The sequence below is a fragment of the Podarcis tiliguerta genome (genome assembly GCF_965153285.1).
Source record: "Podarcis tiliguerta genome assembly, chromosome: 9".
NCBI lineage: Eukaryota > Metazoa > Chordata > Lepidosauria > Squamata > Lacertidae > Podarcis > Podarcis tiliguerta.
The window spans coordinates 24581426-24653297 of NC_139542.1; the positions used below are offsets into that span (position 1 = coordinate 24581426).

At 46.3% G+C, this 71872-nt stretch overlaps 1 protein-coding gene across 4 annotated transcripts; it reads right to left on the reverse strand.

The window, feature by feature from the left end:
- Positions 1-25369: 25369 nt before the first annotated feature.
- Positions 25370-59474, reverse strand: PITX2 (paired like homeodomain 2). 4 transcript variants are annotated; one of them, XM_083398050.1, is made up of 6 exons: positions 59027-59471; positions 53623-53678; positions 52599-52736; positions 33645-33932; positions 31000-31205; positions 25370-26879 (listed from the first exon to the last, which is right to left on the reverse strand). In XM_083398050.1, the coding sequence occupies exons 2-6, from the start codon at positions 53666-53668 to the stop codon at positions 26316-26318; spliced, it is 1242 nt and encodes a 413-aa protein (XP_083254176.1). In that variant the 5' UTR covers positions 53669-53678; positions 59027-59471; the 3' UTR covers positions 25370-26315. The 4 variants fall into 4 exon arrangements, with proteins under 4 accessions (XP_083254176.1, XP_083254173.1, XP_083254174.1 ...); XM_083398047.1 differs by lacking the exon at positions 33645-33932 and having other exon boundaries at positions 59027-59474; XM_083398048.1 differs by lacking the exon at positions 33645-33932 and having other exon boundaries at positions 52599-52697; positions 59027-59166.
- Between the last annotated feature and the right edge of the window lie 12398 nt (positions 59475-71872).

Below are 71872 nucleotides of genomic sequence, written 5' to 3' on the forward strand. Positions count from 1 at the left end.
ATCCTAGGGATACTTACTCACAAGTAAGTCCTGCTGAATTAAATGAGGGCTGCTTACTTTCAACTAAGTATGGGATTCTCACCTAAAGCCCATTGACTCAAAAGAGCTTGAGGCACGACTGCACGATTCTCAGCTGCAGGATATAAGTTTAAGTAGGAGCAGATAATGTTCTATTAGACACCAATGGAAATCTTAACCCCACAAGAGAGCGCTGGATATAATTTGTGCAGGGGGGAATTGCAGGTTCATAAAAACAAAGCAGAAGTGAGTGGTACCGTCACACCTAACAGGCATCGGTTCTGTTGTGACCTCACTAGAAGGAGCAATTTGTTTTGAAATATTAGTCAATATTAGCTCAGTGCTTAGCCAAAGCTCTTGTGAGTCAAAACTCAGAAGACATTTCTGAAGCAAACAATGAAGTATCGGGAGGAGGCAGGAGAGAGGGAGGGAGATGAGTGCAACAGTAAAGGAAAATATAATGACATTCATTCAAAAGCTTCGGAAAACTCCCAGGCTCTAGAAAATCAGTTGTAAATAGGATTCTTTCTAAGTTTGGCTATGTATATGCTACACCTTTAAAGTGCATTTGGAACACATTCTTTCCCTCAAACAATCCTGGGCACTGTAGCTCACCCCTCAATGGTTCCCAATAACCTACAGTACCCAGAATTCTTTGAGGAAAAGAAGGTGCTTCAAATGTGCTTTCAAGGTAGAATCATGAAATCTTAGAGCTGGAAGGGACCCAAGAGTCATCTAGTCCAACGCCCCACAATGCGGGAATCTCGACTAAAGCATCAATGACAGATGGCTGTTAAAGCCTCTCTTCCTACCAGAGGGGAGGAGTTGTGAGCGGGAGCCAGTTCCCACATTGGCAGGGGGGCATATTCGGCCCCCTGTGTCAGTTTCCTGGCTGCCGTGCCATGCCCATCAGCCAGCCAATAGGGCTAGCTTGGGGGCGGGGTTTAGCCACATTCAAGCGGCTGCAGCAGCACTGTGCCCTCATGCTGCTGCCTGGAGTCATTAGATCACCCGCCCCCCTCCCTTTAGGTCCTATTTATGCTTTTGAGCTTGCTATGGACTTTGGTTGGTTGCCCTGGTTGCCCAGGGGGCCTGGTAGGAACTTTTATCCATTTGGCAAATTGGCAACAGCCACTTGGTTTTTCGCCTACCTTGTAGCAAATCTTCACAACTTTTCGGGTATTGGCAGTTAGGCATTGGAATATGTGTCTTGTGTTGGAGGGCAGTTGTGGCCATCACCTACCCCTCCCCTTGTTGGGTATTCCATTAAAGGAATCCGTCGTTCGTGGATCCTGTCCGATGCCCCACGGGTGGCTAGGGCCATGGCGCAACCCCTGGTGACATCAGGGGAAGCTTTCAGTTGTATTTGCATCAGCAAGCTCCTCCCACTGGTTGTTAACCTTCGGGTGAGTCCCCGCTGAGTGGGGTGGAGTCATATAGATTGTTTGATCCAATGCCTAAGCCAATACCACTCACATGCTGTAACCAATAAAGTTGTGGCCTTCTTTAGTCCATTAACCTAAAATATACGTGTCCTTGTGTCTTATTTATCCCTAAGCGGGTGAGGGGTCCTCGACTCACAACCTCTGCTTAAAAACCTCCTAGGGAGGAGAGGTATCGTATGTATGCAGCCTTTGACTGCCATCCTTAGACTGCTGCTGTTAACATTTTGCTTATGAGTGCTTGTTTCCAACAACTTATGCTGCTGTAAGAAAATAATTTGCCTGAAAGGACATTTTAAGCTTTGGTTGTCCTGCCCTTTCAAAGACTCATTTGGAAATCAAAATAAATTCCCAAATAGTGATTTCCACCACCACCCCTTTTAAGTAACAATGGGGTTGAGAGTGTGTCAACATTTACTTTATAACCTCTGCTCAAATGTTAGGCATTTATGACTACTGTAAACATTCAAGGAGGACTGCCTCTTAAGAAGCAAGGCCACCACTGAGGTAATATGTTGGTTTTATTGTTCAATACCCTAACTGGCTGCTTGTTTTGAGGCAACATTTTCAAGGCTAATAGTCTGGTCTACAATCCAGTTCAGGTGAAGTATGGGGGCTTAGAGGCAATTGAGAGCCATCAAAGTCGGTCCAGGCTAAATTGTTTTAATCCAGATTAAATCGGATTACAGATTGGGCTATTGTTTACAGTGAGTTTTCTAAAGTTTCCAAAATGATTGAGCTGCTGGTGATGGTGGTGGTTATATGTGTGTTTGTATAAAAAATGTTATTTTTGTAAGCCATTTAGAGACTATTTTAGTATTAAATAAGCCATATATAGATATTTTATTTTATTTTATTTATTTATTATTACATTTATGTCCCATCTTTCCTCCAAGGAGCTCAAGGTGGTTCACATGGCTTCTCTTCCTCCTCATTTTGTCCTCCCAACAACCCTGTGAGGTAGGTTAGGCTGAGAGTGACTGGCCCAAGGTCACCCATGGGCTTCATGACTAAGTGGGGATTTGAACCCTGATATCACAGATCCTAAGGGACGTGGGTGGCGCTGTGGGTTAAACCACAGAGCCTAGGACTTGCTGATCAGAAGGTCAGCGGTTCGAATCCCCACGACGGGGTGAGCTCCCGTTGCTCGGTCACTGCTCCTGCCAACCTAGCAGTTCGAAAGCATGTCAAAGTGCAAGTAGATAAATAGGTACCGCTCTGGTGGGAAGGTAAACGGCATTTCTGTGCGCTGCTCTGGTTCGCCAGAAGCGGCTTAGTCATGCTGGCCACATGACCCGGAAGCTGTACGCCGGCTCCCTCAGCCAATAAAGCGAGTGCCGCAACCCCAGAGTCGGTCACGACTGGACCTAATGGTCAGTGGTCCCTTTACCTTTACCTATCACAGATCCTAGAGCAATACTACATCACACTGGCTAAGCAATAATCATAATATATGCCACTTTTCATTCAGCGTTGTCTCCCACTTCCCCCCAAATGCACATGAAATTCAAAGCATGAACCATGAAAACATGTATATGGACAATGCACCCACATCCATGCATTCAAACTATTGAGTGTGTAGTACAAGTAATCTTCTATGAATGCCAACATATGCATCTTCATAGGTATGCAAACAAGAAGCACAGGAAATTATCCCTTCTATATTTTTAATTGGATAACCTCACCCAGATCTTGAGTCAGTAATAGCTAAAACGCTTCCTGAATGGAATTTGTGAATTGACAATAGCAAACTCATGAATACCAATGCACAGAAACATATGAAATTGCATTGGACAGTTAGGTTTGCCTTAAGGCTGACCTAGAGGACAGACTAAGGCATACCTCACACAAACAATGGATATGAGAGGTTGCCAGACAATTCAGGTCTAGACAGCATAACTAGCTTGACTCAGTTCATAAATTCATATGAAACTGTATTGATGATGATTCATAAAACCCCACAGGCCAGGATGAGAAAATAAATTGACAGCTTCTGTGCATTTATGCTCCAAGCACACAAAAAACAGGTTAACAGGCGGTGCTGCAGCCACCTTCCTTTGGCCCCCTCACAGAAGAGAAGGACTGAATGAAAGTTTATACTTGTTGGGGTGGTGAAACACTGCTCATGAAGTTCAGTGGAAATCAAAGGTGCTGAAGGCTCTTTAAATTGTTCACATGAAAACATCTGAGCTAACAAGAGTTAAATCTCAACCTGCCTTTCCCTGCAAAACAGAGTCTTGGGTCTTGGATTACACGTAAAATATTTTAAACACTTGATCTTACCCGTGAGGCCCAGGGAAGCTCAAAATCCTAAGCCTTTGGGGGATTTCACAATGGACCACCCACTATGAAAGTTGAGGTTGGCACCTCTGCCAATGCAGCTTGCTCTTAAGAAGCCCTTCCAAATACTGCTGTGGGCTTTCCCCGTGGAAACAAAAACAAGACTGCAAACGGCTGGCTAGTTGTTGTGATCTGGAAAAGCTCTGCAGTGTAGATTGCACACGGCGCTATCATACCCTCCAACATTTCTCCGATGAAAATAGGGACATCCAATTCCACCATCATCATATTTACACCCCGCCCATCTGACTGGGTTGCCCCAGCCACTCTGAGCGGCTTCCAACATTTATAAACATAACAAAATATTAAACATTGAAAAACTTCCCTATACAGGGCTGCCTTCAGATGTGTCCTTGGCTCAGGGGTTGCATAACTCCATACCCTCCAACATTTCACTGATGAAAATAGGGATGTCCTAAGGAAAAGCAGGACATTCCAGGTTCAATTCAGAAACCAGGATGGTTTCTGTAATTCCAGGACCGTCCCTGGAAAATATTCTTTACAATGTTGGCATTAAGCCTCTTGTGCCACCCTGTGTGGCCTCCTAGAATTAGCTCACAGTCAGTTGCAGGAACATAGGAAGCTCGCTGCTTCATACTGAGTCAGACCAATGGTTCATCTCACTCAGCACTGTTTTACGGTGACTGCATACCTTCCAACCTGTTGAGTTCCAATACTGAAATGCGTGTCTTCCTGTCCATGCTCCTGTGCAAGTCACACGACCCGTGTGAGGTCACAGAGCCCAAAAGACACACTTTCCCCCAGGGCTGGGGGCTCTCACAGCACCCAGAAATGTGCATTTTAGGATGCTGCGCAAGATCGAAAAAGCCAGCTGGAATGTGCTAGATGCTGTACAATTTTTAACTGTATTTTAATTGCTGCTTTATTTTCTTATATTGCATTTTATTGATAACAGTCTGCATTCCATAAAATCCTAATTATAATACAATATAAGAAATCAAAGAAGCAGTGAAATTACAATTAAAATTGAATTTGTGTATTTAATGTGTACATTCTGCAGACCACCTCCACAAAACTCATGGACATCTGGCAGTCTACGGACTACAATTGTGGAAATCTAGGTTTAGGATTGGGCCATCTGAAGAACTACTTCCATCTGCCCAGGTGTTGAGACCTTAAGAAGAGGCCCATCTCTCTCTCTCTCTCTCTCTCTCTCTCTCTCTCTCTCTCTCTCTCCCTCTCCCTCTCCCTCTCCCTCTCCCTCTCCCTCTCTCTCCTGTCAGCATCAGATGCATCTTTGGAGACTACTCAAGAAAAACCCCTTTTATTTAAACAGGCATTTTGGCCTAATGGGTTGTTGTTGTTGTTCTGCTACTCTGCATTTTGAATCTAATTTGATTTTAATTGTGTTTTTATCTAGCTGCTATTTTTATCCGCTCTTTTCTGGTTCGATTGTCATCTTGCAGCCTTGTTTGTGCTCTTTTCTTTCCGGATTTTTTTTAACTTGTGGGTTTTAATTCACAAACAAGGAAGCCAGATGACAATAACACCGGATTAGAGCAGAGAAAAATACTTTAATTAAATTTTCCTTTTTATTTGTTATGTTCATTATTTTTATGTGTTATGTGTTAGATTTATAGCCTGCTTGGGGGGTTTTTAATGGACAGCAGTAGCAAATAAATAAATAACCCATTTTTCTCCATTGAGGAACATTTAGGGAGGACTATCAGCAGCTGCTGAAGTTTCTAAGGTTGGTTGAAAGCATATGAATGTGAACCAAAGTTATTTCAAGGGATGCCCAAACCTTCAAGTTAAAACTGGGCTATCTGTTTCACTGCTTCAGTGGATTTGCAGTCTGCTTGAAAAAAACTTATTTTCCATGAAGATCATGCAGAGGGGAGGGAAAACAGTTTTATCTTACCAACATTTTGCTAAAGTCCATCATCTGGGCCACTGTTCTATCTTTTGTACTTATTAGCAGGGGCTCCAAATGGGCAGAGATGCAAAATCTGGGCATGAAAGTGAGATCTGATCTCTAGCAAGTCCCTTCTGTAATATTTATCTGCAAAAAAAAGACTAGAAGGCCATATGCTAAGCGAGCCATAAATGCCATGCTCTGTTTCAATTTTGGAGCCTTTTGCTGGTCAGAAAGAAAGAAACCCTCCATTAAAAAGATGAATAATGACAATGCAACCCAAAGGAGGCTTAAAGACATGTGTTCTAGATGTGATCATACTGCATACCACCTAACTTTTTTGTTTGTTTAAAACTTTAAATGATAGCGCATTCAATGGGAATTTCCCTTCTTTCTCTCTGCTTCTCACGTGTCCTCAAAATCTACTCCTCGGGCTACTCCAGAGTAGGTTGCAGGATAGGGAGCCGAAGGGGAAAGGAAAGGAAGGGGAGGCCTCATTGAGCCAGCAGAAGTCTAGTCATGTAATGTGAGATTTCACCCATACGCTGGAGAAGTTAAGCTTTTATTGGAAAACACCAAAACTTGCTACATTTCAACCAAATGTTTTGACAGCAAAATCAGTAGAAAACCTTAAAGTACACGATTGATCGGTGAGCTATAAGAAGCATACAAAAGGCTTTATATGCTAAAACTTACAATTTACGCTCTCCCAGATAAAGGGAGCAATCTGATGCACCAGAGGCTGGTGTAAATGAAGCTAAAGCTACGTCCAGATCCAAATCCTGCTCAGTAGCAGAGCTGCTGCTATTCTACCCAAACCTGGCAGAGGGAAAACAAACCTTTAAAATAGTCTTATAACAGACTGCCAGGTTACAATATCAAGCTGAATGGGTTTAGGATCTAGCCTAAGTACCCCCACTCTGGTCGCACTCATGCCACACACCCCAGAATGCCCATTTTGCAGGACTTCCACTGGCTTCCACTCAGCCAGTGGAAGCCCAACTGAGCAAGTTATGCTGGCGTATCTTGGGCTGAGCCAGAATTAGGACAGAGGCAAATTTAAGGGAGTGGGAGTGGTTCACCTGCACTGGGTGCTGAGCCAAGAGGGCACCACAAGGGCACTGCAACAATGATGAGCAAGGAAAGGTGAGAGGCAGGGGTGCGCTGAATTTTGGAATCACACAGGTTGCCGCAGAAATTTTAAAGCCCAAAGGCCACCACTGGTTAGGGGCTTAACACTAGCTGAGCCAGAGATCTGTTGCATCCAAAGCTACTCATCCCAGAAGATCTCTTCATAAGATTGGCCCCTAAATTTCCCATTTTGGAACATAAAAGCATGCAGATAATAGGATCAAATAGAGCACAATGCCACTCGTTCAATCTCTGGATGGAGATTGACCAACCAAGATCACAAGATCAATCCCAGAACAAAAGCTGGACTGAAGGGACACTGGGAAATTCATGGCTTCCCAGCATACTTAAATGGGGTGGATAGAGACAGGTGCTCCTTTTATCAACCTTTCCCACACAAGGAAGCTGAGGAAAATATAGCTGCTTTTTAGCAAGCTATGGTAGAGGGGCTGTGATTTCCCTATACGTATTAGAATTCAGAAGTGCAATTTATTGACATCATTCAATACCCCCCACCCAATCACTCTTTCCCATAGTGAGAGACTATGTCCAAAAATAACATTTCAAAATAATGGATTTAGGATCCACATATTTTTCCAATGAATCAAATCCTTATTCTGAGCAAAGAGCCTCCAAAAGAAGTTTCTGCTTTCCAGGGGAAACCAAACCATCATGTTGTGCATGATATTTATGTCAGATAGATCTGAATTATGACTTGGATGAGGTACTAATCAGTAAGGACAGACATCTGACAACATAAATTATGGAGAAAGGCACGTTCCAGTCACGAAGGAACAACTGAAAACACAAGCCTGCATTTGGTGAATATAACTCATCGTTGTGCCCAAATGCATCGTACTTCACTGTAAGATCACGTCAATGGACTCCTTTGGTGTGAGAGCGATCAGTTGTTTTGGAAGATTCTTTTGGGAATGCTGCCAAAAGCAAGCAGTTTCACTCTTTCCTATTCAAAATTGCTGTGCTTTCCCCCATTTCTGGACTGTGGTTTCGTCAGCAGTGAACCCTTGCATGTCCCCCTCCAAACAAAGTAACAAGGAAGTGACACCTATCTCAGATGGTTGGTCCCAACAACAAACCCCTCGGAACCATTTAGAAGAAGTCCTGCCATACATCTCTGGGTATAGACCTGAGAAAGTATTATGCATGGCGCTCCATTGATTCAGATTACAATGCTTTAGAACTGCAGACCATGGCACTACTGCCAGTGCCAATATGAGTCCAAGCTATCAGTTCTACCAGTAGGATTTATTGCCACATAATAGGCACAATCCAAATAATGTTAACTGAGCATTTCAATCTCGTTTATTTCCATGAGAACTTCTGGGTCTCATTCATTAGTCCATGTGCATATGGGACTTTTATTGCTAGGGGAGTGGGCCTCTACTAATAACCACTCCTACAGATGCTGTTGGGTCCATTTCCACTGCTTCTGACAATGAGGAAATCCAGCTTGCATGGCTGGAGCTCAAGTGCTGGACCATGGCCACAGCAGAAGGTATTCACTTTGTTCATACATGTTGATGATTCTATGTGTGCAAACATATCCCAGTCCCGTTCCCATTACAAAATGTGCATAACCCTCACAGTGCATCCAGCCTCTTGTATGGGTGAAAATAAATATCCGGCCTTTGTGCTTTGGTAACATCCAGGCTTGATGACTGCAATGTGTTATGTGTAGGCTTGCCTGTTTGGAAACCTCAACGGGTTCACAAACTGGCAGTCTGCTTGTCGCCTCGCCAATACTTGTGCTTGCTCTTTTCACTTCTTTACAGCAAAATTATATCATACTAACACTAAAAGTTGTGGACATTCAATGAAGCCGAATGCTGCAAAATTCAAGATACACAAAAGAAAGCAGCAATGAAGCATATGAGAGGAAGAAAGGTGGTTGAGTGGAAAGGCTGATTAAAAGCTGAGTTGGAGAAGAACGTTTGGGTCTATAACCCTAGCCTCATATTTGGAATGAGCATTGGTGAGCTGCCAACATGTGTATTCCTGAGCCCGGAGTATTGCAAAGTGCCAGCATAAGCTGACTATAGCTGCTGTAAATCAGTGGGATGCAAAACTTATTCACTTCTGATGCATATCTGCTCTGAAGAAAGCCCCACCCAGCACGAAGGGGCTTACACCCAGGCAAGGGTAAAGGATTGCAGGGCAGTTCCATTCAAGCTGTCATTATACAGTACTTATAAAAACAACCCATTCTTTTCTTTTCATATGCTGGCTACATACCTTCTAAAGCGTGTTTGCTTTTGCAGAAAGGTTGCAGTAGCATTGTTTGTTTAAATCTCAGACCATTTTAGGCACTGTATACTCTAGCAACAAAGAATAAAACTACTGAAGAGGACTTCTGTGGGCTGTGTGGATAAAGTGTTATGCATAGAATGCATTTCGATAGTCCATGCTGGCTACTGACCTGCGTCGTGGAGTTTTCATCTGTAGGGTTAATCAGCCCTTACTAGGGTGTCAAGTAAAATATACTTAATATGGATTAAGAGAGCCTGTTTTGGGTTGAGCCAGTCTTAACCTTGTTTGAATAAGAGTCAAATGCAGTATGTTCACATTACTTTTGATCAGTGCTAAAACGGTCTGAATAGCCTTAAAATGGGCTAGCTAACCTAGATTAGCTAAACATAGCTTAATTACTCGTGGTGGTGGGCAAACCTTCCCTATAGACAAACCCTCTAATTATTAACTTAAAATGTGCATTAAATAGGCATTACTTAACCTACCAGAGCTAATTAACCTCCTGAGCTCAGAAAGTTAAGCTCCTAACCTTTGCTCAAAATAATCCTAGAGCGGGAAAGCAATGGAGGCTGTAACTCAAACTGGACCATATAAATACAGAGGAGGAAGCTAGTATTTGTTTGGGTTCTTTAAAAGCAAAATCTGCTTGCTTGCTTGGGGTCAAAATAAGAGCCTCTTTCACAACAGCTGCTGGAGAAATGCTCTTTTCTATAAGGAAGAGGACAAAGAGTGCTCTTATTCCTACTCTTCCTAGCAAAACAACTCCTCCTGGTTTTCCTACCTGTGGGTGGTCATCACCACATGACTGCTGCTTATTCCAAAGCAGGGGTGGATGCCAGAGAGAGCCAGGACCGTACATCCAGACCTAATAAACACACCAATTGTCTGTAGTTATAACACAGGTAGTAACCACTAATTAGATTCTATACTCTCCTGTCAGGAATGTTTATACAACCAAGCTCTGCACTCATTCATAGCCATTATAGTCTGTTAAAAAAATACTACTGTTTCTTATATACGTCATTGGTTTCAGTGAGCGAATCAACCCCTTGTTCATGGGAGATTATATAATACCTTTCTTTTCATTTTGACATTGTTTTGTTTTTATTTTATTTATTGGGGGGGTTCTTTCATTACTAAACATTCTGGATGAATGATGAGATATAGAGGGGAGGAACTCTAAATTAAGAAACTGTTGGTAAATATACATACCAATTAATGAAATTATTATATTGTTGGTAATATGCAAGCCAATGCTGCTAATGTGAATTCCACCTCTTTGATTTCATTCCTGTAAGAGGAGGCAAGGCTGTCACAATCTGTTTTTCTTTCCATGAAGAGTTTATGCCTCTAAAAGCTCTGTGGCAGGTAGAAATGACACACAAATGGATGAAATTGTTCTGGCTTCTAGAATACATCTACTAAAATTGGGACAATTCAAGAAAAGCAAGAATGGCATGCAATCAGGTAGCTGTCTCCCATCATCTAACTATTGAACACCTATTTAAAGGCAGGAGAGCCCTGACAGAGGGATGCGCACATGCAGATTTCTGTGTTATCCTCACTATTCTTTGTTAAGACCATTGTTAACTTGCTAGTAGCAAGAGTGCTGAGCGTCAGGTAGTGTAGCTCTGTGGCAGAGCATATGTCTTGCATTTCAAAGATCCCAGATTTAATCCCTCCAGATCTACACTCCGGGTAGGGTAAAGAAGGTCCCCTGCTCTAACCGCCCCCCCCCCCAGCTGCTGCCAGTCAGCGAAGATGCTGCCGAGTCAGGCAGGCCAATAATCTAATTCCGTTTTTTTGCGTTGAATGTAACCAGATTTATTCACTGAAGGGGGGAATAAGTAATAAGAGGAGGTAGGTTTGTATTTCTTGCTATTCCTTTATCACCGTATTGGTGATTGGGTCATCTGCAGAAAATGCTTCTTCTGGGGAAAGAATGATGATGTGGGTATGCATACAAATACGAAGGAAGGAAGGAGCGAGCGAACCCGTCCATGGTTAAGGAATGAAGACAAGTTCCACGGAGGAACCAGCCACGCGGATAGCTCTTACCTTGAACCAGGCTAGATTCTTAGCGGAAAGGTTTAGTCGAGAGATCCCGGGGAAGGATCAGGCCTTGCAGATCCAGGGGACGGGTGGAGGAGGGAGACTTTCGTAATCCTAGCAATTTTAAGGAAGATCGGTCCGAGCTGTTGCAAAAAGAGGGAGAAGTTCCCCCCATCTTTCGCCGGTTTCGCCGCTGCAACTTTTTTCGCCGTGCGTGCGTGCGCGCGCCGGCGCAGAGTTCCCCTTTTCATGAAGGGGTGGGCAAGTTCATGATAGAACGCTGGGGATAATTAATAAGGATGATGAAAAGAACGCGCCGCCCGGCAGTCAGCGCGAGCAAAGGAAACTTTCCCTGTCTCTTAAGGAAATGGAACTGCCCTTCCAAGTTCAGTTGGCTGGCGCTCCAGCCAGACAGGATCGCTGGAGAAATCAGTTTAGTCCTTTGCCTGCTTAGGCTACAGCCCCATATCCACTTACTCGGGAATAAGCTCTGTCGGAAATCCGCAGGACTTACTTTCGAGTAGGCGTGTTTCGGATCGGATGGCGCCGTTAAAAGCCTGTAATTCATGAACGTCTTTTTCAAACGTGTCAGCGCCGATTACATCCCTAACTAACCTTGGGCTTGTTAGAGGCTTGCTTTTCTCAGATGCGATGGGAGAAAACAGCTGAGAGGAATTTTGCCGCTGAGTGCCTTGCAGTAAATCTCGTTTTGTCCAACTAAAGTGTGCATAGGATTGCGGTCCTCGGCGTGAGTGGGTCATTTTTAGGGAAAGGATGCGAACATAGCAGATTTCTGAGCCCTGGCAGTAAAACCGAATTCCTCCGCGCAACGCAATCCTATGTAACTCAAAAATAATCCTCATGGTTTTGAATGGAACTTACTAACAGGTACTTACATCTGCACAGGAACGCACCCTTAGTGTCCGTATGCAATCCTATGCACACTGATTTGGGAGTAATCCCAAATGCAGAGCAGGCATTCATAGGATGCGAGTGGGTTGCAGCAAGACTCCACTCCCTAACTGCCTGATTAGAAGCACAAGTTTTTAGAGATGGAAGAGCCTCTGGGAGATCAGAAAGTCCAAGCTTTGGCTCCATGCAGGAATCATCTGGAATATACAGTCCTTCAACCCTATATTCCGAGGTGAGCAGTCTTAACAAAAGTCAGTTTAGCTACTCTAGGAGAACCAAGAACTTGAATCCAAGCTTGTTACATTCATTCACAGAAGATGAAGGAATGATTCGCTCCCCCCGCCCAGGTCCCTGCAGACGAATCAGCAGTAATTCTTCTGAGTTAGGCGAAAGGCAATTCTGTGCGGGTTTATTCCGAATTAAAGTTCCCTCGAATTCAGCGCAATAAACCGTGCAGAGTTATGCACACTTGCGGGAGCGCAAGCCACAATCAACGGAGTGGGATTTGCTTCTGAGCAAACAGTTGCAAGCGTTCACAGTTCATCCGGATTGCGAGTACGGGATTTTATGGAAGTACCCCGAAACAAAAGGGATGGGGGTTAGCAGAGAGAACTTTCCAAAAGGAATGGGGGGCAGACATTGAAATATTTCACGCCTTATGGTGCAGTTGTCTAGAACTGAAGCCACTACTACTACTCCAGAGGAGCGGACTGGAGGAAAAGAAGGACACTCTCCTTCTAAGGTGGTGGTGAGTAGTCAGATGTGGACTGCCCTGTCTGCCTACTCTAGAGTAGCCCCAGGATCCTCTCTAGCCCATAATCCATTTCAATGCAATTCTCTGTCAGCATCGCTATGGTCCTCTGGGGTTTTATATTTCATTTCCAGCTTATTGACTGTTGAGAAGCCTCCGCAAGACTTTTGTGCGTCTAAACGGAGCTGTGGTAGTGTTACTAGTGGTAATACTGATGGTGTCATTCAGCTATTGTGGCCTTAGTGGGACAAAACAACCTCAGACAGTCGTTTAATAGCGAGCAGCAACAGCAGCTTTCTTGTTTTTCGGGTGCAAATATTTAGTGGAAACGTAAGAAGTCAAGTCGAAAGGATTAAGTGCATACCAAGATTTATAGAGCTACTTTTATGGGACCTTTTACGAGAAACTTAGAGATGATTCATTTTTATATGTAACATTTTACACCGCAATGCAGCTCCCAGGCTGTTAATGTTCAACAGAGTTTGGGGGCAGGAGAGGAGCTCCGACACACACACACACACACACACACACACACACACTTTTTCTTTTCTTTTTTTTACAGGTCGGCTTTTATTTCGCCTTGGAAACCATTTCAACTATCGGACTCCAGGAAAGGGTTAAGGGGTTAGCAAGACAGTGTTTTTCTTTTCCTCCCCCTGTGTTTACATGGCTGGCGGGTCCCCTCAAAGAGGAATTATGAAAAAGAAAATAGTTTCCACCTGTAAGCCTGAAGGTTGATCCTAAGGCTGCGGTCCCTGCGCACAAGGGAGTGAAGGGGAGTTCCACTGGGCTCTGAAGATTTCCTTCCTAATAAATATAGAAGCCTAGGATCTCACTGCGCGGCAATGTGAAATTAAGGGAACACGCATTTTTTTGCAGCTTCAGCCGTTGCGTGTTTGCTCATTGCATTCAATAGGACTCAGTGGCGTAGCGTGGGGGGTGCAGGGGGGGCCGGCCGCACCGGGCGCAACATCTGGGGGTTAGGGTTAGGGGGCGCAAATCCACGGGTTAGGGGGTGCAAATTACTTGCTTTGCCCCGGGTGCTGACAACCCACGCAACGCCACTGGACTTACTTCTGAGTAGACATGCATAGGTTTTCAAGGCCTGTTGTAAGCCGTAGTGAGCGCAAGTGGGCTTACTTCCGAGTAGACACTCAAAGGAGCGTCTATAATTATGAGTGGTCTTCTGCGGGGGTTCAAGTGCAATTGGAGGCGGGGGTACTTCGAAGTTAGGGCGCTTAGTAACATTAACTGACTTGGAAAGTAAGTTCCAGTGAAATTAAAGTGGCTTTGTCCCAAGGAAACACGGCCAGGGTCAATCTCTCCACCCAGTTCCGTAGGTGCTAGGGCGTCAGTCCCACTGAATTCTCTGGGGCTTAACTTCTGAAGGCTGGATTGGTCTGACGGCTGCCAACCACCTTAAGCGACTCCTCTTTGAAACCAGTGTCGGGGGTAAACAGATTATGATCAAGCTTAATTGGGAAACGCCATCCTTGGCGTGCATTCTTGAGACTGTCCCATTAAATACTCTGGATTTGCCATAGAATCAGCATCCATTAAAATCCCAGTTGGGGGCGCCGGACGCCCGATTATTAAACCACCCGGTTGTATCATATGATTCCAGGTGCACGTTTACTTGGAAGTAAGTCCCGCTGCGTTCAGTGAAGCTTACTTCCAGGTAAGCCCAGACATTTATCTAATCAGAAACCAGCCTCGTTATTTTCATTAGGAGTTACTTGCCCAACTCAACCCGATCCTATGTTTACTCGGAAGTAAGTTCCAATAAATACTCCGGGACTGCTTTCCAAGACAGCTTGGGTAGGTTTGCAGCCTGCGCAGTCCTATGCATGAGTACTCAGGAAGAAACCCCGTTGTGTTCGACGAGACTTACTTATAGGCAAATGTCCGTACAATCGCTGCCTTAGGTTAACCAAGCAAAATCGGTGCCTTAGATCCATTTGGTTGTTAGGGCTTCGATAGGACTGCGTACCTTTCCTGTCTCAGGCGATGGGAATGGGGTGGAAAGATTTACATCCCCCGAGAAAAATGACAGAAATCTGGCCAAACGTTTCACTCCAGGTGCACTCAGGAAACAATGTTCAGAAGAAAGTAACCTTAGACTCGGGCTACTACTATTGGAGCAGATAAGGCATGGATTTTCTGGAATTAAATCGTAGCCTAGGCAAAGTCAGACAGCTCTGAAGTAACATTATATTCCGCTGCTATGGCTATGGAGCAACTACAGACATAGCGCATAATCCGCGGGGAAGGTCTCCTGCGCAAGGCCCGTTGAAGTCCACGTGAACTGCCCAAGAAGTTCACACATAGGAAGAGCCTGCTGGATGGGGCCAATGGCCCGTCTGGTCCAGCATCCTGTTCGCGGAGTGGCCAGCTAGACAGCACGTGGCGTCCACCGTTTACCTGGCTGCAGAGACAGAAATAATGTGGAAAGTTTTAATTTATTCCAGACAGAGCGTTGGAAACCTGAAGTCCCATTTGCCTCCCGATACAAACATTTAAATCTCCTCGGCTCTAATGGATTCCCTTCCCCATGAAAAGGCGCAGCTGGTCGGTACACATATACCAAACCCTGTAGAAAAAGGGGTGGAGTGGGGCGCGTTTAAGTCAATGCATTGCAAGCGAGTTCAATTCTTCCAGAATCATATCCCGAACTTGTGAGATCCAGGGGACGTTGATCTCTATGGAAACATCAACTTGCAAGTTCAACAAAACACCGTAGGATTGCAACTTAACTGCGCAGTAAATTCCAGTAACTTCCTGGAGACTTACGTCGCAATCCTATGCATAGCTACTCAGTATTAAGTCCTGCTGAGTACGACGAGACTGTCTGTGGATAGGACAGTAGTTTTACGCTTTGGTAAGTGCATTTAGGATTGCTGTCTGTGACTCATGCATTGGGAATTCGGCTGATAAGCTGTCTTGCTCCTCTGGAAACTTTTTTAAAAAAACACCCCCCAAAAAGCCACATCACCCTGTCAGTTTGGAAGAGGAGGAGGGCGGGAACTCAGAGGCGCCTCTTGGGCGGTCAAGAGATGGAGGCAAAAAGTCATCTCTGCTATGGGACTCGGTGTTTTGATTCTGGCGGAAGAAAGACGAGCTGACTGCCGTCAAGACTAGGGCAATTCTGCACAAGACAGGCTTTAAATGTTAGGCAACCCCTTCCTTTCAGCTTAGGCAACAAGCTCTCGCTCGGGGTCTCTTTCTCTCTTCAAAGGCTTTCCCCTAAATTCTACTGGGCAAGAGAACCAAGTGTAGACCTCACATTTGGGGAGGCTTGAGCTGCAATCGTATGCACGCGCAGTAGGGCCTGCTTCAGAGTAGATATGTAATGCAATGCATAGGGATTTCTTGGTAAAAGCCCTCCAGTCTCACGACTATCAGAGTCCGGACAGGGACCCAAATCTAGTACAGCCCCGGCAGACAACCTCAGGATTCTGGCTAAATATAAGCCTCCAAGCCTCTCTAGACACTTCTCAGGCCACACACGCTGTTTGGGTCACACTTGTTTTTCCCTGCTGCATCTCACCAGCAGCAGAGACAGCCCTGCTCCAAGGCTCCTTGAGTGTTTTGGCCTGGCTGGAATGTGTCCTTGAACTGTGATAAAGCCTCTTGTTTACTTGGATGGAGAGAGGTGTTTGTAAAACACACACACAGAGAGAGATAGACTTTTGCATGGCTGGAATGTAGTCTGTTGTACATCTGTTGCCCCACCCACTTTGCCTCTGGCCCCACCCACTGCTGGCAGGTACCTCCTCCCAAGCATGAGGCAATGCAGCCAGTGGATTCCATGCCCCTGCCATATAGTATGCCCCAAACTCATCAGCAACAATGCAATCTTTTACATTTCTATGCAGAAGGAAATCCCACTGAATTCAGTAGAACTTACTCCCAGGCAAGGGGTAGTAGGATTGCACCATCTGGGTGCCAGGTGGTTGCTGTAGACAGCAGAAATGCCATAGTCCTTGCTCTGAGGTTAAGAGACTGAAGAGTGCTCAGGAGTAGGTGAATGGAGTGTGGGGCAGAGGAAATTGGGACCTATAGACATAACACTGCCCAGAAGTGATCATGGAAACTATATATAAGGGGGGTGGGGGGTGGTAAGGGAACAGAGAAGTCTCCAAACTTTCATCAAACCACAGTATTCAAGGTTCTTCCTCAATGTGGCATAAACCTAGTATATATAAGTTTGTTGGTCTGCAGAGAGATGTGATACAGAAGTTGTTCAGGAAAGTCTTTCTTCAAGGGATTGCTCCTGAGAACTTAGAGCAGAAAACAGACACAGATGTATTAGTGGAAAAGAAGAGGATACTCTTGACATATGGGTTAAGGAGCTGGGAATCACAAGGGGGGAGCACTCTTGTGCTCATGGTTCTGCTTGATGGTTCCCCATAGGCATCTAGTTGGCCACTGTGAGGACAGGTTGGTGGACTAGATGAGCTTTTGGCCTGATCTAGCAGAGTTCTTCTTCTGTTCTTATGACTGAAGTCTCAGGGACAGACACCCATGGGTGAAAGGAGGGCAAGGAAGCATGGCAGTGGGAGGGATTTGGGAGAAATTTATAGAGGGAGGGAGGTTGCAAGAAGACCTCAGATAAAAAGGTAAAGGTAAAGGAGAGGTGGAGTGTTTGCTATTAGTTATAGCAGGATAGTCAACATGGTGCCCTCCATATGTTATTGGACTCCACTTCCCATCATCTTTGACCACTAGCTATGCTGACTGGGGCTGATAGAGTTGGATTCTAACAGTGTCTAAAAGACACTGTGTTGGCTACCCAAATGCTATGCTTCTAAGCATGTTTAAAGCTGTAGTCTGTACTTACTTACCCAGAGTAGGACTCAGACTCAGCATTAGCCATTGGATTTGAAGCAGTCTTACTCCTGTTATGAAGCCAAGTGGGAAGAGAAAATTGGTCCTGAGAAATGGCTTAAAGGTAAAAGTAAAGGGACCCCTGACCGTTAGGTCCAGTCGCGGACGACTCTGGGGTTGCGGTGCTCATCTCACTTTATTGGCCGAGGGAGCTGGCATACAACTTTTATTGGCCAAGGGAGCCGGCATACAGCTTCCGGTGAACCAGAGCAGTGCACGGAAACACCGTTTACCTTCCCGCCGGAGCGGTACCTATTTATCTACTTGCACTTCATGCTTTTGAACTGCTAGGTTGGCAGCAGCTGGGACTGAGCAACGGGAGCTCAACCCATTGCGGGAATTCGAACCGCCGACCTTCTGATCGGCAAGCCCAAGGCTCTATGGTTTAACCCACAGCATCACCCACGTCCCAAGAAATGGCTTAGCTGTTTCCTATTCCATCCAGAATTGTTCCTGAATATCCCTACTTCCTCCGAACTCAACATTTCACCCTTCAGCTCACCACTTACTCTACGAAACCCTATTTCAATAAACAAGATCACTGATTTGTTTACAGGGCCATTGTTCTGCCCTTTGGCTTCAGGTTAGCCAAAGGAGACTCTATCTACTGGTTACTCAGCGATATGCTCATCATTTGTACAATTGAACCCAGGAAGAAACATCTTCTTGTTTGTACACCACATCAGAGGGCCTAAGCGATCAAGGGGCCACAGGACAATGTTCTTTACGCCATGTAGGGCAAAGGTCTCCTCCTGGCAAGGAAACGCAACTGGGGAGAACAATAGCGAGGAGAAAGAGGGGAGGGAGTAGCACTAACTCTTAAGCTACAGTTCATACACACTGGTACAAAACAGTAGCTTAGGAGAGGGGCCAACATAATCTTAGAATAAGGAACTCAGTGCTCAGAATCAGTTTCCAAAACTGAGAACTCCCATTCTTGTCACTCAAAAATCCACTCCTGGTTCTCCTCACCCCAACCTTTTTCATCTCAGCCACCTGATTTGGTGGAGAGAGATGATTTGTTGCTGCTGTTCCTTGCTGTTCTACTTCAAATCACAGACTACCAATAGATTCCAATCTACCTTCTGCCTAGGGCCTTTCTGATACATGTACTTAAAGCTCCTTTAGTTCCATGGGACCAAAATGTCACATAGGCAGGGCAGATTCAAAAGAGGAAAGGGCTCCTGCCTCTTTCTGTGTTTTCTTGCAAGCTGGTAGTCTCTCTTCTTCATCACTACATCAGGTGCAGAAGCCCTGTCCATTTTGGCACCTGGCTACCTCAGTCCCACAGCCTTACAGTTCCATTCACAGTGGCAGTCAAATATTTGGATTTAACTCACTTTGATTTCACTCCAGACGTCCTTTTTATTGCCCATTCATTTGTGCTCATGATGGTGAGTTTCCATTTGTTGCATATCCACAACTTCTAAATGAAATCCTGTAACTTTTCATGCCACATATGTTCCCTGGTGTTGTTCCATTTTTGCTGTATTATAAAGCAATAATCTGGTAACATAGGGAAAGCATAACAGAACAAAGACATCAATGGGATGGAGTGTGGACAATCCAGTCAAGATCCTCCACTACTATACTATTCCTGCATTAATGGTATGTTGCAGAATAGACTCATGGAAAAGCCCTAATAGCGATGGGCCGCCCTAGATCCCATGGGTGGTACCTCATTATTAACCTTTCTTTAACTTGAAAGAAAGTGCCAAGAGTTCTAAGGGGGCTTACATCATCAAAGTAAAACGGTTAAAAGTTGCAGTCCCATGAAACTGGGAGGAAGTTGACAGAAATCAGTATTATTTCCGAGTAAGCACTCATGCCCGGAGGGCTGGGCGGCTGACCTCCTTTGTTCACTTATTTGATACTAAATTGGCTTATCAGTGGTACTTACCTGCAGGTAAAGGAGCATAGGATTGGGCTGCAGGGCAGCTAGTCTAAGTAGCTTCCTCTCTGGTATCTCCTTTATTACCTACCGGCTACGCCTTGACGTGAGTGGTCAGCGGGACTTCTCTCCAGTAAACCTGGAAATAAATTTCATTGCAAGAAGATGTGGTGGGTGGGGTACAGCTCTACTTAGATTAAATTGGAAGGGGGGTGAGGCTAGATGTTTGCAATTTTTGTAGGAAAAGGAAATACTTATTGGCATTGGGCAGTGACTGTCAACCTACGATTTAAAACCTGCTGCACTTAATTTGAGGATTGGGGAGGTGAGTGTTTGCAATGATTGGGCATTGCCGATTCATAGTCGATCTATTCAAGTCATCCACTTGAAGTCTGTCAGAGCTAAACCACCAGTCCACCTCCATCGGCTGAAGTGGGGTTGTTCGGTGGATCCCACACAGTGGCCGGCGCGTGGAATGCATTGTAGACAAAAGCGTAGGACAATCCGATCGTGCGCCTGTTTACTTAGTAACAAGACCAGCCGAGTTCAACGCGACTTAGTACACTGGCTTGGGACGGAAGGCTCCGATCTGAGAATAGGTAGCCCTTATCTAAGTTGATTTGTGTCTTTTCACTTTAAGGAGTCTCAGTTCGCTTTAAATCTCTCCCCCCCCCCTCCCCCGTGTGTTTTGAGACTCACTGGTTGGGACAGGAATGGTGCGTGTGTGTTCGGTAAGTGTTCTTGCTCACCCTGTAGGAGGGTGAGGAGGTTCAGCAATCTAATTAGCCGAGTCTTCGTACGGATCTTGAAAAGCGTAAATCTTTCCTGGTTGGTGGAAGATTAACTGTCCCGGCCTACCGGGGGCGACTATTGAGAGTTACATCTGTCTAGTCTGCGTATCAAACCAGACATTTAGCAAGCCAAATCATATGCCCTTAAAATATTTAACTATCACTGGATTAAATGCACCTTTAAAGTCAGTTTGCACAGCTGTGAATAGAAATTAGATTAAAGATTGGACACATATTTCTCCGGACATATATTTCAAATTGGGGTGGGAGGGTTCTGCTAATAAGAATTGTATTTCGAGAGATACTCAGGTATGCATCCGGTATGTCTGTGTGTAGACATTGTGTGTGCCATGCAACGTTAAAGCTGGCGTGAAAAGGTAATAAAACACTCACAAAAACCGCACATTCTTCTTCAGCGATATTCATTTATCGTCAATGAGATAACACAATTTGGGAACAATTCAGAGATTATATACGTACCCGTGTCCAAAGTTTGGAAGTCTTGTATACAGAGCTGGATAAAATATGGTTAAATTTGTTGCCCTGGTGAAACCCCCAGCGGATGGGTGTGTATATCGTGCTAGTGGGAATGCAATGCACAATTAACATTTTTAATCCATTTAACAACCCAATGAAAAGTTCTCCTCGTCCCTCCCCTAATCCTTGCAAGTACGTTTTGTCCTTCCTGAAATAAATTCCCTGTTATTCGCGGATTCTGTTCCTCTGGTTTTTCTTCCCTTTATAATCTGTTAGCTCTTCAAGCTCACTTTGACGTTTTACCTTCCTTTAAGTGCAGACTGTTAAAATGCCGAAGAACCGAAGCTGTAAAACAACAGCAAACAATAACACCGCTAAATTGGGAAGTGTATTTCCAGGAACGTAATCCTAACAGTTTTACAGGCGAGGGACAAAGAGAGACCCAAAACTGAATTCTCTTCGTGCTTTTGGATGCCTGAAGTGTGCCCCGATCCTAAGCGCGTTTCCTCGGAGATAAGCCCCCCCCCCGTGTTCAACGAAGCTAACACCCCCCAAGTGTGTGTACATACAAGCTTTAAAATATAGCGATCTTAGTTTATTGATCCAGTAACCCTAGAAGGAGAGGAGGCGATCTTTCTTTCTTTCCGTCCGCAGGAGCAGGCGAATGCCCGGGAAGATGGAGGAATAGGCAGCCGCTCGCCGCTGCAGAAACATCAAGAAGCCGCCCAAGTCTCTTGGCTTTTTTTCTCCTTCCAGCTTTTAATTCCTTCCCCGACGAAACGTGCTGGGTTCAGCCGAGCCGAGCTCCTGAAGGCAATCAATAGCCCGTCTATATTCATAAAACTTTCAAAACATCCGCTCCTCTTACAGGCCCACTTCTGTCCATCCACACACGCACGCGGCGAGGGGGGGCGTGCCAAGATCTCCCTTCAAACGCTGCCTGCCTACTTTACAGGGAAACCGGGGGGGGGGGCGGAGCGGGGAGCAGTGCGGAAAGAGACGCCCCTCGACGGGAAGGGCGGGGAAAGGAGTCGGGCTTCTTTTTTTGTGGATTGCGATGTGGATTCCTAGCCAGACAGCCCTGTTTGCTCGCACCCGCCTTTGGGGTCAGCCGCTCAAATCTCTAGCCGGCATTTCTAATAGAGTCCTCAAGAGAGAGAGAGAGAGATGCCACAAGTCCAGCCGGTTAATTTATGGCTTTGGGGCTTTAAGACCTGCAACTTGGGAAAGCGATGTTTTCTTCTTTTGAGCCAGCTTTCTTCTCTGGCCTTGCGTATTCTCTCTCTCTCTCTCTCTCTCTCTCTCTCTCTCTCACACACACACACACACACACACACACACACCACGTCGTTTCTCGGTCTTACCTTCCAAGGAGGGCCGCGATACCGTGTTTTGTGTGTGTTTCTTTTGCTTTGATACGTCAGAAACACAACCCCCGGACGTCCAAGGCCCCCTGTGATTTACTGCCTACTCCAAATATAATCTCATTATTATTATTTTCCTTTCTCAGGAAAAAATGAGCCCCCTCCCCGCTTTCCCTCGGGCTTTTATCTTATTAGACGGGGCAGAAGGAAGAGAAGAAATTCCACTCCCTCTCGGGGAGGGATTTAATTCAGGGGTTTTCTGGGATAGGCAAGGGGTACTTTCTCCCCCGATTTCTGGCTGAGCTGAGGAACGCCAGAGGCTCCTGGGAGGGGAGATGTCGCTTGATGCGTGATGTGTTTTTTTGGTGGGAAATAACTAAAGGGTGTTGTGGAGAACGAGGGCATTTTCCCTTTCTGCCTAACGGGGGGGGGCGGCGAAAGTGAGGGGGGAGGCAGAAAATTCCAGTAACTCCCTGGAGGCAGGGAGCTTACCTGGGGATTCAATGGGGCTTACTTCGAAGTAAACGTACGCAGAGGCTCCTCGGTATGGTCGTCCCCTTCTTTCCTCCCCCCCCCCCCTCACACTGCCAAAGCAGAAGCAATTTAAAGGAACTTACTTCCGAGTAGTTCCGTTCGTAGCTCCAGAGATGACCCGATTTTCATCGTCAATCGGCCCGCCCGGAAATGAGATACGAAGTCTGTGGTCACGAAAATATTTTTGAATGCATGGACGGAATCAATTGGCTAAGAAAGGGCGAGATCTCCGTCTGTTATCAAATGCAAGCTGGTAGTCGTTGAGGACAATTGGCTTAATAATTACCATTCGTTTAAACACAAAGGCGCACAAGCACGCACAGACACACACCGAGAAATGCCGCCAGGCTCCTCTCCCGCTCCGGTCGGAAGTGTTGACCCGAGGAGAAGGACGATCGATTGAAAAACCTGGCCTTGGGTCAAGGACCTCGGCATGTTCGAAAGGCCCTTCGGCCCTCGCAAAGGAGGGAACAGGGGTTCCTTGGGCCTTGCAGGAAATTCCTTATTTTGAGGGACTCCGTGGGCTTCTCTCTCTATCTACCCATTCCCAAGAAGTAAGGAGACGGAGACGAATCTATTCCCTTCCCCGCCCCCCCTTTTTTTGGGGGGGGGACATGAAAACAGATTGCTAAGACCTCAGTGTGGTTTAGAGGATGGCAGATAATTTGGGTGGTCTCCAGCTAAATCTTACTTGGATTAAACCCATCGAAATGAATACGCCTAATTTAGTCATGGGTCTACTCTGAGAAAAACTTAGTTGGCTACCACCCTCTGCTTCTGCGGGGTTTCAGTGGAAGTGAACTTCCAAGTCAACCAGCCTGGTGGTGCAGTGGAAAGAGTGCTTGAATCTTGTCCCCATGAAGCTCACAGGGTGACCTGGGGCCAGTCACTCCCTCTCACCCTAACCTACCTCATAGGGTCTTTGTGAGGATAAAAAGGAGGTGAGGGAGAACCAGGAACTCCACCTTGAGCTGCTTGAGAAGAAGGTGCTGTTTGAATGAATAAGGCAAAATGAATATATGTTTGGAGTCGCCTTGGATGCTTTAGGTGAGATTCCTGCATTGCAGAGGTTAGACTAGATGACAATTCCAGCTCTACGATTCTAGGATTCTGTAAGTGAATTCAGGTGCACAGGCTCTTCCCAGTCCTCTTCGCCCTTCCCTTCCCTCTCTCTTCTCTACAGTCTCCATGGGGTGGGGGCCTTTTGTAGACTTGAGGGATCTAGTGTAACGCCCCCTGCCCCCCAAAAGGAGAAAAGGGGGAGGGGCGGAAAGAGGGGGAAAGTTAATGTGCAGCTCCTGGCAACCATAAATTAAACGCATTATCTGGTATCTACGTTTTGAAACCGGGAAAACAAAGGCGCATTTGTGTGTTCTACCTATTGGTAAGGTTACAGCAGGGCGGGGGGGGGGGGGAGGAAGAGAGACAGAGACTTGGGGAACAAGTGGGAGGGAGAAGAGAGTCGCCAGTAGCTTAACTCCTGCGATGCGCACCTAAGGAACCCTTTCCACTCTTTTTAAACCATCTCTCCTCTCCTTCTCTAACTGCTGCTGCCCGCTCCGGGATTATAGTTTTGCTTACCCCCCACCCGCAGACTTGCAAAACTATAATCCCGTATCGTTTGGCGAACAAGCAGTTTGAGAATGAATGGGTCAATATCTCTACGCGCCCAACACAAAGAGCGCGACCTTTCCCCCTCGGCTACAGATTGCAGGACAAGCCTTCTGAAAGGAGGTGCTCCAGAACCAGCGACCCTCTCCCGGATTCCTCTGGCGGAGCTCGACGCGAGGCGCGGCGGCGCTTTTAGACACAGCAGGCTCTGGTTTCTCGGTTTCTGCTGGAGGAGTGGGGGGTGATTCGTACAGGTTTAAGGAAATAATTTCTGTTGGTTTTTGTTTTTTAACCCTCAGAAAGGAACAGATGAGAGAGAGAGCGGTAGGAGCAGACAATGGAGAAACAGATAAGAAGATAACCTGGCCCCGTTTTATTGATTCAGTTGTTATTATTCGGCACAAATAAGGCAAAGTTAAACAAAGTTTAAGTCCCAGTGATTTCACTTGGATTTAAGAGCATCGTTTAGAACTCTCCAGGAGAAGCTCTGAAGAGCAGTTGCCGGCCAGTACTGGCGCTGCTGAGGGAGGCAGAGCAATGGTCTGTCTCAGCATTCGGCAGCCACCTACGTACGTCCTTAAGTCAACAGGACTCTGAACAGAGGTGGATCGCGTTGGTGATCAGTTAGGTTAGGGCAATAACAGCAGAACCAGCTTTTTGGGAGGAGAACGATCACCTTATGGGTGCGAGCCTTGTAGAGATTGAACTTCCCACCCCCTTCCTACCTTCTTTTACACCGCCATCGACATATTTGGGCTGCAGTCCTGTGCACAGCTCCATTTAACTCAGCTGGGCTTCCGTCTGAGTAGGCATACATAGGACTGCACCGACAAGACTAAAAATGAAAGGCGTAGAAGAAGTATTTGCTAGTAACAATGGACTTTTGTGGTTGTATAAGAGCGAGGTGAGCAGGAAGGTTTCCTCCGCGCACACCGGAAGGGAGGCTGGAGATCAGCAGCCGGACAATATGTGGGAATATCCCTCGATGCGCTTGAACGGATTAAAAAAAAAATCCAGACCAAACTGTATGCAGTATATTTTACTCCCATGAAAGAAAACACATTTTTTTCCAATGTTGTCAGAAAAGGAAAACACTATTATACGAAATGTTATACACAGGGTATGTTTACATTGCAGTTTCAGCGTCGCCATTGCATCCACCAGAGGTACTATTCTAAAACCGATATTCACACAATGGGACTTCTTCTTCTTCTTTTTTAATAATAATAATTAATAATATGTTAGAAACATACAGTCTCGCATTTAGTATATACATTCCCTTGCTCGCAAGCGGAAAAAAAGAAAAAGAAAAGAAATCCCTAATGTCTTGTGTAACATGCTTTATTTTAAAGCCTAACTTTTAAAAACACTGTGGATATTTACTAAGAACTGCTTTTATAAAATTAATTTGACATTTCGATATATATATACATCCTTTCCCGTCATTTTTTTAATTTTAATGTTAACAATGCTAAACATAAAAAATAACAAGCTTATAGGAACATTAAAATGTCATAGTATAGCGATTCAAACGTTTGTCCGTATTTTATATATATTTATAATATATGTCCTTGTAGATGTTGGAAATACTTTTTTCTTCTTCAGTGAAAGGTAGCAGGAGAATATCCTTTGAAAACAAAGGGACTCGCTAGTTTCAGTGGTATCTCTTGTGCCTCTCCCTAACCCTTCTCTTTCTGGTTTACATTTTGTCTCAATTCCGAAGTCACTCCGCTGTTTCCATCTCCCGTTCCATTAGTGCCCATTTACTTTGGATTCGAACGTTCAAGTCCTTTGATTGCGGCAGCGAGGCCTCCTCCCTCGTCCATTCAGAATTGTGCGCCTGCTTGTTCCTGTGTCTCTGGGTTTTGTTTTCTTTAAATGGGTGGGGGGGAGTTGTTTGTTTTCTGAACGCAACCACAACAACAACAAAACAAGGGACGAAAGGCGGCAGGCCTCCCTGTCTCTCTCTCTCACACGGGCCTGTCCACGGCGTACTGGCAGGCGCTCAGATTGGAGGCCGGGTTCTGGACGCTGGCGTAGCCGAAGCTGGAGTGCTGCTTAGCTTTGAGTCTCAGGCTCGCCAGGCTAGAGTTACACGTGTCCCGGTAAACGTAAGGAGGGGTCGGCGGGGCGTACGGGCAGGCGGGTGTGGGCACGGCCGAGTTGAGGGAGGGGTTGCTCAGGTTGTTCAAGTTGTTCAGGCTGTTGAGGCCGGAGCCGGGCACGCCGGTGACCGCAGATGGCACCATGCTGGAAGACATGCTCATGGACGAGATGGAGTTGGGCGGCGAGAACATGCTCTGCGACGAGAGCGGGTTGACGTTCATGGAGTTGAAGAAGGGGAAGCTCTTGGTGGAGAGCGACGCCGACGTCAGGCCCTTGGCGGCCCAGTTGTTGTAGGAATAGCCCGGGTACATGTCGTCGTAAGGCTGCATCAGCCCGTTGAACTGCGGCCCGAAGCCGTTCTTGCACAGCTCCGCCTGCTGATTCCGCTCGCGTTTCCGCCACTTGGCCCGGCGGTTCTTGAACCAAACCTGCAATGGAGGGGAGCGACGGGTGAACGGGAAGGGGGGGGGCAACAAAACAAGGAGAAGGGGGGGAGAGAAAGCAGGTCACTGTAGGGAAGGCAAAGCAGACCCGAGCGCCGCGCAAGCATCTTCAGAACTTTGAGGAGGACACCAATAATGTCCTCCTCCTGGAGCCCTGGGGCTCTAGCAACTTTGGGGTACAGCATGAAGGGTAGAGGGAAGTCTAGAACCCAAGAAGAGCCTGCTGTTGGCTCTTAACACACACACCCCCAAACACACACTACTGCTGGGGAGTCGTGAAGCACTTTCCACGTACAAACTCACGCTGAACCATAAAGGGACGGTTTTGAAACAAAGCTGCAAAACAAAGCTGCAAAACCTCCAAGCCTGCTGTCTTGAAAAGTAATAACGCCATCAGACACAATTTGGGCGGAGAAAATACGTTGAGGATGGGAGCCTGCAGAAGATGTTTATCTTCCAGAAATCTAACATGGGGGAGGGAGCACCCACAAAATGCACTTATGTCTCAACCTGCCCCGCCCCATGTTTTTCTCCCTTCCTGATGCTGCCACTGCAAATCATTGGAGCCTCGTTTACGATCCTATGGCTTCTTCTGTACTCTTACAGAGATTAGTTGGAAGTCATTGGGAATTGCTTCCCAGTTCCCAGAAAACACGTATAGGGGCCGACCTTGTGGCTGCCAGTCCAAGTTTATTGACTTGGGAATCATCTCTATTGACCCTCGGTGCCACGTACTTTCCGGTCAGCGTGCATCGCATCGGGGTCTACGGGTGGAACCCAGAGCCGCTCAGAGGGACTTGCGCCCAGAAAACGTGCGCAGGATCCTCAGGTCTACATTCTTGCTTGGGTCCCTCTTAAATCGGCGATACTAACTCCCGAGTAAATCTGTTAAGGCTGGGGCACCAGAAACCGAAGCAGAAGCCGGTCTTAAGAGCATTCCCCCCCCCCGTTCTTTCTTAGCACGTTTTACAGCCTGATAAAGCAATTTACAGTGGCTGTGGGAGAATATTTGATCCCGCACGCACTGGATCTACGCAATAGATCCCCGTTGTTTCTCTTTAGAGCGCCGGCCTCATTCCTTTCAGAGGGACGAAAACCGCCTAACTGGGCCCTGGCTGAAGCTGCTTTTGAATATCTCCACCTATATATGACAAAATATCTCTTGTAGTGCAAATGCTCGCGTCATTCATCACAGGCTTTGACACCCGGCCAAGGAAACGTCCTATATATTATCTATCTGCCGCTTTGGTTTCTGCTCGCTTGTAGGTGGAATCCTTCATTCGGTTCGCACTCCATTCATTTTGTTGTTCAGGGAGATCGCGAACAAAGGGGATGGGCTCCTTGCCCCTCCTCCACCTTTCAGTTTCCCCCTCCCTCGATTTACCACAAAGAAAGAAAACACTGAGTTTGCACGAGAATCCAACTTTTAACAACCTCAGCCCTCTTTCCCAAACCGAGGAACAGAATGCATTTTTAATCCCATCGATATCTCCTCTCTAGAAACAAGACGTAGGAACAATAATAATATTTTTGAAATAAAAATAACTGGGCAAGCCGTCATAAATCTTTACCTCAACAGCTTGTTAAAGGGACCAGTCCCTTTCATGTGCTAATCGCCAGTAAAGCCAAACCACGTCCGCCCCATCTTGTCCTATGCTCGTTTGGCAAAGTTGCCCTTTTCACTACGTGCTAAAGGGCAACAGCCTCCGCCGCGCAGACAATGGCGAAGGCGTGTGTCTCGCTCCAATCCACATCCCGCCGCCTGATTTGCCAGTCGGCCGCCTGCAAAGTTATTATGTGGATTCGAACCGTCGCGGGGCTCTCCCCGTTCTGTTTACACAGCCCGTGTTTTACGTTGCAAATCTCCCTTTCGACTGCACCGTTCGCTCGCAGACGCCTAATAAAACCCAATACCCAGCGCCCGCGAATACCACCACTTTCCCCCAAACATAACACGCTACATTCCCCAAAGCACATGCACGGCCGTCTCCAGGTTTCAATGAAGTGGGGGAAATAAACCTGTAAATGGGGGAGGGGAGCTGTTCACCTCTCCACTGCCAGCGTTTTCAAAGTCATATTTTTAAAACGTTACAGGCCAGCACATTTGCAGGAGTGACTTGAGGGCAAGCTGACACTCCCCGCCCCCCCCCCCCCGCCAAACACAAAAGCGCAAGCTTCTTATAGAAAAAGAGCCAGTTTTTCTACAATCGCATTTCCACATAAACTGACCTAGCTGCATCTCTTCCCCCTTAGAGACTGCTCTCCTATGCATCCTTACTGGGGAGCAGGCCACTGCGAGTTCTTCCCCAGTAAAACCACGGTTTGCAGAGAATTGCAAACCCCTCTAAACCCAACTGCTTTGCCCGCTCAGTTACTTAGAACACCCACACACACCATGTAGGTAGCTTTGTTGATTTATTACAAAAAAATCAATAAATCTCAAAGCCACGGTATGGTAAAAACCTTAATTAGGCCTAACCAAAATGTCACAAAGTCGTGAGTGCGCTTACTTGCTTAGAAGTAAGTGCGGCAGATTTCAATAAAATTAAGCTCCTTTTGTTTTCTAGAGGGGAGGACTCTAAAGATAGGGCAGGAGGCTCCATCGGCTTAAATCTAGACATTTTCGTTTAAATGCGCGGCTATTGAATAGACACCCAGCCTGAATTGAGTCAACAGCCAACACAACCAGATTCCTCTGTGTCCCTTTAGATTTTTTTTTAATTACTCCTTGTTTATTTCCACTAAGCAGCTGAGCCCAAACTCTACAGACTCCCATATTTTTTAATTAAAATCTCTGGGATTTGTTTATTTCCAAAGCATTGTAGCAAAAACTGATTCCTCCAATGAATGCAACATTTCGCATTTCGCATTGGTCTAATCCAAGACCCCAATTTAAATTTTAGTTTATATATAAAGCATTATTATTTTTGCGCTGTTTACACCCAAGTCCTAATCGCATTTACTTGAGAATACGAAACAGAGATATGAACGGGACCTACACTAACTTAGGTACCAGGCGGTTTTTATTTTTTAAAAACGCTCTGATTCCCTACACACTTTCTTGGGAGTAAGTCTTGTTGACTACAAATGTCGTTATTCCACGTAACATTTGTATGGGAAGGCTTCCACACTTCTAACCAAAACAAACATGGTTTACATTTGAGAAGGAGGCGGCCTTATTTTCTGTTTTATGTATTTATTTGTTGTTGCTTTTTAAAGAGAGTAAGCAACACGCTGAACATCCCCGCTCCTAGTTTCATGGATTGCGCTGGGACTTTCTTTAATCTCCTCAAATCTCCTGACCTCATAGCAATCCTAACGGGATTACTCTAAACTAATTTAGCCACCAATTGCAGTTCTAAAGCTCTTTGCAAGCCGGCTAGGAGGGGGCTATGCCAAACTCGAAAGGTTTTAAAGGCCCACCGAGTTGCAACTTACTATCCCTACAGAGCGAAGCTTGTATGAGGACACCAGCGCTGCCTCCCTTTTCATGGGACTTTCTTCCATAAATACAGACTTGGGGCTGTGATCTGGGTTTCTCCCCACTTTGATTTCCCGGAGACGGGACTGCACGATTCTGCTGCGTTTTAGCACTCTGATCGATCCATCAATCTTGGCAAGAAAGGGGTGGCGTGGGTGGGGAGAAAGCCACCGTTGTTGTGAAACCTGAGGGTGCTTGGGGCGAGCGAGGGGTGGGGAGAGAGATGGAAGAATGCAAGGAAGGGCAAGTTTTGGGTGCCTTCGATGGAGTCAGAGGCCTCGTGTGTTGCGCATCTCGGGCTGCTGCGCACACGTCGGAGCCTGCCCCGGGAAGCTTTCTTGGCGGCGCTTCCCATAAAGTACACATCCAGTTCAGAACACGCCGCACAGCCATCCATCATATTCGGAGAAGATGGCAGCCTGCCTCGGCCCGAGAGGGAAGCAGAGAGGCGCTGCCTGGGCCAAAGCCCGCCTCGAAAAGGAGGCCAAATCGAAAGTGGCGCCTTCCCTGCGCCAGCCAAGCTACTCAGGTTCGTTCGCCTCGGCTGCTGCCTCTTCCAAAGGGCCCCAACATACCCATATTCACGCACACAGAACAAAGCAGATCTCTCGGGGCTCCCCTTACCCTGACTCTGGCCTCGGTGAGGTTGGTCCAGACGGCGATCTCCTCCCGAGTCGACATGTCCGGGTAGCGGTTCCTTTGGAAAGTGGCCTCGAGCTCCTGGAGCTGCTGGCTGGTGAAGTGCGTCCGCTGCCGCCGCTGCCGCTTCTTCTTGGACGGATCCTCGGCGCCCGCGTCCTCATTCTTGCTGGGCTGGCTTTTGTCTTTTTCTGCAAAGGAAAAGGCAGTCGCGGGTCAACACGCTGGCGCGGATTGGGATTCGGGGGGCGGGGAGAAAAAGGGCGGGCGGAGGGAGAAGGAGATCAGCCCAAGCGCTCCGCGGCCCCGCTGAACCGGTCCGCGGCCCGCAGTCGGCGCTCTTCCCAAGGCGGTTGAGCCGAAGTAGCCGTGGGGGGGGGGGGGACGGGTCGTTGCGAACCGGCTGAGAATCACGCGGTTCTAAGCGCAATTGTTTTGAAGCCAGTCGGCCTAATCGGAACTCAGGGTATCTACTTCCATAAATTTTATTTTATTTTATTTAAAGATCGAGGGGTGAACAAGCCCAATCCAAAAGCTGCTCTCCTAAAACTGTAATACAAATAAGTAGTTTCTTTGGAAGCAATGAGGTTTGCGCTGAAATAAACGCGCTTAGGATCCGAATGAAACACACACACACACCAGATAAAGAGGAAAACCCAAGGCCATCAATTGAAAAGTAACTGTGCTTCGGACTGAAAAGTCAGGCTGTGTCCTTCAGCGCTATTGAAAACGTTGCCACTTATATCCCAGGAGTTAGGTTTCAGAATGTATATCGACTTCAATCCAAGTGCTTCCTTTTAAAAGTGTGCACCAATACGAGATTAATACAGCAAATCTGAAGGCCACCTTCTTACGCACACGGAAGTTCTTCCGTGATGTCACGGAAAGCTTTCCCCCCTCACACCACAAGAAGTATGGGACTGTGATTCAGGATTGCCCTAAATTAATTCCAATTGAGCGTTACACCTAGATGCAATCGTTATATGTAACAGGTATAAATACCTCTTGCACTGACAGTACACGCTGTGCAGCTGCAGACTTCGTGTATATTGCATCTGTATCAATACAGCTGTCTGCACATGCACATCCTTAAAATCGAACACGGCTCTACATTTACTGAGGCTCTCCTCCGAAATACCTACAAAGATTGCAGCAATACTGGTGTGCTATGCTACATCGTTCTCCTGTATCTTGACAAGGCCACTCTGGTGCTGATTCACGGATCAAGCATCCAGAAATTATGCTACAATAATGTGTCCTAAATCGGTGAGTCGGTCTAACTTCCACTTACATTGCATGGTATTCGGCCAAGTTTTACTCTGAGTAGATCTATTGAAATCAATGGCCCAAACAAAGGCATGTTCATTCATTAAAGTGGGTCTGCTCGCAGTAAAACTTAGTTTAATGCCACCCATTGAAGTTAATGAGAGTGTGAAGTGTCTTTAAAGATGGAACATATTTTCAGAAATAAAGGTGTTTATCTCAAAGTTGTTGGGATTGCCCCCATTAAGTCCAGTGAAGACCCCTACATTCTCGCTCATGGTGATAGTTGCAGTCTCTGTAGCACATACGACTGCAATTCCTGGGCATGTTTTCATTAAGGCAAATATCATTTATTTTAATCGGACACGTTTACTTCCGAGTAAACATGGGTAGGATCGGTTTGGATGAATTGTCATTGCATCCTCGGTCAACACTTAAATTGAAGTAGCGGATCCTCCAGGCTCCACTCAGTTTAACAGAATAGTCCACAACAGGTAAGTGTACCTCGGATTGCAATCAAACAGTCCAATCCTAAACACGCTTACTCACAAGCAAGTCCCCGTGTATTCAGCTAGGACTGGCTGGTTGAAGTGCGCCCCTGAAGAAGCAGTTTAACAAACCCATGCACGTTTACTCAGAAGTAACTCCCATTGATTCGAGTCGAACTTACTCCCAAGCAAGCGTGCAAAGGATCCTTTGACACCACGATCCTATGCATATTTCATCGGAATCCAATCCTACTACATTCAATAAGACTCACTGGAAGGAAACCACCATGGATAGATGGAAATCCATGGGCAAATCTGAGCTCTCTTTTCCCCCAGGATCCTACAGGGTTCCTATACAGTACCTTTATTGGAGTTAAATTTCACCTAGAGCTTCGACTACATTTGTATTAGATGCAGTAAATGCTGTTTTATAGAGAGCCCGCTTGTTTGTTTTTAAATACATGTCAGAGTGACAGGGTCAATCACCGCTCTTTTACTGAGATGGTCTGGCTAAATCACGACGGAGACTGCATTCCAGTTACAAGCCCGGGTCCTGCTGCCTTTCCTGCTAGGTTTCTATCTCTCAGTGGCAAATGCCTGGATTTGCCGGGCGTGTGTGCAACTCTTCTACCTCCCCGCGCACCCGCTGTTTCCCGACAGAAAAGGAGAAACCAAATGTCTCCCAGAATCTAGCTACAAAGGCAGTGCCATCTGCAATTATAGTTCCATTCCCTTCTCCTTCTAATCCCTCACTATGCGTCCCCAGCACAGGACTGGGACACCGGTTTAATCCCCCAAGACTCTGTATTGATAATCAGAATAATGAGATGGTGGGGCGAGGAAAAGAGAAGCAGCGTGGAGCCGGCGGAGAACCCTTACCTGCGGCCTCGGGGCTAGAGGTGTCGGAGATGGTGTGCACCTCCAGCCGGTGCTTGGCAGAATCCAAGGCCGAGCGCGGCTGGCCGGGGGTCAGGGCTGAAGCCATGACCAGGGCCGGCTGGTGGTGGTGGTGGTGGTGGTGGCAGGAGGAGGAGGAAGAGGCGGAGGAGGAGGTGGAGGAAGCGGAGGAAGGGGAGGTGGAGCAGCACAGTTTATTCCCGGCTACCAGCCGCTCCAGTCTCAGCGGCTCTTTCAGGCAGTTCATCGGGCTGCGGGAGCCAGCCCGAGCTGCCGGGGGCTGCACACTGGGTGTGGATGTGCGCGCTACGTGTGTGGACAGAGGCGCAGCCCTCGGCGCGGGAGACGCGGCCGGAGAAGCTCCTCCGCCGCCTCCTTGTCAGTTTCACTGTGTCAGTTTCACTTCTCCCGCAGCAGGCAGCCCTGCTCGGCTCTCAAGGCGACGCTGCTGCCCCCCCGCAGTCGCTGCCCTCCTCCTCCACCTCCTCCCGACGGGCGGCCGCCCCGTCGCATGAGCCTCTGCGGGCGAAAGCAGGAGAAACCCCGAAGAAGAGCGAAGGCACCCTCCGCCGTAGACTCCCGCGGCGGACCGCGCCGACCATGAATAAATCACCAGGCTGCCGACGGACTCGCGGGCCGGGCCAGAGTGACAGGCGCAGGTCGACTGTATTAGATCCAAGGCGTGGGCGGCTGCTGCAAGAGCAAGAACCTCGACGGTCAGCTTTGCCTAGCTGCGCAAGCCCCTCTCGGTCGCTGCACGTCTCCCCTCGCTCCGGTCTACCCAGCCCAGGCGAGCGACGGACCCCGAGCAGCTCAGCAGCTTCCCTGTTTGCCTAACAACTTAAACCCAGAGGCGGCCTTCCCGGGGCGATGATATCACCCGGCCCCCTTCTCTGCCCTCCCTCCTGCCTCCCCCGCGTCCTAGACTCGCCGCTGAGACTCGGAGTGACGCGCGCCGCGGCCAATCAGGAGGCGCTACGCCCTGGCGAAGGCTATAATAAGACCACCCTATCAGAAACTTAGGGCAGGGCTAAATTAAAAGTCTTGCTCTCTTGTCTCCCCCCCCCTCCCCTACCGCTCTTCCAGTCAGGTCTACTCTCAAAGGCTTGCATTGCAAGGGAGCAAAGTGGGGAGTTAGAAAATAAGAACGGGGAAAGTCATCTCTGATGAAAGCAATATTATTATGATTATTCACAAACACAATTTTATTCTGATTGCGTTTGCAATTTGCAGAACGCTTTCCAACTCTTACTTTTTTAAAACATCAGGAGACAGCTAGATGTGCCCCGAAAATAACTTTTATAAAATGACTAGGAAACCGACACCTAACTCTCCGGGAGAGACAGTTTTTGCTGCATTGAGAAGACTCTTTCTCCAGCCTCGGAAGCTTCGTTTCAACGACTCAGAAAATAAATCGCACTTTAAGGAGAAAATCTTAAAAAATAAATGCGCCACCAAGCCAATGGCAAGCCTTAAAAGCAGACTTGCCGGCTGGAAGGGTGAGGAAAGCCCATCTCTTAAGACGGCAAGCGTCTGAACGGCTCGCAGTCACGAATGAAAAAGTACTCGGGAAATATGCCATGTTCACTGACACAAAACACGATCGTTTAAAATTGCCATTTTGGAAAACGTGAATGACTACTAGTCCAAAGTAAGATATATATCGAGAGACGGCCAGTTTTTCAATTGTCTATACATACCACCCACAGAATTTGAAAGGGCGATATATAAACGTAATAAAAATATATACATGAATGCAAATTTTCATTCAAATTCAATACTTTTTATTTTTTTAAAAAAAATCAAAGAACCCATTAACCCATATTTCTATTTCATATTTTGTAACTCAGTCCTAAACATATTAATTTGCAAAGCAATTATTGGGGAAAAGTTGGGAGAAAGTCCCGTGTGAAGTCCAACGTGCAATAACATCGCGCGGTCGGTCCCATCATTTTCTTTATTTTCAGTTAAAATAACCCCCCAAATTAATTTATCATCCGGTTATTTTAATATGCCAATATAACGTCATCCATACATTTCTTCAAACGCTATTGGGGGGGGGGGACGGACTGGAGAAGACGACCCTATATATATATAATTTAAACAATGTAAATTATGTTAAGTGAAAACCATATAAATAGACTATAGGATCGATATGCTAGGTTAAATTTAATCCTTGTTTAAACTCTGATTTCAGGCACTAACAGAACCCCACCACAAGTCTCACGGTGGATTCCTTTGGAACGTAACCCCCAGGTAAGCGCTATTTAAAACAGTGGGAGCCCCTTCCCAATAAATGTCTTCAGAATTCATTCTTTACTATCGCATCCCCAATAAGGAAAACTTCCGTTCCTTCTCTCTCCCGGAATTATTTCCCCCACACGCACAATGTCACATTTTTGCCATGACGATAAAAGGACTTTGATATATTCTTACGCACAAGAATATATGTCTATCCATCTATCTGTATTAGAGCGAGAGAGAAAGTTAGGTTAATTAAGACAATGCAGTTCAAAAAATGCCCTTATATGAGCTTCCTATCGCGCTCTGCATGCGGGATTTGCTAATATCCTTCGGGTTTGGTTTTTTTAAAGTGTGGCAATATAGTACAATCTTTGCTGGATCGAAAACAGAATCGTTGGAAACAGAATTTTTCTTAACCAAGCTGGGGGGGATCCTTTGCTCGGCCAGAATGCCCATTTAGATCAGAGATTCCCGAGAGAGGACGGAGGCTGTTATACCGACACAGGAAGTTAGAAGATGATAGAAAACACATCCGATCTAGTGGATCCCTCAGTGTTACGCACTTTCCCAAATTTCTCCCTAGCCCCAAGAATCATCTAAGCACTGCATACATACAACAGATCACAATCTTGCGCTCCCACATTCGTTAATACGAAATAACTACCTCTCTTGACTCCATATTCGCAGTTATCAACTCTGATTACTCCCGAGTAGAAGTACTCCTTTGCCATGGTTTAATTTTCCTGAGGGCCACGGCGAAGTTGAAGCTTCCATATGGTATCGCTAAAACCCGCCTTAGCTCATCTCAGAAGGCTTTTGGACAAGCTAAGGCGCACTTGGTCCAAATGCCTCCATTCTCCAAGTTGTGGAGATAAAAAGCACCCAGCTTGGCTGAGAGGGGGACTCTGCAAACCATTCCCAATATCACCACCACCCTCCTCCAGACTAATGGTGGTCCTCTGGATTCTCTGCCTCCATCTCATCCCTCCTCATTTCGCTTCGAGACCGCTAAACTAGTCTGCGTATTGTTTTAGCAGTCTGTTGGTAAAGAAGGTCAAATTAATTTACATTCTGCTCATTATCCCGGTGTTTAAATGACGTGGTTTATCCCTGCGATTTGACAAAGGCGCTCCCTCTCTGTCTCTCCCCTCCACCGCTTTCCTTAGACCCCACTGCGTTTCGATGGAGACAATATTCTTACATTTGTAGTGGATTTTAATCTGATAAGACTCTAATTTCCTTAAGTCTTTTAAATAGGGGTTTTTAAACGATTCTAGCCGTTTTCTTATTGAATTTCCTCTAATTCCCCCAAGATCATAAAGTATATGTGTAAAGTAAATAGTTTTTCCCACAGCACCGGCAGCAGATGACCTATAAGTAAGTCAATAAGAATCCAGCGCCTTTCTGCACAATTTGTTTACTAATCATATCCCGGTTTCTGCTTAACCTCCCGGGGGCGACTGGGGGGTTCACACTCCACGCAAATCCCCTGAGGCCCTTCTGAATCAATGGAAGCCGTTGCAGGAGGCAACCAGCCACTCCAGGCGCGGCGAGCGAGGATGGGAACGCGAGATCCGCCCTGGGAGACAGGGCGGAAGCTTCCTCCACCTTCGCTGCAAAGCAAGCTGGACGGGATTGGGGAGAGAGATGGCCTGGAATGTCTGTTCCCATATAGACAAGATCAGCACTTTGATCCCGTTTCAAGAAATTCGGAATGCTACCCCCCCCCCAAAGCGGATTACAGCCCCTCCTTCCCCTCTCGACAAGATCCATTTCAAGTGCAGTATGCTATCCATGTCTACCTGTCAGTAAGTGGGGCTTACTCTCAGGAAGAGTTGCTATAGGACTGCAGCCTCTTAACCCGAAAATAGGTTCCGTGTGTAGATGCGCAGTTAAAAAAATGCGTTAGGCGACCATTCACCCGCGTTTTAAGGAAGCAAAAATTATGCACCTTGCTCCTGGACTCCAGAAATCATAAAGATATAAAAACACAAGCGAAGAGTTTGGCTAATGGACCTCAAAGGTCCATAGGATGGCGATTAGGATATGATCAGGTGTTTGGAGTATCTTTTCTATCCGTTGCAATTTCGTATACCACCCTAAACACCTTTGGTTGGCAAGGGAGGTCAAAGGAGAATTTGTGTGCTCGGAGCTAAAGCGAAGAGAAGTGCGTGTATTTTTGTGTAATGTAGAAGACAATGATTAGCCGCATAAAAACAACAAACCAACCCTAAAAAGGAATTGTTAGGAAGCAAATCCCATTGATTTCGATGGAACTGCCTTCCAAGAACCTTCAAGTGCAATCAATGGGAACTTCCAAGTCAATGTGTTTAAAATGGGTCAAAGCGGGATTAACTGTTCTGATAAGCAAACTACAGAATGAGACCTAGGCAGATTGCAATGAACATGTGGGCTCGTGTGTGACTATCTGAGCGTTTCCCTAAATGAAAACTGCCCAGGTTTCGTTTTGCTGGGATAGTTAGGGATGCACCTTCTCCGGGACTTATCATCTGGGAGATTCTTCCATGCTGGGCCTTAAATGCTAGCTCTACTCAAAAGCCTTTGGGGGGGGGTGTTCTGGAAAAGACCGAGAAAATAAATGGGGTGTGTGAATCGATAGGGAATTCATAAGTAACAATATTAAACAGAAACAAAATTAAACATAAAGACTGTAAAAAATATAATGTGTCATAGCGTTTGCATGACTCACAAACCACCCACCGACCAAGGTGAATTACCCTCTCCGAGAATGTACCTGTCATAGCCGCAAACAAAGATGTCTTATGCTGAGTCAGATCATTGCTCCATCCAGACCAGGACTGTTTACTTTCTAGGGTTTCAGGCTTTCACACCACATGCTACCTGAAACCTGGGACTTTCTTCACGTAAGCAGTGCTCTGCCACTGAGGCATTGTCCATCCCCAGCTGTGGACAAGATCTAAAGTGGTACCTCCAAAAGGAACATGAGAAAATTCCTGGTGGATCAGACCACTGGCCCATCTAGTAGGGTAGCACGTTCAGGCCAACCAGATGTCTGCTGGAAGTCTGCAAGCAGGACCTGAGCGCAACAGGACCTTCCCAGCAGCTGATATTCACAACCATCCTGCCTCCGACAGAGGAGACAGAAGATGACCATTGTGGCTCATAGCCACTGGCAACTTTATCCTCCGTGAATTAATAGCCGTTTAAAGCCATCCAAGCTGGTGGCGATCACTACAACTTGTGGGCTGCTCTCTCTAGATAAGGAATCAGGACAAGATCTGCAAGTGCTCATAGGGGCTTCGGTAGGGGAGCTTCCGTAGGGGAGGCTTCTGGAACAGAAAAGTGTGTTTTTCGCGAGAGGTGTGTGGCGCCACTTTCCTTTTATCCAATGCTAGCTCAGGGCCTGTAGGTCGGCAGAGTTTTGTTTTGTAGTTCAGACCGGCCAAAGCCAACCTTTGGTTTTGGAAAGAGAAAGGAGACTAGTCTTACGCTAGAAAGAGCGAAACTGTTCTGATTTCTTAAACTGTTTGTTCATCCGACCAACCCCCAAAAATCAGCACTCTCCCGAGTCCCACACCATTCCTTGGTTGTTTATCGCTCTATTCCTGAGCAGGACGTGAAGGCAGGGGCGGGGGAGGCAGTCTAATATTCGCTAGAACGTATTTCCTGGTGAATGTGCGTAAGATTGCAACCTAAGGCAGGAACAAGGCGGCGTTTTCTTGCGCTACCACCCCCCCCCTCCATAAACTAGGACTTTCTTGCACAAGACCCATCAGACATTGCTCAAGTCCGATTCCTGGCAATGAGCAGAGTTCAGGATAATTTCCCGATGGCCGTTGCGTCGGCTGCAATCCTATACATTCTTACCCTTTTGAGTCAACAAATATAGGGTGAGTGTCTTTAAAGTAGGAACATCTTGTGGCCTTGGATGCAACAATGTCCAGCAGTTGCACGTTGCGCTTAGCAAATGATCCATCCAGTTCTATAAGTTTACCCTCGTTTCTCTTCCAACCCGCCTTTAGCATCGACTGCCATACCCGACTGAATGACTTGACTCTTTAACAGTAAGAAGGAAATGACTACTGCTTGCCAAGTGCAACGCTGACAGTTTTAAATAAATTTGGGGAAACCAGGGTGCGTTCCTTGCTTTGTGGCCAGCGAAGACTCACATCCATCCATCCATCCATCCATCCATCCAAATGACCATTCAAACGCTGAACTCGAAACAGGAGTCTGTTTCGATCTCACCTCTTCATCTGGTGACAATCTTTGCCTTATTAAATTAAATATTCCCTCACCACCGGTTGATAATCAAGGGGTCTGTCTCGCACCCTCTTCCAAGCGCTACATTTTGGGAACCACGTTGTTTCTTGGAAACAAATCTCATACTTTCAGTGATATTTCAATGACACTTCGATTTTCTAGGATACTTATAACCATAGCTAAGTGATAACCAATGATATTCTTAAGCGACTGTGGTTAATAAACCGCACAAGAGACAACGTCCCCTATGTTTTAAAGAAGCAAAAAGCCAATTTAAAAATCCAGAGTAAATTCAGGTATACGAGAGACTTAGCCCCCAGAATCAGCCGATCATTTTGAAGCAGAAGCTACGCTCCAGTAAGGCAAGCATTTGGCCATAAAGGGATGCATAGCTAAACTGAAGTGTTAGGATTTAAACCGGATTAGTTCCATTGATTCGGCTTAAAGTCTAATACTACGTCTTAACCGGTTTGTGGGTTGAGTTCTCTAATAGACAATAGAATTGTCCTGAAATAATTCCTATGGGTTTCCCTATACTTTACGAACGAAGATCGCCAGAAATCAGTAAGCAAAGGTTCCAGTATCAGGATTCTGAGTTGTTGTAGTTCTTAATTGATTAACCAATTAGGAATAGAGTTATGGAATCAAGATATAAGAAGATACAAGAGGAGCCCCGTTGGATCAGAACAAAGGCCTGCTCAGACCACCATTCTCTATCACTCAGCGGCCAGCTGGGTGTTTATAGGACCTGAGCGCCAGAGCCCTCCATTAACCGCTGTTCTTCCCAGCCGTCTTTTCCTGGAGGTGAGATATCATTTAGCCATCGCGACTATAGCAACAGGCATCACTTCAACAGGTTGGAGACGAACACAACGTTTGCACGCGCCTTTGAAAAAACAAGAGAATACCAGAACACCAGGAAGGATCTGCCAGAATCTTTGACGCCATGGGGCCTAAACGCTTCCAGAGCGATTCAGAATTGTCTACAATTGCCCCACCCCGCTCTGCCTCCGTAGAGCCCACTTGAAATCTGAAAAGACTGTAGCGAAGGAGGCGCAAGACGGTACTTCGTTCTCCTTTCTTTCTCTCACCCCTCATTTCCTTGGTCCATTCATACTATCACTGCTACTGGAATTGCTGCTGCTACAACTGGAACAACACCATAAACAAACAAATGGGATAAATATTCTTAACGATAATGCTGAAATGGAATGCGATTTGTTTGTTTGTTACATTTATATCTCGCCCTTCTGACCAAGGGAGGCCACTGCCATCCATGAGAAGAGTTATTAAACAGAATAAATGCCGCTACTACCGTTGCTACTGTTACGACGACAACCACTTGGTGTTAGTTGTTTATTATTATTATTATTATTATTATTATTAGTTGAAATATCTTGGATCAATAAAAGGTTATCATTACTTTGATATTTAGTGGTCATCCCACCCACGCGTTTCCAAACGGCCTTTTTATCTCATAAAAAGCCTGGATAGCTCAGTTGGTTAGACCATGGTGCTGATAACGCCAAGGTTGCAGGTTCGATCCCTGTATGGACCAGCTGCATATTCCTGCATTGCAGGGGGTTGGACTAGATGATCCTCAGGGTCCCTTCCAACTCGACAGTGCTATGTGCTAACAGCCTTGTGAGGTATATCGGACCGATTGGCTCAGAGTTGCCCGATAACCTGCATCTCCACTCTGTGGCTGTAACATTAGCCGCACACAGTGGGTCTCGGAGGCATTGGTTATTGGAGTTCCTCCCCGCCTGATTTCCTGCTTCTCTCGCTCCACAGTCTGTTTAAGAAGAAGCCTTACGTGTGCGCAGCAGCCATGTTCCCCTCTGCCACTCTCAGCATGCCAAATATCCCGCTCTTTGCGCTCAGAAAAGTTATTCACAGATTGGTGGATCTAGCCCTGAGCATCTGAACCCTAAACGGAGTCCATTGACTTCCCTCTGGAACGTGTGTGCACCAACCTGGTGGGACTTGCGGACTTCCTCTTCAGTCTGCCAGAGATGGCTCACATCAACTGTCCAGCATAGTGTCCAACCTTAACACATGGAGGGCGCTGTCGGTATTTTCGAATGGAGTTCAATCACATACCGGCAAATTCTGGCTGCGCAATTAGAGTTGGACCCAAACTCCCCACCCCCCAAAAAGACGGGACTTCCAAAGGAAGCGACGGAGAAATGCACTGGAGAGTGTGGGACAGGCAGCGTGATGTAGTGGTTAGAGTCTCGAACTAGGAGCTGGGAGGCCAATGTTCAAACCCGCAACAACCATGAAACTCACTAGGGCGACCTTGGCTCAACCACTGCCTCTCAGTCTGACCCACTTCACAGGGTTCTTGTGAGGATCATATAGGGAAAGGGAAGCCACCTCGAACCCATTGGAGGAAAGGTGGACTATAAATGCGAAATAAATAATGATAGTAAATTGATGCAACGTTGTCTAATCTCTCATACAAATCACTGTGGATGCTCGCTAAATAGGCAACATCGTCTAACCTCCCCGCAAACAAATCAAGATGAATCTTCGGTAAGCAAGTCGTGGGGAACCCCGCCCCAACAACTGAGTTCATCTCAGATGTTTTGAAACGGAGGTGCAGAAAACAGGAGCACACCTGCTCACTCATCCTCAGGCCATTGCATCCAGCACCCAAAATATGTAATAGTATTCAGGTTTCTTACAACTTGAACGAGGTCGCCCACTTTCTTTCTTTTTTAATCTCACCTTGGTTAAAATTTGGTAGCGTCTGCTCTGGCCGGATACATTTACTATGGTCTCTGGTCAAGGTTGTCCATCCTTGATCCGGCAACGGACCCAAGGGAGAGCAAATGGGGCCTATTACTACTCTGATTCGGCCAGGCAAATTTTAATTTGGCAAGATCTAGAATTCTGTAATAACAAAATCTGCACCTTCTCGATCAACAGGCTTTTTCGCATCCCATAGTGGACCACTAATCAATCTGGAATAAATAGGGACTCCGTTTCTGTGTGTTTACAGCCCCCCCTCCCCATTCTACACCCGGGAAAAACCAGTTTTCTCTTGAAACCGCTGTAGGGAGAAAATAAAAATTAAAAAAACAAATTCCAGCCATTTTATCCTGAGGTAACTGGTTGGGAGAAGTAAAAAAAAGAAATCTTTTTTGCTGGAGCAGGTGAGCTTCCCACCAATTTCCATCTCACTAAAGCGCCCGGGTCTGCACTTCTGCAAAATGACTTGGTTGGCGATCGGGCAGAGCCTCTGGATAGACCTGTTGTCGTTGTCTTTCTTTCTCTTTTTAAAACCCATTGGCTTGTTGTCTTTCGCCTGCCTCGGATTACCGACTATTCGCCTAGATGAAGAGCCATTAATTACCCATTCAGTCAATATTGGGAAGGCGACAAAGCTTTTTACATAGGATTAACGAGGCATCAGATTGTGCCATTAGTATATTCCTGCGCACGGCTAAAGCTTTCGTTATACATTGCTCCTTCCCTCCACCCGCAGTCGATCTGGCAACTGCTGCATATATTAGGGTCCGGTGACGGCGGCGTTTGTGTGTGTGTGTGTGTGTGTGTGTGTGTGTGTGTGAGAGAGAGAGAGAGAGAGAGAGAGAGAGAGAGAGAGAGAAAGCAAAGGTAACTTGTTATCTCCATTTGGAGTAGTATTGGAAGGCGACATTGGACTCGATTTCGGAACAGCTGGCCTGGGGAGATGGGATCAGGCTCTCCCGGCTGGGGACGGATATGTGGGCAAGTCTGCGTGTTATTTAGCACAGCGGACAGGTTTCGAGTTAGAAATAGGAGTACCCGCCCCTCTCTTCCCCCCATTCTCCTCCTGACTTCCCCTCCCTGCCTCGTCTGCAAATCCTCCAGGAGTTTTGCTCTCGGAAGATCCCTCTCAAGCCGAAAATAAAGTAAAATAAATCTAGTCTCTTACGCTCCACTCTTCTTAGCGTCAGGTGTACGGCTTTTCCTCCCTGCACAACGGTTCCTTAAATAAATTCCAAAGAAAAAAGAAGAAATTGGGCTTTTTCGTCACCACCGTCATCTTATCAGCAGTATTATCCCAAGCACTTTTCATGCGTACAAAAACGCTTCGTTCTGCCATCTGATTTCACCGCCCCCTCACAACAGCCCTGTAAGGTGGAAACTCCATGGTCAGGCGCAGTATATCACTGATTAACAGGTGTGTTGGAGAAAACCCAACAAGAGATGGCTTCTCAACTTTATTTTGAGCTTTTGAGAGGCATCTGATTGGCTACTGCCAACACGGGAACATGTGAACCTCAAGATATTAGACTCCAATTCCCATCAGCTTCACCCAGGTTGGCCAATAATCAGGGATGCTGGGAGATGTAGTTTGGATAGGCATCGCTTCCCTATTTACCTAATATACCAAAGAGTGCCATAACTGGGGAAGTATTAACGTAGCAGATAATTAAACTCGGATTCCCTGTTCAGACTTAGCAGTTCGGCCGCTATTCAGGCTTAAAACTCCAGTTTGATGAATCACATTAATCTATGTACTTTTGTGGAGTCAGCCCAATACATTTTGCTCCTCTCCCATTCCTTGTGAAGAAGCCAGTTGGCCTGGCCTACATCACAGGGTTGTTGTGAGGATAAAACGGGCAAGGGAAGTACCATGTCGGCCACCTAGAGAGCTTGCTGGAGGAAAGACGTAACATTGACATGAATGAGAGAGTATCTTCTAGCAAACTATGGCAAACTTCTTAGAGGTCTTTTATTCGAGTAAACGGTGTATACAGTTCAGAGCAACCTGAAGACGCTCGTAGTTGTGCTATGGTTGCCGGTACCTCCCCAGTCCTTTTGAAACTGCACTACAAGATACATAGCCGCATCCGCCGCCTTGGAAGCGAGTCCCCCTGGGCTCAGTGGGATGGATGTCCAAGCGAGGGGGTTCAGAAGTGCAGCCAGACCATCCCGGTAGACAAACAACAAAACAGAGCTAGGACAAGGAGCTGCAAGGACTCCGCCCCCCCAACTCCTCCTCTCCTAGGCACGCACGCATTAGAGAGCAGCCGCAATCCTGTGTACACTTACCTGGGATCAAGTCCCACTGGACTCAACGAGATTTATTTTTGATCTCTCTCTCTCTCTCTCTCTCTCTCTCTCTCTCTCACACACACACACACACACACGCTCACACACTTATACTGTCACTTTGGATTTTTAATTGGAAGCCGCTTTGTAAAGCAACTTTGCGTGGGAAGCAGGGTTCACATATAACGAGGACGTGCTTTCCCACGACTCTGGAGTTTGTTGCGTTGTGGAATGTGAACCACTTTGAAACTCTTCCGGGAACGAATAGCGACATCGAATTTATTTTAAGAAATAAACGAAATGTTGACTCGATGGGTTCCGAGTCCTCAAGAAAACGACTTGGCTGACAGAGCAATCCCCAACACGCTTTTTCCCCAGGAGTAGGTCCCACTGAGTTGAATGGAACTTGCTCCCTGGAAAAGGGCTAGACACGCGACTCCAGTTCTTTCCTGTTCACTAGATCCGAAAAAGGTTCTACAGGTCAGGCGTATTTGGATTGTAAACCTGCCCCGAGCTTCATAGCAATATTGATTTGATAGTCTTCTTGATCTAAGTGTCCCGTCGTCCCCCTTCCCCGCCTTTGAATGGGTACCCTTGAGACAGAATTTAGCCCTTCTAAGTCCTCGTTAGAAGAACTGGAACCAGCGCCATTGATCTCAGTGGGACTAACTTCCTAGTAGGCATGGATATCGTTAGGTGGCAGACCCCACACAGATTTCAGTGAAAGAAATATTCAGCATGTGCCAGCACGAATGTGGAAGGAAGAGCCTTCAGTCTTGCAGAAGGTCCCAGATACAATGCCCGACATCTACAGGTAGGACTGGCGATGTCCCCTGTCTGAAGCCCCGGAGACTCATAGAACCATAAAACTGTAGAATTGGAAGGGATTGGGGGGGGAGGGTCATCGAGTCCAACCCCCTGCAACACAGGAATCCTGCCCTGTCCCTGATTGGGCTCGAACCACCAACCTTCTGTTTACAAGTCAGACCCACCCTGACCCATTGCGCCACAGGCTCCCTTCAGTGTAGACAGCATTGAGCTGAATGAACACAGAATAAGTTTTCCCCACTGAAATCAATGGAACATGCAGGAGAATGACTCCGAGGTATTTGTACATTAGGACTAAAGCGTTGGAAAGGGGTACAACGTTGGCTGTGCTTGGCTTTAAAAATTAGTGAACAACGGGTATCACTTATCAAGCAAATCCTAATCGATTGGTCGCATGTTTTCAGTCAACTAATCGACTAATGCAACCATTGAATCTTCATACGGGAAAAAAAACAATGGCTTTACATTAAAAAAGCAACGATTTTGGCTTTTTTAAATGATGGACCCATGTGAAGAATAGAGTCCCTCTCACAAGGAACACAATGCCTACCTTAAGACGGCGCTGATACTTGTATTTAAAATAATTATAAAGTTTTAAAACGGAGGTCTATTGATTAAGAAGGGCATATTTTTAGTGGATCACTGTGTCTAAAACTCGATTAATCTGTCAGATCCTTGCCTAAATAATAACACTGCGGCCCCATTTAATGTTGTTGTTGTTGCTGCTGCTGTTAACTAAGTGTTTGGCCTTAGCTAAACTTTGAAGGTATGCATTTGTTTTTTTCTGAGACTTATATGCCGCTTTTCAGGGATCAGCCCTGCTATACTCCCTCCTCCAGCTGATCTGTCTAGCCCTAGGGATAGAGCTACCTTAGACCACCGGTCCGTTTAGCTCGGCATTGTCCACATTCACTGACAGGGAGGTTCCAAGCTTTCAGACAAGGGTCATCCCCAGCCCTAACCTGGAGGTGCCGGGGACTGAACCTGGGACCTTCTGCATGCAAGGCAAAAGTATTACCACTGAACTACGGCCCTGAAAGGTTTGATGAAGCTTCTGCCGGGCTCATATTTAAGCAAAGTGCTGCTTGCTTCCTAGGAAGCGGGTGACGGAAATGCCACATAGTCTTCCTGCAGCGAGATGTGGACAGACAGGGCTGTTCCTATGGGATCAAAAAACTACACAGGGGCCCCAGATCCTCTACACCTTTAATCGGAAAATAGACCCACTGTAGCCAGTCGAACTTGCTTTCCCCTACCACGAATGTTCACACAGAAGTGCATCTTACACGCCTGAAAGAGGCTATTATTTATATGACATTCTGATCTATTATTATGCAAGAACCGACTTTCAGGATCGCAGCCGAGGTGTTGGGGTTAAACTAAATGAAACCCGGATCTACTTCAGTTTAATTGGATTTCGCATATGTATCTAATTCAACACCCCCACTTCAGTAAACAAATAACTGAATTAAATTAGCCTATCACGCATGAATTAACCAGGAACAGGCTGGCATACTGTACCTACTTACCTGGAAGTAAATCCTATTGAACTCAGGGGAACTGACTTCTGAGTAGATATGTATAGGTTTTAAACAATGACTACATCCTTTTTAAAACAAGCAAACAAAAAACCCTACCATGTTGCCCTCATTTCGGAAAGTCAATAGATGAACTTGGTATGCTACTGTTACCTGGGAAATGCTACAAACTTTTAACCGGAAGTGTATGCAAACATTTTCGTTGTTTTTTTTTTTTAAAGCACCTACCCCCCAAATACTTCTTGCTTTTCATCAACCATCGAGGACTTGTGGGTTAAAATATAAATACTCGCATTTTCAACGCCCTAATCTGCAGTGCCTAGGGTTGTGTTGACTTTAACAAAACTACCTTGCAGAGGAAGTTTCAAGAAGCGAACTGAAAAGAGACACCCAGGCGACTGACAATTCACTCCTCTTTACTGAGGGACTCAAAACCCGATCCAGATAATCTCCACTCATTCCTTCTTTCCAAAATCAGCCGGGAAGCAAGGTTGAAATGAACGGAGACTACCCCACCTGGCAAGAAGACCAGTCACATCCAAGTCCCATTGCACTAGACAACGTGGCAACTAGGCAACTTGGGAAGACAGGCGAACTAATGCCAGTGTACTGGAAGAAGCAAAGATCACTAGTGTCGAAGCAGTGATTCTTCAACATCAACTTCGTTGGACTGGTCATGTTGTTCGGATGCCTGATTATCGTCTGCCAAAGCAACTACTCTATTCCGAACCTAAAAATGGAAAGCATAATGCTGGCGGCCAACAAAAGAGGTTTAAAGACTCTCTCAAGGCAAACCTAAAAAAATGTAGCATAAATACAGACAAATGGGAAACGCTGGCCTTGTGAGCGCTCCGATTGGAGAACAGTCTTTTTACCAAAGGTGTCATGGACTTTGAAGATGCTGGAACTCAGAACGAAAGGGAGAAACGTGCCAAGAGAAAGGCACGTTTGGCAAACCCTCACCGTTATCAACCCGCCCCCCCCAAAAAACCCCAAACCCCTATTTCCCGACTGTAGAAGGACGTGTGGATCCAGAATTGGCTTCCACAGTCACTTACGGACTCACTTCCATGTTCATGGAAGACAATCTTACTCGGCCATGAGTGATGCCAAAGAAGAAAAAGAAGTTGTTGAGCCAGGCCATCCTGAACTGGTGGAGCCCCCGTTCATTTCAATGGGGCTTGCGCAGGAGACCTTCCTGGCAGATCCCGCGCTTTTGTAGTTGAAGCCCAACGCGTCTAGAGTTAGAAAATCTATGAATACATTTGAGGACATCCTCGAAGTGCCACAAGACTAGGCTAGTTTTCCCTTTAACACAGCTACCCTTCTGAAAATCGTTTACTTTGGAGTAAGGATTTAATACGCTGGCCAAGCCTTTCCAATCCTCAATCAGTGGGACTTTTCTCTGGGAAAGAGCGTTTGGGGATCGTGTCTGCTCTTAAGCATGCCTGGTGTGGCAGGTGAAAAGGAAACACTTAAATCTCACTTATTTAAAAAAGCAATCAAAGCTAAATATTTGCGTCAAACTTTCTCACTTCAGGTTTGTGGGAGCTCCTTTCTCTCTTCCCAAACCAAAACGAGAGGTGCTATGGTCACAAAGGATTAAGGAACAGGGCACCCAGGGTGCATCTCAGCCAAGGACTTGGTTTTCAGTGTCAGAACTGAGGTCCCCATCCATAGACACACAAATCCATTCCAGGTTTTCTTCCCAAACTTCCTTACCCCCACCAGCCTAATTTTGAAAACAATAGCCACCACCACCAGAATCTGTTGTTATCCTTAATTCAGAAATCCTTGGGATCTACTGCAAGTCGCCCAGAGATCTACCAGTTGAGCCTGATCTACCCTTTGCCTAGCCATGTCTGGCTGCTCAGTTTAGTTCTGTCATCTCCGCACATTGGCCAGTCCCTTCCGCTATGAAGGTGGTCACCTTGTACCAAAGGCTAATGGATAGCATTACTATTATACCGTGAAGGCCAATGGATTCCTTAGGAAGGACAGAACAGCCCGAAACTTACTTCAGCCGAAATATCTTGTCTGAAGCCGGTTTCGTGCCACTCTTTCCACTGCAACTAATCAACCTACAGTGCAATCCTGTGGATGTCTACTCGGAAGTGCCATTGAGTTGGGACTTATTTCCAGGTAAGCGTGTATCCGATGGCAGCCGTTGAATCGAATTCGTAGGCTAAACTTGCTTGTCGGTGTGTTTTAACAACAACCCCCCCCCCACCACCAATGGTCTTTATATGTTTACATAACAATTTCCCTTCTGATTTCAGAGGGTGAAAAACAGACTCACGGATCATTGTGCAGGGCAGGAAATGTAACATGTAGATACAAAACCCCAGGCTCTTAATGAACGGTTAGAAAAATAGCCACTTGTTTCTCAGCGAGAAGAGTGAAAAGGTCACGGAGCATTTGGAAATGGTTCCAAATCTAAGCTCTCGCTCAGAAGTCGGATTGCTTGATGTCCGTGCAACTGGCGTTCGATGGAGCATCCCGGAATTACTTATGGCGGACTACATGCTCCTCCTTCAGATTGGCTGAATAGCTCAGGAAGATATCTTTCAGCGGGTGTTTCTACGTGGAATTGGAAGGTCCTCGTCTCAGTTCGTAAATGCGGCCAATTAGCAGAGTCTGTATTAATTAGTCAGCAATCAAAGATTTTGTTCTGAAGGTGGCACGAATACAGGTGCTTAGGAGCACATCTGGGCATCTGAATATATTAAACAGAACAGAACCCGTCCTCCTTTTCAGTGGGGCTCCGATCGATCTACGAAACCATATATGACACAACCCTCTAAGTCTGATGTCTCAGAAGAACGTCCCACAGAATTCAATAGGGTTCACTCCCAAGCAAGTGTGTAGCTCAAAGCACGTTCAACACCACGATCCTACGCATGTCTCCTCATAAGTAAGCCAAATTGGGCTCAATGGGGGTTACTCTCGGGTAAGTGCAAGTGCAGCCTTAAAAGTGACCTCCAATGTTAAGACTCTCATTTCCCTTGGTAGACAGGCGTTATAATAATCACCTGTTACTTGAGTTGAAGAAATGACTTTTCACTCATTGATGGGTCTTTTACCACCAGATAAAACCGACCTGCTTCCAAGTAAAAGTGCACTAGGAAGGCCTCTGTCTTATGTTTCAATCACGATCAAAACCGCGATTTTAACATCTTGATTTCAATAGTAGGATGTAAAGCATCGAATCCTTACTCTAAAGTAGCTCTCTCCCACCCCACCCGTCACTGCAGAAAATGCGATGGTTTTGTAATGTTGGTATAAGAACCGGGTGTGGTATGTATGGTATAATAAGCGTGGTAGTATCAGCATATCTTGATCTTTTACACAGAGCTTAAATCAATGCGGCCTCTCTGTGCCACTTACCTCGGAATAAGCCCCAATGAAGTCAATAGGATTTACTTCTGAGTAGACATATAAAGGATTGTGTTTTGTATTCTATTTTAAATTGTGGGAAAATGCGTGTTTCTGACGGGATATACCTACCCGTCATGAGAGGAAACTTTAAAACTAACCTCTCCCCCCTTTAGCTTTTATAATTATACAAGGCTTTCAGTTTTCTATGTAAAAAGAAACTGGTATACAATCGGACTCTAGGAAATTAGTTTGTTGGCTGAAAACAATTGACCAGTTCAGCTATTTGTGGTGGGTGGGTGTGCGTTAGAGAGAGAAAGACTATGTTACTTCATGCCACTGTTTATCACAGAAGTTACATTCTTAACACAGTCTCTTCTCTAATATTAATTTAGATTACTATATCTTGTGCCAGCAAAATTAGGTTGGCATCAGATAAGGCAGAAATCATGGCACCGCAATGTCTTTGTTTTCTAGCCTGGGAGATACTGTGTAACTCGTTCGCTCTAAGCTGCTCCAAGTAAAATCAAGCAGAGCTCACTTTGTGCCAGAGAGTTGTGGTGAGCTAAGGTCTATTATTTTGTAAGCATTTTGTATGGGGCCTCTCCAGTGGTGGCACCTCATTTGTAGGCTTGGAACCTTTGATGGCTTTTTTAAGGTGCCAGGCAAAAGTATTTTATTTAACCCACCCAGGTCTTTGGGTGGGTGGGTGCTCATTCTTTTAAGTGAGGTGGGATTTGTTCCATATATATATATATATATGTTCCAAGTAATATATATGGGATTTGTTCCATATATATTTTCTCCAAATAAACATTCAGAAGGATTGAGCTGCCTCGATTCCTGTTTCGGAAAGGAACATGCCAGCTTTTCTTATGATGTCAGGCAGCAAGCGAAGGGTACCTGACTGCGCCTTCGCGGATGCCTCCGGCCCTTCCCAGGTCTCTGACGTTGCCATGTTGCTCTTTGGCAAACACCACACGTCTAAGGCGAAGACGCCCCAGCCTTGAATTTAGTGAGAGTTTGTACGGGAGTTTGGTTGAGGCGGCTGCTGTTTGGGGTGGGGGGAATCGCCCCCTGCTTCGGGAGAGGATTGCTGCTTACCGAGAACACCTCGGGACCACAGAGACAAGCTCAGTACAATTGTTACACCCTTCACGCGGAAAATCCCGAACCAAATTAACTTTGGCAAACAAGCCTTTTCGTCCAGAATTTACCCGCTCCCCCCCCACACCCCGCACACAGACCGCGCTGCCCGCAGTTCCCATGGACCTGAGCAGCAGAGGGCGCTGTTGCACTTCCTTTAGGTCGAGGCGCAGCGCTGGCGATTAAAACAGAAAGAGGGGAGATTGGGCCAGGGAGGCGCACAAACATCACCAGGGCGGCCGCGTAGAATCCAACAGCTGCTAAAGAAAGCTTTAAAAGGCAGAAGCAATAGAAGTGCCCCGCCCCACCCGCGCACCGCTTTCCTGGCCCACACACAATACGCTATACATTGTGGTTGCAACTTGAATCTCGTTCGACTGGGCGCAGTGATACAAGATCGCACCTATCAGCCTTTCCTAGGAGACACCGATGGGAATATGGAATGGGGGGGGGGGATAGGGGAGGCTAGATTCAAGTGCGAGGCTGACCAGAAAGGGGTGGGCAGACTCACCATTGGCGCTGGGGTGTTGCCTTCCGAACAGTTTGCTGCTAGAAGCTTCCTTCCTGCTCTCTGGAGAATCATTGAATTCTCCTTTTTTAATATCAGAGTCTTTGGAGAAAAGACATTCAACAGCAGAAGGTTGTACCCCTGAGAGAGAGGGAGAGGGAGAAAAAGAAAGAGAAAGAAAAAGAAAAAGAGGGTCGTGGATCGGGAGAAGGAAAGGCCAGGCAGGCAGGCGGGCAGAGAGCGACGGAAGGGGGACAAAGAAAGAGAGACAGCGAATTAGGGAAAGTGCTTCTGGAAAGCAAGCACGCTTAGGACACATTTGTGGAAAGGGCCGTCCCGTCTCATACCCCCCAACCCAACCCTGGGACTCCCCGCTCCTCCGCTTTCTCTGCTTTGGACCCGGAGCAGCCACCCCAGCAGCCTGCCTTAGCCAGGCCAATGGGCACCCTGGACTTTACACAGAGCTCTGCAGCAGAGATCAAAACACTGGATCTAGCAGAACGCCTCGAATCGAGGTGCCAGGATAGGAAACTGAAAGGCGCTGGAACCACAGTCCAGCTAAGCCGGAGTTCGAAGACTGAAAGCCAGGCTAGTCCCGATCCCTTCAGCGAATCTTCACCCCTCGATTCCTACTCTCAACACAGAAGCATTGCAATACTGTGATAGAAATAAATAAATAAATTGCGCAACCTTTGGCTCTTCGGAAATCGGTTAACTTTTATCTCCCCTGGCCTTTGGCTGATGGGAGCTGGGCTCCAGCAAACAGCCAGAAGGCCACAGGACACCCCCTCAACTGGATTAGGGATCGGGCTGCAAATGGGATGGGGATGGAAGTGGCCACTGGGGGTGGTCGCTCTTTGCCAGGACATCCTTCGGTAGATATTATGCATACACCCGCGCGCCCATCACCCAGGTGCTTTAACAGACTTAAAAAAACACACAACCCACCCACAAATCAAAACAAATGCACACCGCACGTCGACATCATTCTTGCGAAGTGTAAATCGATGGGAAATATCTCTCTTACCTAACTGAACGCAAGCCGATACAAGTTTACGACAGTTGGACTCCATAACCCGTTATCTGCAAAACATTAGATGCATATGGGCGTTAAGAAGAGACACAGAATGAAGCCACCAACCTGACAGCTCGGCTGGGCGAACGGAGGACGCCGAGCGCCTCTTAAAAGATGTCTTAAGCAAAGGAAAGAAAAACAAAACAAAACACGTAACAGTTGCCTAGTTTACCATCGGTTTTTTTTCCCCCGGTCTGGAGAAGAAAGGAGGTGAAAAGTGGGGGGCGGCAGATGTTTGGTTGGAGGGAGGTGCCTGCAATCCTAAACACATTCGGTGGGACTTAACTTCGTGGGCGGAGAGGAGAGTATGGTTAGGCTTGTGTTGCTGGTTTCTTTCCTCTTTGGGCATTTAAACGCAAGAGGAAGGGGAGGGCGGAGATCCCTACGCGATTTTTTTTTAGTCCCGGCTCCAAGTCCAGGAAAATCGAGGTTTGTTTGTTTGCTTAAAATCGATTGAACTACATCTCCTGGAACTCAAAGAGAGTCGGCTTGACTGAGTAGTGCGGTTCGGGCTTTTTGGTTTTGGAGAAAATTAATGTGGTACCTGGCCATTCAACTTCCCTCTTCCTTGTGTCTCAGTTTTGGTGTTTAAAGACCCACTATGGAACATATAAGGCAGAAAATAGTAGTAGTAGTAATAATAATACACAATTATCCGCATCCTCACCAATGCAAAACTAATGTAAATTAATGTGCATCATTTGACGCGTGGAATCTGAGTAATGCCCATCGCCTCTAGGGATATTTCTCACTTGACATTATCGTCTCAATTCAGAAACACTTGAAAGAATTATTATTGTGAGGAGGGGGTGTTGGGATTGGACTTCCCTTAGGTTTGTAAAAAAAACAAACCTGTGGCTGTAGTCAGGCGCTACCCACTCTGTGCCTTGCTGGGAAGACAGAGAGAGAAAATATCTTTGCGCAGCTTGTCTAATAAAAATGTCTTTGAATGGAATTTACCCCTTTTCCTCTATAAAAAGCTTCGTTCAGTTTCACTAACCTACCAGGGGGACCGTCACTAGCCAAATTTGAAGCGACGTGCTGCTGTCAATGGGACTGGCCTACCCTGGTGATGTAGAATCCTGACCCTTTAATTCTTTGTTGCAAAAGTAGGCCCGAGTGAAACTCAATAGGATGCACTTCCGGTGCTCCGATCCCAGACACTTCCTACACATCGAGGAGAAAACAGGAGGATCGGGCGCATAAGGTTGCGCACTTACCTGGGAGCAAGTCGTACTAAACTTCCCGCGACTTAATACCCAGTAAATGCAGGGTTAGGATCGGGGTGGCAGCTAATTAATGAGGCGCAGCCCGATCCTATGCTGAGCTAGGCGTGCCTAAACCCATTCAAATAATGCAACCAGCTGCTTCCCTGAATTGAAAATTAAAGCCTGCGCGGTCTTTTGTCCGACTTTTAAAAAGTTGCCACCATTTAAGTAAAGGAGGAGAAGGAATTTGGATATCCGTCGCTCTCACTCTAGAACTAATCTAGAAAAATAGCCGGGATGCAAAGTGGCCGGGTTTATTTTCAGGGACATTGGGGGTGTGTGTGTGTGCATATTTACCTCCTGCCCCCCAGTGAGAGAAAAATACACAAAATCAAAAAGAAAGAAGACATTCTCGTGAATGACTGTGCCGGGCAGTCCAGGGACTTTCATTCTGCGGAAATTTTGGTGCCCCCGAATTTAAGAAGGAGATTCCCTTAAAATGAGGGCTGAGTTCACCCCGATCAGAGACTGAGCTTGTGCAAACCGTCGTGAGGTTTGGCTCTCTGTAGCCACGGAGAAATTGACAAGGATAAGCTCGCTGACTCCTTCACCCAGGTAGGTATACAGAACCTCCCGGTCCTATTCTTGTAGAAGGGATTTCGAAGACCGTTCTAAACACCTTCAGGGGAATTGGCTGATGACCCGCCGAGCGAGAGGAAAAGAGGGTCCCCCAACGCAGACCACCGCCTAGCCAGGGTTCCCACCCCGCTTGGTTTACACGGAGGGCACCCTCAGGAGGCCTCCTTCGGAAGAGCTCTGGGGTGCCACATTTGGAAGCTGCGGGTTTTAGTAATTCTGAGGGTCCCCCCCCCCTTCTTTAAAGGTGGGGAAAATCTCAGGATTAGTGCCTGATTGAGATGTCTGTTCGGGAGATATTACAAAAATCATTATCAGCGCTCTCTACTAACTCGATATGAAGTAACACAGATGGGATTTTATTAGTCCAGGCTTCAGATGTTTACTTATGATAATTTGGGTGAAAAATTTGCATGTCATCATCGTTTGGGTAATTTCCCCCTTTGAAACCCCCCTCCCCCATTTCAATGGTGCTCCTCTATTAGCCTGTGCTTATCCTCCTTTAGAAATCTGGATCGGATAAATAAATATGAAGAAGCGGGTTAAGATTTTAGAGGGGGAAACCGCCATCGACAGCATTTTTTTTTTTTTTTAAGATTCCGAATACGATCCATAATCGAATATCCTAATAACATCACCCATATCCTGAGCGCGTTTATTTGCAAACGCTTCCCGTTGCAATGCAACTTATTCCCCCCCCCTCCAATTGAAGGGTGCAATCCGTGGGTTCTTACTTAAGGGAGAAGTCTCACTCACTTCCCTGGGACTTACTTCTGACCAGGCGCTCAGGATCAGGCTGCACGTGGATTTAGGATCGCAGCCTTATTTCGAAGCCGATGGGCCTTCTTTTCAACTAACGGCCAGATCCAGAGCTTAATACCCAAGTGGGTCCCACTGAAATAAATGAGACATCATTCCAGGTAAATATGCAGAGGATCGGGGCACCCGAAAGGTCAGTGAATGTTTATTTCCTGAAACAACTCTCAGAATTCTAATAGGGCCGAGCCATTTATATTCCCAGCTCCAGGGAGCCGAAAGAGGATGGCTCGCTGAGTGTATGAAACGCCCTTTCCAATAAAGAGGCCTAGTATGTGAGCTGTGGTGAAATTGTTAAGGAAGGCAATTAAGAAAACCCCCTAATTCCTCTCTGATGATCCTTAAACCGGTTCTGTCAAGACAAGCCTCGCATGACAAATTTGGTCGCCCTGTTTCAACGCCTACCTTGATGGCTAATTTATCTAACCACCTGAGACGCGCAATTTATTTTTCTGTGTTTTTAAGTCTCCTCCCCCCCCTCCAACCTTCTTCCAAAATCTGGACAAGATTATATCCTGCAAAGACAGACATATAACCACCTGGAATGTCAACAGTTATAATTATCCACACTTTTTAAAAAATCCTTCTGCCATTCATATGTATATTAATATTTATTTTATTACAGGGTTTCCAGGGCTCTTAAGAAATAAACAGTTTTGCAGCACAAACCTAAGCACATTTATAGGGGGGGGGGGAGTCACCACCGATTGTCAGGATCGCAGTGTGTGTTGCGTAGGTGGGGGGCACAATTTTTGCGCTGTAAATAAATTGCCACGCTAAATCGATTCTGAAAGACCCAGGTCCTAATTATATCCATAACTACATAACTATTTGTTTCGCCATATATCTACATCACAAAAACGGGGGGAGGTGAGTAATTCAGGCCGATTACATGGGATCTGTAGGAACTTTTCACGAGTAACTCCACAAGCTTTCCGCCATATTACTAATATTAGCTTCCTATGCTAAACTGATTTACGTGGAAGGAATCCCATTGATTAAATGAATGCGGCTTATTACAAAATTATTTGGGGGAGGGTAATACGGTGATCAGAACGAAAACTAGATTCTTATTCATTTGCAATTCCGATCTTTAACCCACTTTTCCTCGTCCCTTATTTAATTTTCTTGTATTATTATGATTTAAAATACTAGTTTAGGCGTGTAGCAAAATTTGCACCATTTAAGACGCTGTTAACTATTTTACAAGTAAGCAACGCGAATCTCAATTAAATAATAAGAAAGATACCCTCCCCCACACACAAATTCGCGTCTTTAAGCTGTTCTCAAATATTTTTATCATGAACATGCAGCGAGGCATACAATTAAATGATAATTACCGAGAGAAAAATAAAATATTATTGATGGCAGATTAGTAACCCGGATTTGGAGGGGCTTCTTTTCTGTCTTTCTAGGAAGTGAGGAAATTGAATTGGTGGCTGACTGCAGGCAGCAGCAGAACCCTAACCGATTTTGTACACATATAAGTCAGTTTAAACTATTTTTTTTTTAAAAAAATGCTAAATCGGGCCTTATTTTGTAACTGAAACAAGGCCCGGACCAAAAGGAGAACAAAAATATACAAGCGACATACGCACAAGGCATCGCATGTATTTATTTCCGTTACTTTAAGGATCTGCAAACCTTAAATGCGAGACAGACAGACAGAGAGAGAAAAACTACAATATACATGACGTTTCCCTCCAGAGGAATACCGTTTACTTAGGCGCTCGCTGAGAAGAAACTTTTGCAAAACTAGACAAATTTCCTAGGAAAGCAGCACTTTCTTCTTTCCAGTGCAACCCCTTTGTTAATTTATTAAACTTCTTTTTCTGATGCCTTTTTAAAAGAAAGGGGGGGGAATAGGGAGGGTGTGTGGGTGTAAAGAAAAATGATTCATTTTGCATTTGAAGAAGCAGCGAATTAACCTTTAGGCGTAGTGAGTGAAACTGGCCACGAACCTTTGGAGATAGCTCGGTGTGTGTTTGTGTTAAATCCTAATATACAATATTCTAACTAGTAACCTGCAGCTGCTATACTTAACTGGTAGCGTGTTAGTAGCTTTCTGGTGCAAATAGTCGTGGGAGTAGCTGCAGCACCCCTCATCATAGTGGTACTGATGGAGATGACTATTATGTTTACTGTTGTTACGCCAATTAGAAGACAAGGGTAATTTATTGTCTTTCCTTGGCGATCAGCGTTGGCTGACTCTTCCAAGCCTAGCGAGAGCCCAGCCCTTCCAAACCGACGGCTCGCGAAAGGAAAGGTAGCCAATTGGGTCTGCAAACGGCCCCAGATCAGAAAGGCCTGCAGCAGGTCCTTCGCCTCGACTCCTCTTTTCTTTCAACATCCCCCTCGGGGGAGGAGGCCGGTCCCTTAAGGCGTCTGGTTTAAGCTGGAGTCCTTGGTTTAAACTGCGAGCGCGCGAAAAGGGGTGGGGTGGGGGGCACTGCTTTTGGCAAGCCCACAGCCAACCCTCCCCAAAGCCCCCCAGCCCACACACCGCATTTATAACTGCAAACACACAAACACACCCCAAGGTCTGCGGCCAGCCCAGACGGCCCCCTCCGCTCGCCCCCCAAACGCCACAAATCACCCTTCGGGGCGAGTCTGGCGAAGTGGAACCAATTGGCCGATTCACATTATCTCACACCGCCGGGCCAAAGGCAGCGACGGGCCTCCCTGGCTCTGCTTACCGGCTCCCTTTGCAAGCGTGCGTCGCTCTCTCTGTTTTTCCCCCCTTCGCCCTCCCTGATCGCCGCCGCCTTTTTCGTCGTCGTCTTCTCGGCCGAAGCTTTTAGCAAATCCCAGGCTTGAGATGAGAGTTGGTGGACGACTCGAGTCGCCCACAGACGCCTCCTCCGCCTCCTCCAGCAAGCGCAGCAGCAGCAGCACCACTACGGCCAGCCTGGGACGGCGAGGAAGCCGGAGCAAGGCAAGGATCCCCAAGGAGAAAGGAAGGCTGGCCGGCAGGCGCGCGGCGTTCCGTCGAGGGGGCCACGGCGGGAGGGAGCTCTTGGCCGCGGCTCGACGGCAGGCAGGCTGGCAAGCAGGCTGGCTCCTGGCGGCTTCGCTGCGGGACCGCTGTGCTTTCCCGGGGCGGACACGCTGCCTGTGTCTCTCTGCCTTTCTTCGCCTCTCCTCGGGCTCCTCTCGCCTCGCTCTGCCTGGCCAGGGAGCCGCGTGACGTCAGCAGAGATTCCACCAAACTCAACTCCGCTGCAGAGCAGAGAGACGACGGGGCGGGGGGGGGGGAGCGAAGTGCAGGGGGCGCAGTTGGGAGAAGACCTGAGAGAGAGAGAGAGAGAGAGAAGGAGGAGGAGGAGGAGGATGGGTAGATGGACAGACGGATCGACCTGAGCTAGGCTGGGCGGAGAGCAGAGAGTCAAACCATCAGTAGACCGAGGCGGCGATGCTCTGCGCGCTGCCTTGAGAGAGTAAGCATCGTGGAAGTGCCCTGTGCAAGGAAAGGCCCCGATCCTAGCCTACATTCCCCGAAATCCAGGTAGACACTGAAAGAGCGCTAGGTGGAATCGAGGTGGTGGATGGCCTAAGAAACAAAAGGAGATGAGATTTCTGGATCGAGGGCGAAACCGACGGTCCCAGGAATATGGACGTGACAAAGCCAACCCCCCCCCCCGACAGCCCGCCACAAAGGGAAAGCAGAAAGGCGAAGGAGCTGCGTTAGGAGCGCGGGGGGTGCATGAAAGTGGGAGAGGCGCTTTCCAGGAAGGTTTCAGGGCAGCGATGTAAAGATCTTGAAAGGTTTATGTCCCCCCACCGCCCAAACACGTTGCCCTGTTACGCACAAGTGGCCAGGATTTCTTTGACAAGGAGGCGAAAGGAGACCGAGCCGTAGGGAGGCGAAAGGGAAAGAGAGTGTGTGTGGATCCCCAGAGGGAAAGTTGGTAGTGAAAGGAACAAAAGAGGCCAAGGAGAAGGTAAAGATCAAGACCCGAAAGGGAAAGGAAGCGGCGCAAGCAAAGTGGGAAGGAAATGCACGGCTGCGTGGGGCTGCGAGCCAGCGCGAAGAGAGGCCGGGTCACTCCGCCGAGGACGCTCGCAAGAGTTCAAAGTCATTTCTAGCTAAAAAGAGGGAGCGGGAAGGGGAAGAAAAAAAACATGTCCACGTTACAGTTTGCAGCTGGTAAAGTTGAGGGAGGGGAAAGAGAAGAGTCTCTGGCCACTTTTAAAGGAATGGATTGCGACGTACAAGCCCCAGATGCGCATTTAAGTGTAGAATTTCCTTTGCTGTATGGGCACCCATCAAGTTCACGTGGGGTCACTGATAACTCATTTTTTAAAATGACGAGGTTACGTTTGGGGGTGGGGTGGGGAGGAAAGAGAGAGAGAGAGAGGAGTGGAAGGCGGAAGATGCGATGCTTCAAAGCTCAGCAGCGTTTGGAGTCGCGTTTGCAGGAGTGGATCTGTGGCCTACTCACAACTCGGGAGTAAGCCTTTTTGAGCTCAGTAGCATTTATGTCCGAGGGAAGGTCGATGACTCCACGTTCCTCCCTACTAAGAGTGCATATGTTCATCCCCCCCCCCAAAAAAGTTTGTCATGTCGATTTATTACCTTGCTCATTAATATTTTGCATGTGTTAAACAGAAACACTAGGAAAGCTCGATAGAAAATGATGGCGGATATCCTTGACAAAAGTTAAACTGCACATACTAGATACAAACACTGCCAAAAATGGGTTGCCGTTTTTAAAAATGCTACTTGTATTTATTACTCACATTAAATACGTTTAAGTGTAAAAAAAACCAAAACAAAAAACCACCAGCCTTTCCATTGTAAAAAGGAGTTTTAGTTTCCTATCATCAACAGCTTAATTCGATTTTATTGCATTTTCTGCATTTCAGAAATTAGTAAAACTAAAATCTATATTAAACAAACAAATGTTACGTACGCACAAAGAAAACAAGCTGTTTTAGGCTAGTCGTTATTTCCATTGCCATTACGGTACTTGGGAGGTGGTGGGAAATATAACCAAATTGGTGATGCAAATAAGTGGACGCCATTTTGGTCGCTTCTGCTGTTAAAGCGTCCCAGGGACACGTGATTTACTTTTGAGTACTGGTACTGTAGTATGGATCAGGCTCTAATATAATTTTCTCTCTCTAATTTTGTTGAGGATGAACACATTCCTATAACTTGTCCACAATCCTCGGCACACTTCCTTGAGAATATATCGCATTGAAATCAGAGGTACTTCTTTCAAAGTACACCAGGGCACGCTTGGGTTGTAAACTCGCTAATAATCGCGTTGGTAGAATCACGGTTCTTCCATCGCCACTTATTTACAACATTGCCCAAAAGTCAAAACGTCGACGCAAAACGTCCTAGGGTGGGACTACGTCAAGCGAAGGCGGTCTACTTGGGGAAGGGGCGATCGTGGCTCTACCCACATCTTATTTTGCGCCGGAAATCTCTGGGTGTGTGAGAGTATGTGCGTAATGTTCGACGGGGCGGACAGGCACGCATTTCTAGCAGGAAGACAAAACACCATAGAAGTGTGCGAAAACGGTCCAAGGCAATCGCTCTTTCTTTCCATCCTACTGACGAGCGAAACAGGTTACAGTACATTTAATCAAGTTTTCCTAGCTCATTAAAGAAAGCCAAGACAATCCCCGTCCCACGGCGGAAAAAAAACAATTCAGCAGGGTTAACCTTAAACTCTATTTGTGTATGTGTGTGGAGGGGGTCAGAAATCCTTTTGTTTGGCCGTCAGCAGCTTCCAGACACCCCTTCGTCTCCTGAAATAAATTCATGCTTCCGTGTACCTAATTAATGTATGGACAGTACCGGGTAAAATAACAAAGGTAAACAGATCCGCTGTGTTGTGGCTGCTTTTGCTTTGAACCCGTCTGAAGAATGCGAGCGAGGCTCGTCCCCCGCCCCCCCGCGCGCCTCCGTCCAGAGAGACACATGCAAAGAGCCTCGCCTGTTCCTCACCACTTGCCTGTTCCAGAGACTTTAAATTAGGATCTGCCACAGACCTCCCTCCCCCAACCCCTTTCTCTCTCCCTCTCTGTCTGTCTGAGCTGTGCGGGCCAGCCAGCCAGCGTGCAGTTGCTGCTGCTACTCCGCACTCCTCTGCCCGACGACCCGCTCTTCCTCCCTTGCTGCCGCCTCCGCCCCCCCCCCCGCCCGCCGTCAATACTGGGGGGGCTTCAGCCCCGGATCACGACTCGAAGCCGGGCACTTCCATCGCCGGTGCAGCTGAAGTGAGCAGCTGGTGGGAAATGCAAATGGCTTGTAGAGAAACATAAGATACAGAGTGATTTTCATTCCCTCCTCGAGTGTGTGGAAGGATCTGGACATACGTTTCACGCTCCTAATCCTTCTTTTACATTTTTAGTCATACTCCTATTAAACAACTAATTAATGCCCAGAACCACGGGGGAATACATTAGACATGCTGCCGCGGAACAGGGGTTCTAGGGTGTCTGGAAACGATGGAGCTGCTTTAATACACGGATTTCAATTTCTCTCTCTCCCTTCTCCTCGCCTCCCCCCACAGCACACTTTCTCCCTCTCTCAATAAATGAAATAGAATCCTAAGCTAGGTAAAGGCCCTTTCGCCTGTTTAGATTCCAGTTTTCCTCCCAGACAGCAACACCAGCAACTTTAAACAGATGGGCAGACGTAAACAAAATATTTGGCTTGACTAGTTTTCACTACTTGGGTTCCTAGAAGTTTACCTTTTATTTTAATCTTTGTCTGAAGCAATGGCGTTGCCGGATAACAATACATTCCCCCTCCCCAAATGCAAAGATTGTTTAAAAAAATATTATTTTGTCGTCGTCCCCCCGCACTTCAGAGCATTCTGAAAACACCAGCCGAGTAATAGATTCATTCGATTAATGGAGAAGAGCATGATTCGGCTCCTCCAAGTCTGGCCTGCGATCCTGCCATCGGTCGTCAGTTAGGCAGGTTCCTCTAGGCACTGATTTCCATGAATGGAGAGATGAGAAGAGGCAGGATTCTAGCCGAGGAACTGACTGAATGGCAGGGTTCCCCTCCCTTCAGAAGCTGAATACTTCGTTGTGACCACCTTAGGCGCACCTCTTGATGAAGGCAATGTGTCCACCAGAATTTTCAACTCATTGTTTATCTGTCTCATTTAGCAAAAACAACAAAGCTAAACCAAATAGCTGGTTTCCTTAAATAGCATGTGTATTAAGAGGTCCGACTGCAGTATTGTTTAATCGTCTGGTTGCAACTCAGATAGTTAGACTAACTCAATCTTTAATCGGTTGTGGCAGTTATTGAAAGAGCTCCTCATTTCTCCAGAGGTTTTACAGTTGTGAATCAAAACAGGCTAAATAAGAATTACACCCCTGGCTCTCGAAAGTAAACGGGTGCAAAGTTTATTGTGATTTGTTGCTCTGACTCAGGACATTATTTTCTTGGAGGACAGACACAACCTGTTGGAGTTAATGCAAATTTCTCCTGGATCAATATGCACCCATATCCTGGGAGCCTAACACTTTGATCCTAAAAGTGTTTCCTCGGAAGTAATTCGAATTAATTTCAGTTGGACTGACTTTCAGTGATGATTGGGATTGCAAACAAACAGCCATATCTTACGGACGTTTAGCCAGAAGTACATTTGTTTAAGTTTAATGGCACTTTCCCTAAATACATATTTATGGCATTGCAACCTAAGGCTGCAACCCTATACTTTCTTACGTAGAAGTAAATAACCTAATAGGACCTACTTCTGAGTGAGGGAGCCTAGGATTGCACAGTCCTAACAAGTATACCTAAAAGTAAGTCCTACTGTATTCAATGGGACTTACTCCCAGGGAAATGGGGTTAGGATTGCAGTCTAAATATCTAATCTAGAAATTAATTCTATGTTAAGTCAATCACTTTCAGGAAAACGAGTGTACGAAACAGTTTTTAGTTTGGGAACGAACTGGGAAAAGTTGTTGTTCAACCTTAGAAGGCAGGAGAGTTTTCTGTTCCTCATAAGAACGCGCAAAGTCAATCGAAAGTTATGCGGGCCTGGGAATGCAATCCTAAACGCATTTACAAAGAAGTAAGCTTGGTTGTTTACCGAGAAAACATGCTAAGGACTGTGCTGCAAATCTTGCAGTCCTAAGTGCATTTTAGAGGGAGTCAGATCCAATGGATTCTAGGGGACTTACTTCTGAGTAAACATTAGTCTTAAGATCAGGCAGCACGTTTACAATTTTCGGCAAGCCTTGCTGGATGATGACGATGATGACGACGACGCAGATATGATTCCCATCCACCTAGTCTAATGAGAGAGCTGACACTGGGGATAATAATAGAAAGAGGTCCATTCATCTGGTAATTATTCCATTTTAGTTGAGATGTCTTACTGGTGAATCTTTGTGGGAAGGGTGTGGGTGGGGTCACCAATAACGAGAAAAATAACCCAGTGTCCAGACTCCAGTTTCTCCATCGCTGGCCCTGAAAACAGGTGAACACCTAATTAATCCTCTTCAGAAGGCTTTGCTGAGCAGTGATAATCAGTCCTGAATTATTATTTTCAAATTTCTTCCCAATTATATTCTTGTGAGTGTGTGAATAACTCCCCTCCTACCTTATTGATTCGCTGGCTTCTCGATTCGTCCCCCAACCCCTTTGATTTGGCCTGCCTCAGATTTTGTTTCCACTTCGCTCATCTTGATTCCAACGGTGCCAATACAAAAAATGGTGAAGGGGGAGGGGGAGAGCAGAGAGTTTCCCTCCCTCCAAACGGACCCATTGATTTGCATATAAATTAAAACCTGCCCCACTACCTCGTGTATTCCGGTGGTTTTATCATCACCGCGAAGCAACCGGCGCTTAACCACTTGAGCTAAAAGAATATATAAATGTCTGCATTGACTCAGCAATGAATTACTTCATTAAAACGTCCCGGGGATTGGATTTTTGTGGGGCTGGGGAGGGAGAGGGAAAATAAGGCTGGGGCTAGAAGGAGAGAGAACGGTGCGTTAGAAATACGGTTTGAATCCGGACTCATTAGGGGCGAAGCCAGCCGTGTGAACGCAATCCCCACTTATTTTCACTCTGCTTTAAACCACCTGGGGTGGGGTGGGGGGTGGGGAGGTGGGACGCCTCCCCAAAGCAAGCAGCAAGAAAAGACAATGGTAGGCATGGAGGGCCTTTTCGACGGTATGGCGTTTATTTTAGTCGTGGCGCCTAGCAGTTCTCTGCTTTCTGCAGAAAGGGGAACGGGAGCTCTTTGGCCGCTGCCCTCGACATTTCGGCCGCTCTTCCCAGGCAAGGCAGCCCTTGGATGGAGAGCCATACAGGCAATAGAGAAAGGCTAACGGGGAGGGGGCACTTACCTCCTTCTTGAGCAGAGGCATAAAAGGCCAGCTCTTCCTAGAGGAGGCGAGACAGAGCAAAGGAATGCTACAAGTTCAGGAGAAGAAAGGGAGAGGAGGGGGAAAGAGAGGGAGAGAGACGGACGGGTGGAGAGGGGAGGCTGGCGGTGTGAAAATCTGTAGCCTGGGGGCCAAGCAACATCCCCCTTTCATTTCAAGCACTTATTGATTTGCTGTTGTCATCTTTGGCGACGCAGAAGGACACTTGAAAGAATTTCTGATCTGAGAAACGAGGTGACCTGACCGGGGCTCTCACCAAATTCTTAATTACCACATCAACTGCTTGGGAGAGGGGAGAGAGAAGAGGGCGGGGAGAGAAGGGGGGGGGGGGAAGAGACCCTTGATAGCAACAGAGTTGCCTTATTCGCAACTTCTCCTAATTATTCAGAAACACTTTTTTTTCACCCCTTTTGGTCTTTCTTTCCATTACCTTAGGTAAAAGAATTTAGGGAGGTTTTTCAACAGGCCTCCCGAAAAGTCCAGTTGGATGAGGATGGAGAGAAAACAGAGGTGCGAGGAGGATTGATAGGGATAGACACACACACACACACACACACACACACATCCATCTCTCTAGAATCGGAGCTTGTTCCAAATGCAAGGTCTATGAAAGTAGAGAGAATGTGTCTCTGGGCACATGTAGTGTGTTCAGGTCTGTTGGCCACTGAATGACGGTAGCTGGCTCAGCCCATATCTTGGACTAAGACGTTGTTGACTTCGGAAGATCTGCAGTTGAGTTAGGTTTGTGTCCTGAGGTTTACTTTTCCGGCCCGTGGCTCTGCATCTGGCTTGTATGCAGAAGGTCCCAAATTCAATCCGGGGCATCAGGTAGGACTGGGAGATACTGCAACCCTGGAGAGCCAACGCAGACAATACCCCTGCTAAATGGATTCGTGATCATCATCTGACTCAGTGTTTCTGTATAATAACCTACCTACTCACACCCCCCCCCCGCCCTGGTTTGTTCCCTCAATCCCTCTCCAGTTTCTACAAAGAGAAGACGGGGGAGCGCTTTTCAAGCCAGCCCACTCTTTCGAAGTTTTGGACAGATAAGAGAAAGTGTCTGTTTCCCCCCCCTTTCTTCTCTTCCTCCCCACCCGCCACCAGCGCAATGCATTGTTTGGTGATTTTGCCCGGATTTTGCCCTCTTTGCCCAGGCTCCCCTTGGAAGCGAGGAAGGAAAGAGGCAACGTGGATGAAGGACGGAAAGAACCGCTGCTTTGTGAAAATTCATGACAAGATGCTGCCAAGAAAGGGAGTCCGATCGAACTTGAAAGGAACCAGAAAGGGTTTGAACTTCGTGGGAGATGTGGATGAACTCTACACCCTTAGCCAGCTGGGTACATCAGTCACTAAGGTCGGTGTTTCAGTGGTCGAGCACCTGCTTTCGATCTCCCAACATCTTCAGGTAGGTCTGGGAGTGTCTCCGGCTCGAAACTCTGCAGAGTCACTGCCAGTCAGTGTAGACAATACCATTGGTCTGACCCTACGAGAAGGGAAATCTGTGTAGGAAACAAACAGACACAACTCATGATCGAATCCACCGCAATGACATATGAGTTAAGTATCTTGAACTCGAATATATGCTTGAGACTGGGAGGGCGAGGGGGAAAGGTCCATCATGAACTCCCATCCATCCTTCTGATTGTTTTACGTTGATGGCTATCCATGCATCTCCCCACTCCCTCTCTTCTTAATCCACACCCAGTTCAACAAAGCGCTTGGATTTAAATACTAGATGCCCGGATTTCACATTTGCACTTGGAAAACAAGCTCCACCGCTATCAACGAAGTGCGCTCTGTCTCCGGCTAAGCCCCAAACTGAGCAATGAGAGACTGAAAAGAACCCACTGGTGCTCTTCGCAGTACGTCAACAGTGGAACTATCTGGAGAGCAAGCAAAGCTGTTAACATTGCCCTTTGATTTCAGAGGGAAGTTGGTGCGTGTGAGTTGCTGTTTACCAAGGGCTAGGCAGCCCTGACGAGTTTTCCAGGAACGTCTCTCAGAAACTTGACTACCTGAGTGAGTGGGTGACTTGCCATTGTTTTCATGGTATGGCAATGATTGCATTTGTGACATGTTTGGTCAGGTTATTCTCTCTTGGGGAGCAGTGCCTTCCTTTATATTAGCCCAGCTAGGTCCCTTGGTTGATGACGTGACTTGCATAACTTTGGGGCCAGATCAAACTAGGCGGGAGCCATGTTCTAGCATGGCAGGACCCAAGTGACTTTATTAATACATCTTGGCCAATGAAGAAGCTGCTGGCCTCCACCTTGCTTTGGTTCAGGTGGCCAGAAGAATATGGTAGGTACTAGCTCATCAGAAGTCAGGTGATATAAGAGGCCAATGGGGTTCCACCTGGTCAGATAAAGGAGTTGACTTTAGGCTGATTGGCCAGTCTGAATTGTTTCTGGACTGCTTGGCTCTGGGGTTGACTGCTAGACATTAGCATGAGTGGTGATTTTGGGTACTGTAAACCAGGAGAAGAGAAACTCAAACTTGGGGGGCAAATCTCTCTTTATCTGGCTTTCTTTATCTAGTTTCTAAGACTCTCTTCATGCCATATGACCCTCCCCCCATGCTATGCTTTGTACTTTGCTGTTTTTGCCTGGCTGGAATCATGGGCATAGCCAGGATTTTTGTTGGGGGGGGGGGTCAGGACTTTTGTTAGGTGGGGCAGAACAGATGTGATTAGTCAGTTAGTTAAGTGTTTCTATTGTTTTATTTGATCTAGGAGAATAGCTGCCCCCCTCCCCGCCTGGTTGGAATACATCATTGAACCAGTGAGAGCCAGTGTGGTGTAGTGGTTAAGAGCTGTGGTCTCGTAATCTGGGGAACCGGGTTCACGTCTCCGCTCCTCCACATGCAGCTGCTGGGTGACCTTGGGCCAGTCACACTTCTTTGAAGTCTCTCAGCCTCACTCACCTCACAGAGTGTTTGTTGTGGGGGAGGAAGGGAAAGGAGAATGTTAGCCGCTTTGAGACTCCTTAAAGGGAGTGAAAGGCGGGATATCAAATCCAAACTCCTCCTCTTCTTCTTCTTCTTCTTCTTCTTCTTCTTCTTCTTCTTCTTCTTCTTCTGTCAATGCATCTTCCATGCATTTTCTCTTTCTGGCAGAGCATGCTAAAGAAATGCCAAATAATTGATCGGGAAGCATGCACTCAAGAGCAAATTTCTACCTCCTGAAGGTGGTTGCAAGTCACTTTGGGTTGCCCTGTGCAAGATTAAGTGACAAAACAAACAAACAAACAAACAAACAAACAAAGGCATTAACATTTTAACCAGATTTTCTTCCCCTTATGATAGCCAAAGATTTTCTTTTATTTGTTTATAAATGAGGTCTACCTTTCTTATTTTGAGATCAATCAAAAGATATCAAAAATAATGAGATTTACATCAGTGAATTTTAGTTTTCTTCCACCTTGACATCTTTGTCGAGGAAATGGATGCCAGTTTCAGTGATTCCTGAGAACTCCTTTTATCTGTGTGGTACATGAGTTTCAACATTCCATGCTGGTGACTTGATCCACTGCTGAGTCCTGGCACTGGTATTAATAGTGTAAAAAGACCCTACTGGATCAAACCGAAGGTTGATTGAGTCCAGCACGAGGCAATGGCCTCCTGCTGTTCCTCAGCAACTGGTCTTCAGAGGCATGCTGCCTCTGAGACAGCACTGGAGGTTGCATAAACCACCACGAGTCACAATCATTGATAACCTTATCCTACATGAATGTGACTAATCCCCTTTCAAAGTCAACCAAGTCGATGGTCACGAGCACATTTTGTGGTAACAAACACCACAGTTTCATGATGTGGGGTGTGCAGAAGTACTTATTATTATCCATACTGAATCTCCCACTATTTCAGTTCATTGGATCATAGAATCATAGAACCATAGAACTGTAGAGTTGCAAGCGACTCCAAGGATCATCTCTAGCCCAAACTCCTGCAATAAAGGAATCTTTTGCCCAACATGGGGCTCAAACCTACAACTTGGATGGCTCCAGTTCTCAGATTTTGATTAATGGTCAACAAGTAGTGGCTCTTAGGATTTCTTAAGAGTTATGCCTTAACCTGCCATCATTACACCTCTATCTTCTACAAGAGTAGTTAAGAAGTGGTAAAAGAGTCGATTTTCTTCATTCTTCCAGCAGATAGTTAGAGATTGAATGGAAATCCTAATCTGTCAGCAGCTTTGAATGTGGAAGCAGGTAGGGATAACTGTTCTAGTTTAATTAATTCAACAATATGTTCCATATATGGTCTTGTGTACATGATGCAATTTGACAGTTTGTACATATGATTAAGTGTTACACTGAGTGAGACAACTGATCCATCTAACTCAGTATTGTCTGCTCTGAATGGCCTCTCAGCCCAGGTTACCTGAGATTAGTGAGAAAGTTCATGGATTGAATGTGGGATTTTCTGCATGCAAACCATGTCCTCTGCCAGTGAGTTCTGATTTTCCCCAGTAGGAGAAGAACAGCATGAAAAGATAAGCTTTAGTGTGACCAATGATGTAACAATGGCTTGAACTTAATGACAGAATATGGCTAGCTTTAAAATCCATTGTGGGTTAAAGTTTAGGAAACTCCTTGAAAAGCAATCATAGTGCCATTATGCCATTTCAAATAATTTTACTTGTTTCACAGCAGAAATGATTTAACATTAATCGTGGTAATACCAGGGCTGCAATCCAAAAGACACTTCCAAGAGAGCAAGTGGAATACAATGGGACTGACCTCTGAGTAAACATGTATATATTTGCATAGGATTGAGTTGTTAGTAGAATTGTATTAGCAAGTAAAGAGAAAGAGACTGCTTAAATGAAATGAAAATTAACCCAGAGAAACAATAACTCCATATATAATGATACAGGGTCACATCCTGCTCTGATGAATGAGATCATAAACACATCCGAATCCTATGCAAGTTTGGTTTGAGGTAAGTCTCTCTGAATGTGTTTGCTTACTTACCGGTATTTCAAATATTTATATGGCACCTTTCAGGGTAAAACCTGTCAGAACAGGCCTGGGAAGCACACACAGACCCTGGATCGAGACAAACCTCTCTGGGTGTCTTCCTTGTGAAGCGCAGCCTGGGACGTTCATAAATCTTCAGTCCTGGTGTGCACCAGCGACACATATCCAAAGATATGTACACACTCACTCATCAGAATATAGCAGAAACGATGTGGGGCTTATGTGTGGCATTCTAAGTAATTTATTCAGCAATATATACAGGACAAAGCAATCATGGCGTCCTCTCACATCTTCTCCAAAAGAGAGAGAGAAAGTAAAAAGTACAACACAGCGGAAGAGATAAGACTGACTTCCATTCTCACACTTTCCAAGCCTTGGAAAATAGACACAGACATGTGATGTAACAATCCCATATCTAGCAACGGGAGAATGAAAATGCTGACAAAACCCTCTGAAAGCAGTTTGCTTAGATCAAAAGCACAATACAGCAAATTTAAAAAGAAAATGTAAACATTTTTAAAAGTTACAATATTGTGACATTAACCAGTTAAAATAAATACATCCTAAAAAAACTGTTTGAAATAAAAAAAAATGTTTTCAGGATCTGTTCAAAATACTGTATAGTCAGAACCATGCATATATATCCAGGGAAGAAGTTCTAACAATCTGGGGCCAGTATCAAGAAGGCCTTGTCTTTCACGCACATCATTCAAAGGTATCTTGATGGTGGGCTCCCAAACAAGATCTCTGCGGCCAACCTCAAGGCCTGGGCAGGTTCAAATGGGTGCAATGAACCTGGTGCCAATGGGTTCCATCGGACTTATGCTGAGGTAAGGGGGTTCTGGATTGCAGTTTGTCAACTGATGACTTTAATGAAACTACTTACTTGCTGGAGGTGAGCAGGACGTGAACCAAAGTCTATGTGCTGTTTTAAAAGCTGACACTATTCCATGGAGACAGTTGGGGAAGAGAACTGTAATTCTCCCTTTCACTGTACATTGAAAGGGATAAAACATTAAGCGCCAATTGGGAAAAGCACTCTTTTAAGGGCAAATTCAGTGGCATGCAGTAGATTGCTTTTTGTCTGGGAGCTTTGCCAAGTTCTTTTACTCCCTATAATATACCATGTCAAAAAGTTGGCTCTTTATTATACAGTATTCTTCTCTCTCTCTCTCTCTTTTTTTTGAA

Coding starts and splice junctions, on each gene's coding strand:
- PITX2 (XM_083398050.1), bottom strand. CDS start 53,668: ATGGAGTCCAACTGTCGTAAACTTGTATCGGCTTGCGTTCAGTTAG. Junction 52,737..53,622: donor ATCGGCTTGCGTTCAGTTAG/GTAAGAGAGATA, acceptor CCTCTCTCTCAG/GGGTACAACCTTCTGCTGTT. Junction 26,880..30,999: donor TCACCGAGGCCAGAGTCAGG/GTAAGGGGAGCC, acceptor CCTCCATTGCAG/GTTTGGTTCAAGAACCGCCG.